The sequence below is a fragment of the Physeter macrocephalus genome, chromosome 7, assembly GCF_002837175.3.
Source record: "Physeter macrocephalus isolate SW-GA chromosome 7, ASM283717v5, whole genome shotgun sequence".
Taxonomy (NCBI): Eukaryota; Metazoa; Chordata; class Mammalia; order Artiodactyla; family Physeteridae; genus Physeter; species Physeter macrocephalus.
The window spans coordinates 22458769-22512456 of NC_041220.1; the positions used below are offsets into that span (position 1 = coordinate 22458769).

General features: G+C 37.6%; 1 protein-coding gene across 6 annotated transcripts; it reads right to left on the reverse strand.

The window, feature by feature from the left end:
- Positions 1–6113: 6113 nt before the first annotated feature.
- UBE2D3 (ubiquitin conjugating enzyme E2 D3) lies at positions 6114–35111 on the reverse strand. Of its 6 annotated transcripts, none has more exons than XM_028491695.2 (9): positions 35004–35111; positions 33550–33704; positions 19656–19719; positions 19536–19567; positions 12827–12904; positions 11566–11671; positions 9008–9101; positions 8523–8572; positions 6114–6980 (listed from the first exon to the last, which is right to left on the reverse strand). In XM_028491695.2, exons 2-8 carry the CDS (start codon positions 33571–33573, stop codon positions 8524–8526), a joined length of 447 nt encoding a protein of 148 aa, XP_028347496.1. In that variant the 5' UTR covers positions 33574–33704; positions 35004–35111; the 3' UTR covers positions 6114–6980; position 8523. The 6 variants fall into 6 exon arrangements, with proteins under 6 accessions (XP_028347496.1, XP_028347497.1, XP_028347495.1 ...); XM_028491696.2 differs by lacking the exon at positions 35004–35111 and adding an exon at positions 34794–34883; XM_028491694.2 differs by lacking the exon at positions 35004–35111 and adding an exon at positions 34484–34622.
- Between the last annotated feature and the right edge of the window lie 18577 nt (positions 35112–53688).

Below are 53688 nucleotides of genomic sequence, written 5' to 3' on the forward strand. Positions count from 1 at the left end.
TATATGAGCTTATTTCTGGACTCTCAATTATATTCCATTGGTCTATAAATTTATCTTTATGCTAGTACCATACTGGTTTGATGACTGTAGCTTTGTAGTAAATTTTGAAATCAGAAAGTATGAGTCCTCTTTGTTCTTCTTCAAGATTGTTTTTTTGTGCTCCTTTGCAATTGTGTATGGATTTTTCTATCTTCCATCTCTGCAAAAACAATCATTGGGATTTTGATAGGGTTTGCATTGAATCTATAGATTGCTTTGGGGATCATTGCCATCTTAACGATAATAAATCTAATCCATGAACACAGGGTGTCTTTCCATTTATTCAGGACTTTTTTTTCAGAACTACCTTGTAGTTTTCAGTATACAAGTTTTGCCACTTCCTTGGTTAAATTTATTCTTATTTAATTCTTTTTGATGCTATTATAAAATGGAATTGTTTTCTTAATTTCATTTTAGGATTTTTCATTGCTTATAGAAATACAACTGAGGGAGTTCCCTAGTGGTCTAATGGTTAGGATCCCAGGTTTTCACTGCCATGGCCCGGGTTCAATCCCTGGTCAGGGAACTGAGATCCTGCAAGCTGTGTGGTCAAAAAAACCCCAAAAACTGACGTGTTTTTTGTATCCTGCAATTTTGCTGAATTATTAGCTCTAATAATTTATATTCTATATCACGTCTGCTGCAAATGTAGTTTTACTTCCTCCTTTCCAATTTGGATGACCTGATGTTTTTTAATGTCTGAAATTTTTGCAAGTCAATTCCTACTCATGGTACCATGTTCCTTTGTACTTTTTTCCTTTCTGATTTTTAACTGTGAGCTACCATGAGTCCCCGCAGAGTATCTGTTTGCTTCCGCCAGCACTGGGTTGCTCTGACTTGGACCAACTTTAAAAAATCAATCTTCTGCTTGGGTTTTCTCAGACTACCTAGGTAGTAAGATTTAGGACTACAAATCTTCACAAAGGCCAAACTATTATTACATATTCTGAGAGAATATTCTCCTGCCACAGAGCATCAAAATTCAAGATATGCAAACTCCCCATCTTATGTATTAGGGATGGGTTTAATCCTGTTTGAACACTCTTTGGATGCATTCTGGGCTTTGCAAAGGTCATGAAAATACATTTCATTGGTTCTTCAGGTGTTTTCAAGATGAATGCTAGTTTCTGATTATAGTCAGCTTCCTTTTTGGGTTCCTGTTTCAATTTGGTTTTGGCTTGAGAGTACTTTCTTTCTTGACATTTTTTTTAAAACACATTTTTTAAAAATGTTTTTTCCCACGTTTAGTTGCTTTTTCACAGGAGATGGTCAGTGTAATCATCTATACTGATAGAAAGTGAAATGTCCGTCCACTCACTGAGGTGGCCTTTAGTCAGTCAAGGGTTCCATTAATTATTTTTCTATAGTATACTGAAGTTTTTGGTTTTTGTACTTTTGGAGTTAAAGAAAAACAAGGAATACTTTTGGCAAAGTCTACCATTTAGCTCATAGTCATCTATTAAATATCTGACCACCTAACAATGTGCCAGGCAGTCACCTAAGTCATGTAGGGGAACAAAAGAAAAATCCTGTTCTTACAGAGCTTACATTCTGGGGTGAGGTTGGGGAGTTAACAGTAAATATTACATTTAAGGTGGGTATTGCAGAATATGCCACGGTGCACTCTATAGTGGCGGTGCTGTGCTGGTATTTTATATAGAATAGTTGAGAAAAAAACACTGATGGGTTGACATTTGAACAGAGACCTAACAGGGAAGAAGGAGCCATACTTTATCTTTGATAATTCCAGGTAAAGGGAAGAACAAGGGAAACATCTTGAGGTAAGAAAAAGCCTGCTGTGTTCAAGCCTCAGCAGAGGCCTGTGTGACAGAGCTGAGGAAGTTGGTGGGGAAGAGTGATTAGGGGAGTAAAGGTGGTGGGAAAAGTCATTCCAGCCTGTAAATTGCTTTTAGGATTTTGGCTTTTGCTCTGAATGAGATGAGAAACCATTAGGTTTGGAGCAAAGTGATAACACGATCAGATATGGTTTAAAAGGAATATGCTGGGTGCTGTGTGTGGGATAGATTACTGCAAAGTAAAAAGCAGGGACACTACTCAGGTTATTGCAAGAATCCAAGAGATGATGTAGATTTAGACCACTGTGACAGCAGTGAATACGGTGAATAGGTAGATTCTGGAAAAAAAAAAAAAAAAAAATTAGGTAGAACTGACAGAATTGCTGTTTAATTTGGAAGTGTGAGAAATCAAGGTTAATGCCTAGGTTTTGGGCCAGTGCAACTAAAATGTTTGTACTTACTGAGGACAAGAAGAGGTAGGGGAGTGTGTCTGTGTGTAGAAATCAAGTCAGTCATCCTTCAGACAGCCAGATGGGATGATGAATAGGAAGTTCCTGAATAGGAAGTTCAGGAGAAATGGCTGGTAGGTCAGCATATCACAATGGTTAACTGTGTCCTTAAAGCAACCAGGGCATGAAAGTACTTCATGGTTTGGCCTTACTTGACAATACTCAAATTTGATATGGTAAACAAGGAATCGAGGTTACATAGAGGCTCAGACAATAGTAAGAATGAAAAGTAGTTATTTCATAAAACCATTTTCTACAATACAGAAAAAAATTAAGAGGGCTCTTAAAATTTTTTAAATACATAATTTCATCCAGAAAGTGTACAACTTGGGAAGAGATAATCGACAACGGAATGTTAAAACAACATATTCCATGTAAAAAAGCAACTATCAGGAACAGTGTGTACCAGAGTTATTCATTAAAAAATTCTTCAAAATGAGGCAAAGAAAGGAACTAGTAGTTTAACAGAGTATCAGGAAAGAATGCAAAATATTGGTTAATTACTGGGGAACTGAAAAAAAACACTCGGCTAACTGCAATCTTCCTAGTCTTCCTAGAACTTTTTGACCTTTCAACACAAGTTCTTCCATAACTTTTATTTTGGAGGGGGAGGGCCTGTCACGTCTTAAAATTCTGGTCCAAATACCCTATTTATTTTTCCATATACTGGGAGAGTAGAAAGTTTTAATAGCTACCTTAGGGTACATTCAGTATCTTCTAAATTCAATGAAGAGTGCTAACACCCTTAACATGACATCTTACGTTTTCAAACCACCTCCCACAGCCCCCCAAAAGCTGCTTAGGCCACAGAATGAGACCAGGGCTCAAATCCTTGTTCAGCTAGGTATCTAGCCAACTTTAGCAGGAAAACTCTTGCACCTGGTTACTCATTTTAACTACTACTTGACTATTGGCTAAATTATGCATACCCAGAATAGTTATAAATTTGAACGTCACTGGGTTAGACTGTTACTCAAATCAATTCACTGTAGGATGTTAATAAATCTTATTAAGTAAACATGTAAATCAACCCACAGTATTAAAAGTATTATGAATTTGTCATTGTTAGAAATTAATACTTGGGCATACAGTATAACAAGTTCTCTTACAGCCATGAAACATCAAGAGTAAAATGAGTAAAATCATCATAGGGTTGGAAGTATCACTGCTGTAGTCTATTACAAGGGAGAACTAGGAACAGCCTTCACCTGGATGGTTTTTCAAAACAGGCCACTGGGTACCATTCCATAGTTTCTCAATCAGTAGGCCTGGAGTGGGGTCTGGTAACTTCCATTTTAGAGAACTTCCCAAATGATACTGATTATTGCTGGTCTTGGGGTCACGTTTTGAGAATCACTGTCCTAAATTCTTTACAGACCATAGTTTTTGTTATAACTGTAAGAAATTCAAAAATAGAACTCACAGTATTAAGTTAAAGTGTGGATTTCACGTTAGCTGGAATTACCGAGTTAAGACCAGAGTGTCTTTAAACACAGACTTTAATGGTAACAATCCTTTAAGCTCTGTTAACCTTAGCTATTACAAGTGTTATGCAGATGTCACTATTAGACAATATTTAGTGACTTGCACTGGGTTCCTCATAAAATAGAGACAAATTCACTTAAAACTGTAATCAACAATCATTTAACAGTTTTGTTATGCCAACACAAAACATGGCTAATTTGAGTCACTTCCAAAATCACTAACACAGCATGATCAGTATCTGAAGTATGTCAACTAAGCCATTAAAAAAAAAAAAAAAGTGAGTGTTTCACTACCCCTGAGACCACCAGTTAACTGTGGTTCATACTTTAAAAAATTGTGAGTACACCCACACAAGAAAGCAGAGTAGTATGTTATTTTTTTTCTTTTAAGTCTGATTATCACATTGCAAACCTGCCCAGGAATAAAAATGAGTCACTTAAAATATAATTTATCATTAACAGGTCAACTGGACTATAATCCCCATAGGTTAAGAGAAACTTAAGTATTTAAAATCTGAGTTATGCATTAAAAGACATAGGAAACAGGAAGAACCAAAATCAATTTTTAATCTAATGATCACTTCAGTCCTATACATGGCACTAGTAATATATATGGGGGGGAAAAGGACAAATTCTTGGATTCTTTTGAAGGTTTCATTGCAGATGATCTCAAGTCCAGTGTTTGTACATTCAAAAATGTTGGTTTTCCAGGTACTTTACTGTTCTCTTAAACCTGGAGAAGCCTTTATGGCTTATTCCCTTAGAAGTGACATACGAAATATAGAAAGCATCAAGTCAAAGATACAGAGAACTGGACACATCTACTAATCATTATGACAATAGTTTAAGGAAGTCATCTCTATAAACACTTAAGGGCTGTCTATGGCTAAAAAGGTCAATCTGAAAGCCAATTAGGAATCCAGAAGCTCTGACAAATATGTTTTATTCGTGGTTGGCTTTTAAGAAAGGATATGCCTACTATAAAAGCTGTTATTTTGAGGGAATCTTAGTATTCTAAAAATAGAGCCAAAAAAAGTTTCTTACCTTGTGGAGAGGTATGTTACTAATTTCTCATTTGTACTTTGAATCCAACAGTTTTAACAGTATGACATCTACCCTTGAATTATTTTTAAAGCAAAAGATAAAATGAAAAATTCACTCATTGGAAAATTGTATAACTGGATTGATATTTCTCAATGAAATGCTTATTACAGAATTAACAAAGCCAAAACATCTTCGGAAGGCATGCATTTCACTTTCAGTTTAGAGAAGAACCTTAAGTCAATAAATCATGTCCAAACTACATATTAAAATGTTTATAAAAATCAAGCTTTAACATTTATTTTATATCTAACTTTCCACATCTGTGCGCAGACAAGTAATAAGATTGCACATAAGTGTAAGCAGTGCAAAAATGTGGAAGTGGAAAAGTCACAGATGTGCTAGAAATTGAATACAGGACTGTAAGAAAGCAATGGACAAATCAAAATAACTAGGAAAAAGTAAAACTATAGGGTCAGAATTAGGAAGGGTGAAGAATGATAATGCCCTTGTTACTACAGAAGTTAAATAAGTGGCACAGATAGCACTTGTCAAACAAAAAATAATCCAATAGCATTGACTTTTATTCATTCATGTTAAGTCACCTGAAATGATATCTGTTGCATTTAAATGCTCATTAATGTAAATGGCTGAACAAATTCATTTTAATGGATACTCACTCCATTAAAAAAAAAAACTCAATATCCCACAGATAAGTCACTTCAACATAGCCTTATGACAACTCCCACACCAAAACAGTACTTTATTTTGTAAATTTTGACCCATTATTACTCCCATGTTATGGTTTTTTCAGCTGTCAAGTGTACAAGGTGAAGAAAAAATTTAGTTAGATGGGGGTTGCACCTGGAAAATAAATTTCTTAAACTTTAGTTAGATGGGGGTTGCACCTGGAAAATAAATTTCTTAAACTCCATATACACGTTTCAAAACTGCTGGGTCCCAAGTCCATCTATGAACTCCCGGGCTGCCAGTATCATGTGCAGCATACTAAAGCTACACTATCTGAATAGCTTATTAATTCTGCATAAATCAGGTCAATCAATGTGTCAACCTGTAACAGACTGCACACTTTTAACTGAACATGGCAAAATATTCACTCTCTAGAACTTTACATCATCATTTGATGTCAAACAATGAAGCAAATCCCAACAGTATATACAAAAAACAGCTTTGCATTTACAAAAGATTGTTTCCCATACTGATTAATCCAGGCAGCTAACTCATTGGTTTATGCAACTTTATTGAAGAAAAATAAATCAATTACTAGCAGAGCTATTAGTTGATCACTCATCCATTGACAACTTGCATCATTTATTCAGTGCTATATTAAACAGTGTATTGGAAGATAGATTAACTAATAGCTCCAAGCCTCCTAACAATTTAAATGAAAATTACAAAATGTTTGAGACCCTATTTTGGAATACAAAGGGTGTTTGACTTCCAATTTCCATTCTCTGTAGAACAAGAACAGGTCATTCCTTTATTGACATGCATAAAATACATCACATTTTCTGTTCTGCTGATGCTATAAATTCAATACCAATTCTCCAGCCACATCAGTTATGAGCATAAAGTATATCATGTAACCTCAAATCTCTAACACTGGAAGGCTTACACAAGAATGGATGCTGCTAGAATAATGCTGCTTCCTTTGATGTGGCAACTGAGCATCCATCTCCCTCCCCCTCTGATGATTCTTCAGCATGTTAGAGCAGTGAGGAATGGTTTTAGTCTCATAACCAAGTTAGAGTGAAGACATTGGCCACATAATACACATGCTCCATTTTTTTAAAAAATTCTGAATCTTGGGCAACTGTTCTCTTGTAACTACTTTACAGTTTCTAAAAGCAGTTATTGTCCAAAGCTGGAAGAACTTAAGTCTTCTCAGATGAGCATGTGAATGAATGGAGGGAGGTAAACAAAAAATAAAATTAAAAAAGATGAGGTCTGATAGGGGAGCAGCCGGATAAGAAAATCAAAAAAGGAACAGTAATTTAAAGTTTATTCCAGCTATAATGCAGGTTATTCTGACTTTAAGGTAGCATCACATGGCATACTTCTGAGTCCATTCCCGAGATATTCTGTTGTACCTGTAAATAAAAAAGATGTTATTTAAAAAGTTAAAATAATTTTTAATACTTAAAAGGGAAGGAAAGAATCTATTTTACCTCTAGACTCACCAGGGAGTGCCACTCACCTTTAATGGCTATGATTAGAATAAAGCCAACAAAGGAAGAAAAAGCACTGGTACTCAAAGCAATGTAGGAAACGAGAACTTTCAATGTCCTAATACACTGAAAGTAGTATTTTAATAAACACATAGAATGGCTAACAAAAATCAAAGACCTTTTCTGTCTCCTACCACTGAGCTAATGTTCTATTAGAAACTCTACAACTGGTACCCATTCCAACAAATTTTAACATTAAAATTTTTTTTTTACAATTCATCAGAACAGCAGATTCTGTACATCTATAGCAATTTCCATTAAAGCCAGACCAAACAATGAACTAAAACATTTTTATCTGAATCCTAGACTTTGAAAAGTTACTTGACCCTGGATATTACCAAAAGAGAAAGAAAATGCCTTTGAGACTTTGGCATAGGCAGAAAACTAAGACACTGGGTAAGGTGATAAAAGAGCAGTAATTTTCAAGATGAGGTGGGTGTGTCATGTGTTAGTCAAAACCACATGTTAAAGTGTGGTGATTGGCGCTAACAAGCCCCACTTGAGACCTGATGAAATGAGACTCTGGGAGTACAACTGGGGGCATCTTTGTTTTAAAAGATCAACAGGTAATTCATACATGAGCAAGGTTATTTATTACTGAGGCAGATCACTAATACTGATAAAATGCTATCAATTTCTCCTTGTATTACAACCATGCCACAGGCTACTTACCCGAACAAATAATGAAGTGGGAAAAAAAAAAAAAAAATAATGAAGTGATAACGTTAAGAAACAAATATATAAAAGGGCATAGGAGAACTTTTGATTTGTATTTACAGTTTGAACTCTATAAAGTATTAACTAACTCCATTTCAAACCGAGAACTAAACATAGTTCAACCATTTTTCTAACTTTAACATATAAAAATTCTTTCCTCCAATTCATGGTTACCTCATTTAAGGATACCTCTTGTAAAGCCAGCACTTTATAACAAAGGTTTTTATTTAGCATACGGGGAGCCACAAAGTATAGTTGACACTAATGCATGCTTGTCAGTAATGAACATTTAGTATAGATGGTGAGGCTTAAAAGTGTTTCTCCCTTACATTGTTATCTCTTGGCAAAATTTTAACCAAGTTACCACGTTCCCTATAGTACTGAAGTTTAAAATATACCAATTTTAAAGTTAAAATTTAAATACTGTAGTAGTTTGAAAAAGAAACTAAAATTTTCTTTTCTTACTGGTGCTAGATAACTGGTTTGCCATGCAAAAATACTCTCAAGCAATAATGACTATTGAGTATACTTTCACGCTAAACAGAGATCAAGCAGTTAAATGTACAGTTTTCAGAAAACTGCCACATCTGTTACCTTTTGTTAGTTAATACAGTGCCTTAACACATGCAGCACTCAAGTGCTGGCAGTACCATGAATAAGCGCACCATAGAGTGCAGATCCTCTTACCCTACAACATAGCGTATTTCTCTGTCCACTCTCTTGCTAACCTATTGTACCTAATTGAACAAGTATACTTAGCATTAATTATAACATACAAAAGTTATAATGGTAAAGTTGTACATAAAGAATTCAATATATTAAAAATTTAGACCAAATTTTTACAACAGTACCGATATATTTTTTCAAAAACATAATTGGGGTGAAGAAAAAATACCTTTCTTTCTCAAAACAAAGTGACAAAACGTTGAACATGTTAGAAAAATAAAACATTTTAGATGGGCTATTTATTGCCACATAAACCAAAACCTAGTAATTAAAAAAAAAAAATCACATTTCAATAACTGGCTTTCTCCACATTTCAACTATCATCTTACCAGAAATAAGCATCAAGTCTTCTTGGCGTTGCCATGACAACTTACAGCAAAGTATAAGCCTAACTCATTAAGAAAAGCCACTTTTTATACTGTTTTCTTAAACTAGTACATACTTACTTATCTCTGTCTGTTTTATAGATCCGTGCAATCTCTGGCACTAGGGGGTCATCTGGGTTTGGATCACATAGCAGTGAACAAATGGATAAAAGAACTGGAAGAAAATAAATGCCTGTTACCCATCATCAGGAATTTGGATATATACAAGTATTTAAAAACATGTATTATAAACCTCAATCTTCAAAAGATTTTTATTAGTTTATAACTTAATCTCCATAAGACAAAGCTTTACAGAGATTCTGCTCTATAGGAGACAAGTTCCTGGTAGGTAAGAAATACTAAAAATAGATCTTTCCTGGAATCAAGTTTACTGATTAGCTATAAAAATCTGCCAAAATCAGGGGTTCTAAGATAGTCAAATGATGCCATATTAGTTTATATAACTTTTTTTTTTTGCTGTGCTGCAAGCCATGTGGGATCTTAGTTCCCCAACCAGGGATCAAACTCGTGCCCCCTGTAGCAGAAGCACAGAGTTCTAACCACTGGACCACCAGGGAATTCCCTGTATTACCTTTTAAAATAGTTAAGTGGTATTAAGAATTTAAGTAACTGGAGTTTCTTGATACTCTGCAGGGTGGGGGGACGTTAAATAAAAATATCTGGGGAACATCTGTGCAGTATTATTCTTAGTTGTTTGCCATGATTAAAAAAAACCACTTTCTGTCCTGCTCTCGGGGGCGTTTCACAAAAATTCACAACTGCCCCCACTGACTGTATGTTTTGTCTCCGTGAATTTATAAGGTAGAGACCATATCCCAAGAGTATTGGTTAAATTTAACAACGCCAAGATCTATTACTAAGTGGGCCTTCAACTCTAGCTCTTACCCTGCCCTGTTCAAAATATCAACTTAAAAGATGTCAAGCATCATGGAACATGTACCTAATTCATTTTGAATGTCTGTTATGTGCCAGACACTGTGCAAGGTTTTTATAAAAGATATAAAAGCTTAAAGTGGTCAAAAGACAACACTATTATCGCACATATAATTTTAAAACCAAGTGTGGGGGCAAATATAAAACTAAACCCACGTTTATAGAAAAAGTGTTCAGTATTACAGTGCATTCCCAACGATGGTGGTTAAAAAAAATAACCTGGAACCTAGTATTAAAGCTTTCTTAATACCAGATTATCTGGTGTTGAGAGCCTGATCTGAAAAGAAACTTGAATGTATCCAAAAGGGTGAAAAATAGGCCTAAAATTATGCCGCACTTGAAAGAATTACAGCAGCATTCACCCAAATTGTTTTTCTTTCTCCCCGCAAAAAGTATTTCCAATCAAATAAAATTTTGGGAACGCTGCCACAGTCCCTTTAAGGAGATTCAAAAGCACTGTACAAACATATGAGAGGCTTTATGATGTCCTGCCTTAAAAAAACGAACAAACAAAACCAGTTTCACTTTGCATTTACCATACTCATAAAAATAAAACTTTTGGTAAAACACTATTAACTATTTCAAGAAACAATTTGGGGAATGCTGCAGTAAGTACTCAGCCAGAAATTGAGAATGCTTCTAGTTAGCTGCTATCCTCAAATATCTGAAATACTGTCATAATTAGCAACATTAAAAACTAATTTTGGGGCTTCCCTGGTGGCGCAGTGGTTGCGCGTCCGCCTGCCGATGCAGGGGAACCGGGTTCGCGCCCCGGTCTGGGAGGATCCCACATGCCGCGGAGCGGCTGGGCCCGTGAGCCATGGCCGCTGGGCCTGCGCGTCCGCAGCCTGTGCTCCGCAACGGGAGAGGCCGCAGCAGAGGGAGGCCCGCATACCACAAAAACAAAACAAAACAAACAAAAAAAAACACTAATTTTGTGTACTAAGGAATGCTAAGCCAATACCAAAAACTGAAAATTACTAAAAGGCAGACTTCCTTCCCATTTAGCAGTTTTGTGTTAGATGATTTTATTTGTGGGGTAAAAGCGACATAAAAGCCACCAGAGTCATTCAAAGAGTAAGAGATGGAGAGACACTCCATCTCCATCTGGGATACTGACATGGAGACTGGACAACCTATTAAAGATGTCACATAATGGATCCCTATTAAAGTAGAAGAGCAGAATTTATCTACAGACCTTCCCAAGACTATACATTTTAGACTATTATTAGGTAGGAACAACCTACCATGATCACCAAACACCTAACTAAAGGTTTTTTAAAAAGGTTTTTTATCTAAAAAATAATAAACACAGGAAAGCAAAATCACAATATTTCTATAAGAAAGCTCAAGTTCCAAAAGCTCTGTTAACTTTCGGTATATCATTTTAGCTAAAAGGCAACGAGTGAATGAGATGTGCAGGTGGCTTGGGATTGAAAAATACTGCAGAAATCAATTAAAATAAACGTTGCTACTGTTATTTGCAAATAATGCCCCCCCCATTTGAATGTTAACTTCTTCCCACAAAATGTTTTTAAATCAATACTGCTAAAAGAGCAAAAATGATGTAACTTCTTGTTCCTTTCCCCACCTTTATCAAAAAGTTGTCATTATAAAAATACTCAGAGAAGTAGGCTCAAAATTAGAAAATCAGCCTCTCAAGACTTTCTTTAAAACTATTTTACCTTTAGAAATAGTTAAAGCAGGAGACCACTGTGATCTTAGAATATCGAGACAAATGCTGCCATTACTGTTAATATTTGGATGATAAATTCTTGTTGTAAATGCAACCTAAAAACAAAAACAAAAACTTTAGGTATTTTTCCCAAATAAAAACAAGCACCCTAAACTTTGCCAGAAGACTTTAGCAAGACTCAAAATACTGTTAAAATTCTAAAAAATCAAATAGCTAAAACCTAATTAATACACCTAAAAGGACCAAATATTACAGAAACTGGTTTCTATATTCTGACCAAGATCCCTCAGGGGCTTCCCTATTTTTAATTAAAATGGAAAACACAACTGTGGGGCAAAAATTTTATTGTCAATGATATGGTGGGTTGTTCTGAAGGTTAACTTTTGGCCCTACCATATCATGAGTATCAAAGAGCCATTTGAAGGGTATTTAACATTCACTTAAACATAAGAAATTTCCAAATGTAAACCACAACACACAGGCCAGCTCATTTAAGGCATCGATGAGCCTCCATTTCCACTGTACATAAAAAACACAAATTTGAATCACAAAGGCATTTCATCTAAAATAACTGTCATACTGCACCTATAATTGTGAAGATAGTTTTAGTGTAGTGCCAATGTTCTATATATATTATCTTCCATAGTTATTCATACAGATTGAGTTTATCTCAATGGCTCTGAAAAGTTAAGGACCACATGCTTTTAATAACTATAAACCAGTCACCCCAGTGCATTAAGCAACTCTTGAGTTTTGATAAATTTACTGTTACGTGTGCAAGCTCAAAGCCCAAAATGTATTACAGTCTGTCTAAACCCCAATACAAATATGGTATACTTTTTAGCAAAATGTGAAAATGCATACTGAAGTTGGATATTTGGAAGCCTAGTATTATAAGACACTAGGGGTAATAATCCAAATCTGTATAAGCACAATAAAGGGGAAAATAAAAAAAGCTTTCACATGGTATATTTGAGCCTTGCAACATTAAGGATACGGCAATTCTCACCTCCATTTACAAAGTTCAAATCCAGATTTAGCTGCTCTTTTAACTAAAGGTTAAGAGTCAGCATTCAACATCAGTGATTCAACTCAATATATACATTCAGCCTCAATTATTCTTATTCACTATACATTCATATCAATTTAGCCTTGACTTACACAGAACCCTAATTTCTAAGAATTAGAAATTCTTATTTCTGAAATAGAACACAAATCTATACTCACAGATTTGGAAGGGAAATACTTGCCTTAGGTGGTTTGAAGGGGTAGTCTGTAGGAAAATGAATTGTCAAAAAGAATACACCGCCTTGATATGGGCTGTCATTCTGTGAAAAGAAAAATATGCTTAACTCTGCTATTTTAAATGTTATTGCTAGATAATTCATGTAACATTTCTATTTTCTAAGCATTTCTTTAATATGAAGCAAAATTACCTATTTACACTGCAAGAGTCTAAATTATTCCACAATGAAGTTCGTATTAATGAAAAAAATCACAATATTTACTATAGAACAATGAACCCTAATTTACTTAGATCCTACTTTATGGAAGTTAAAGAAATTTAGAAAAAATTACCCAGAAACACAAGGTTCTAGACCCCAATTCTTACAAAGTATACTCAGCAATAAAAGTCTACATAATAATGTACCAAATTATAACTTGAAAATATAAGTTTACATTTATTTGTAGAATATTTCTTCTAATGATAGTCATACATACACAAATGGCTTTGTACCTCAACAGGCTATTCTGGTTACTGGCAAACCAAAAAGTTAGGTCTTATAGGTAACATAACAACTCCCTTCAGTAGGAGGAGAACAGAAACAGAATATGTTTTTAAAGAAAGTTTAGTTCCCAACTGGCTCCTCAAAATTCTCATTTAAAAACCATGAAGTCTTGGGACTTGCCTGGTGGCACAGTGTTTTAAGAATCTGCCTGCCAATGCAGGGAACACGGGTTCGAGCTCTGGTCCAGGAAGATCCCACATGCCACGGAGCAACTAAGCCCCTGCACCACAACTACTGAAGCCCATGTGCTTAGAGCCCGTGCTCCGCAACAAGAGAAGTCACCACAATGAGAAGCCCGCGCACCACGATGAAGACTAGCACCCGCTCGCTGCAACTAGAGAAAGCCCGCGCAGCAACGAAGACCCAATGCAGCCAAAAATAAAAAAAATAAATTAAAAAATAAAAACCATGAAGTCTTTTCTTCAAAAGCACACTACTGAGTTCTCTACAGCCAATCAATACACAGGATTACTAGATTTGGAAAACTGTGGAATGTTTGTTTGGTCCATTTCAACAGAAAATACAAAATTTTAAGCTATAGCACTACTTTTTCTCCTCAGCTGTCTTGCTCACTTTGAGTATGAAGAACACCTCAGTAAATAAATACTATACAATGTTAGTATGAAAAGTAACATCTGGGAGAAACTTGCTAGTATTTTACATTTAATTTATTAACCAATAAAAGGAAAAAGATATTGTTCCCATTTTATGAGTTGAGTAAAAACAGGACTTGAAATAACTTAGTGAAGTATACAATTGGTACATGATAGAACCAGGATTCAAACCCAGGTCTTCTGAAGACGGCTGCTCGACTCGGATCAAAGAATGATGACAAAAGATGGTGATCCAGTCAAGGATTTTAAGGTCAAAGTTTTTTTTAAAAAAAGGGATTGCATAATTGTCTCTGGATATGCAAAGAGCCAACCTGAAGACATGTTTGAAAATTTGCAGTAATTGAGTTATTACCAACACCTATTCCTCTCCATTTGAGTGAGGATGTATACAGCACTAATCTGAGCCTTTTTCTATGCCCACTCCATATGTGAGGCAAATAACCTTCACAGGTCTGACGCTCTAAGTTCATTTAATCCCCAGACCTCTGTAAAATAATTAAACATTAGTTGAATTACTTTAACTCCGCTGTTCTATTTACTAAGTATATGTAAGGGACACAGAACAATTTCTTATCTTGGTGAGCTTACAGTCTGGTAAAGAGACATACAGTGAAATGTTATAGCTATTATGAAAAATGAACAAGGGTATATACCTGGGCAAAGGAGAAACGTTAACTTACTGATAATCAAGTTCAAAGAAACATGACTATTAAATGAAAGTACTACTCTCTAAGTCTTTCCTACTCCCAAGTCCCTCCTTTTCATAGTGCCTACAAAAAATTTTCATTCAAAAAACTAAGACTGCAAAACAGCATTTGAGAAGTACAGAAAAACAAATCAAAGCAAGGCACCAGAATGTGATCCAAACTTATTAGACCAATGTATCACTGTTAAATAATAAAGCTACATTAACTGGAAATAGATGCTTCAAACAGCATACCCTTTTACAAAACAGGCTCATAACTGAAGATATATGTTTGTACTGAGTACAGTTAACAATTTAAGGGTAACCCCAAAACATTAAGTTTTCATTAGAGCTAATTCCAAAAGTTCTGCTTAAGCTTTCATTCCAAGTTTCATACAATCAAGCACTGTATCTGACTTTCTTAAAGGCAGTCTAACAGTAAGATTTAGGCGAAGCCAAATTTCATTTCACTTTTTCAAAAAAAAAGAACTTACAGAATGAAAACATTTCAATGTTACAAATTAACACTAAAATTCCAGCAAATAAGAGGAAAAACTGGTAAAAACCATATATGATATCTAAAGGTAACCAAACTATGTCATCTGAAAAAATTGAAGCTTGTATCAAATTTACCATAAATTGACAGCAAACAAATACACCAAGAAAAACAAAAAGGAATACACTGATCAGCAAACTGACCCAATCTTAGAAATCCAGAATACATATTGTGTCTCTTTTTTAGAAACCTTCTACCCTGGTTTTGCTCAAATTTGTCCAAGTTGCTCCTCCCTCAGTGTCTGTACTCTTCCCCTAAGGCAACGATAATGTATTGGTATTCCTACGGATCCATCTTCTGCTTCTATCTCCTGTCCCACACTTATTTTGGTAACTCTGGAATCTCTAGTGTAGTTATTCATTCCAGGACATATATACAAATGCCTATTGAATATTTCTACTTGGATGTCTCATGTGTCAAAGACTCAAACCACAATCGTGAAGCCACAAACTAGAATCTCATCACTGATTCTTTCCCATCTCCTCACAGTAGTTACCAAATGTTAAAGACCCTTGAAGTCTCCTGAACCAGACTCCTCTCCTTTATACCCACTGCTTTAGTTCAAGATCTTACTATCTTTTGTCTACATTATGGCAATGGTTTCCTATTGGTAGGATTCCTGCCTTCACTCTGGCTTCCCTCCAATTTATGCCTCACCCTAATGCTGAAGTAGTCTTTTCAAGGTACAAGTTACTCTCCAGCTTGAAATCTAGCACAGCTTTCAAGATTAAAGTTCAAACTCCTGTGCTTTAATGATCTGATTTCCACCCATCTAGTTAGTCTCATCTTCCACCTCTTCTCCAGAATACACTCTCTGTATTGCACATAAAATAAATATGTTTCACATCTCCTTTTTCTCCTGTTTCTTTCCCTACTTGGAATATTCTTCCTTACCCACAGGACCCTACCTATACTATAGGGTCCATCTTGTGCTTAAATGTCTTAAAAAAGACAAATTAAAACAGATAAATAATACAGCCCTCCCTTTAGTACAAACTGAAGACTGTCCTTCTTAAAGTATCTTGTTCTGTACACTATTATCCAACATAATTTTAACTTCCTTACTTGTATATTCCTCTTACACTAGACTATAAAGCTCCTTAAAGAGTAAGGTACTAAAGAGGAGTTTTCACATATTATTAGCCTTTGCAGGAAAAACATAATAAATTGAAAATTTCACCCTTATGTAACAATAAAACAATACCCACTGCTTTAGTTCAAGATCTTACTTCAGATGGACCAAATATTTTACTTCAGATGGTTTTTGTATCTGATTCTGCTCAGGCTGCCAACAGTTACATTATTCACCCATACGGTACTTTCTTCTATGGCTATATATCATAGAATAGATGGAAGTTAATGTGGTTCTCAAAATAATTTCAACAATGTCTTTCTGCCAGCTCCATTTATAATTTAAAAAAAGTCAAGCACATAAATATCAGAAACAATAGGTAAGGAAGTTAGTTTCTCCTCACTGCATCAATTCTTCATGGAAATTTCCCTTAACATAGCACAAAATAACCAACAAAAGTTTAAAAACCACATAACGAGCAACACTGCCACCTTCTTTCAACGGTTTATTGTTATCGGCATTTGTGCTTCCGCAGTATCTTGCCTTCAGAAAGAATAAGCTAGCACGTAGTTTTGAAGAACCAAGCATTTTTGTTCAATCATCAAGAACATTTCCTTACTATAATCCACCAAAATCCAATAGTAATTCTGTCATGAAACCTCAATTAGACGCTCCACACCTTAGAAAGTCAGAAATCTTTAGTTCTGTGACACTGCCATCACTTTGACCTAAGAAGCACTCCAAAGCACAAGTAATTCTGTTAACGTTTATTCTTCCAGCAAATCTGCAATTTATGGATTGTTATGCCACCACTAGCCCTACTGTTTTGGGTCACATCTGCATGCCACTTAGGGTAGGCATACTAACAAAATAATAATATCTAATCAAACTGTGACGTTCTGTCATAAAGATGCAGTCAAAAGCCAAAACAGCATGGTTGTTTCATTGATACACTTCATAGTAAGGATAATCGTTAACCATTTACAAGCTGGCATCTAAACTTAGGTGCTTACTTACAAAGCGCGCAGTTAAAATCTGCACTTTGGGTGAGTTTTTATAACTTTTGACTCATTCCTGAAATTACCCAACAGTGAAAATTAACCTCCTTAGAAAACGAGTACATTTCAGAGACTAATGTTACTAAAGCAGAACTATACTGTTATGGTATAAATGTATTTTTTGCTCTTGTTAATCAGGGAATATTTAAATAGTTCTGCAAATCAAATATTTGTTTTCAAAAGCAGAAAACTGCTATTCCTTTATATTAAAAGGCTGCTGAAAAAAATTAGCAAAGCATAGCCATAATCTGAAATACATATAAATGAAAAATGTTTCCTGAAAATAAAAGCAAATTAACAGCTGAAAAATTCTTCAGGATAAGCAATCTTCTATTCTGTGGAAAATTACTAACAAACTCCTCAATTATGCTTCACTTTGATTTACTATAGGTCTATTCCTTACCTTTTGGAAAGGAATAAATAAAATAACGAAGTCTCAAAAGTCAAGCAGAAAAACATTACACTGATTTAAGAGTTGGTTTCTTATGCACACCATCCAATTTTAAGTCTTGACTAACAACTTTTTTGTGCTTTATTAGTACAGACAACTAATTTTTCTAATGAGACTATCTTAAAGCACTATGAATCAAAGATAAGCTTTATTTGGTATAGATATGGCAAGGCATTTTACTGAATTCTTTGCTTTGAAAATTGGTGATCTATAATGGGAAAATTCTAGAAGTTGCAACTGTAAGTGCCTAAGTGGACCTGGTAGAAATTGTGGCAGACACACATTTTCTGAAGAAAGGAGGCAGCTGCTACTCCACCCCACGCTTGGAGAAGGAGGTCTAGTCAGAGGGCTTTTATGTGAAGATTGTCAACGTGTAAAACACTGTGTGGGTCGGGACCTCCCTGGCGGTCCAGTGGTTAACACTCTTCGCTTCCGCTGCAGGGGGCACGGGTTTGATCCCTGGTCAGGGCCAAAAAGTAAAACTTTGTATGGGCCAAACTGGGTAAGCCATGAGTTACTTAACTATGTGCATTTAAGGGGGGCGGGCGAGGTGGGGGCGGGAATCACAGTTTTGTCACCAATTAGACAAAAGCAAGCACTTAAAACAGTAAAAACAGACCTTGAGGTAACTGGAAACAACCCTGACTCTGGAGTTTTTTCATTAGGATCTCAATCACAGACACATCTCAAATTGTTAAACTAAATATCCCCCCTCTATGTGATTTACAATCAGAACTGTTGAATAAACACTTGCTAAACCAACCCACCCACTGGCTAGCTTTTTTTTCCAAGGGCATTTCTTCTTTTAGAATTATAAATATCTACTTACTGACCATTATCTCACCTAGTACATTACTGCCAGTTATGTTGAGATTAAAATACCAAAAGGGGGAAGAAAGCAGAAAATTCAGTAACACACACACACCCCCCTCAGAACAGGAATCCTTAGGTGCCTTCCAAGTCAAAAAAAAAATGTTAAGTATTGTTCAAGATAGTCTTACCCCAGGATGTTTTACTGTGCTCTAATTCTGTAAACTCTTAGATGGTATCTATAATTCTGAATATTCAATTATCCAGCACATACAGTCTCTTATCTAACCAGGACAGAAAGGAATTTTGCTGTATTCAAAATATCACTTTCTAAGGACTTCCCTGACGGTGCAGTGGTTAAGACTCCACACTCCCAATGCGGGAGGCCCGGGTTCAATCCCTGCTCAGGGAACTAAGATCCCATATGCCGCATGGCATGGCCAAAATATAATAAAACAAAATATCACTATCTACCTAAAAATATTCAAATTTTACATGAAACTAAAGCTCTATAAAAACTCAAATATCAAAATAATACAATTAAGCTAGATTTTACGCAGCTACAAGAAGAGAGTAAGATCTTTGAGTAATATCATGGTACAGCCAGAAAACTAATGGGCTGTAAGTCAGGAAGCTCTGTGACAATACTTTACATTGCTATGAAAGAAAATTAGATTGGAAGAGATATTTGATAGGTCATAGAAAAGCTATACATACTCTAGAACCTGAACACAGGGACAGACACTTACAGTATACTTAACTAATGTTACCAACTATTTCTTTCAAAAGCAGTGCAACAACTATGGCATAGCTCAAATAAAATTACAATGTAATAAAATAAAGCTAAAGGCTCAGTTAAAAATTACTAACTACATCAATGCTGGATTTTAATTAGAAGCAAAAACTTAATTCTCAGTACTTACAGGTCCCATAATTGTGGCTTGCCAATGAAACACTAGAAAAAGAAAACACTCTTGTTATTATCTAAAAATACACAAGCTTTTTAGAAACTAACCATAAAAATCAACTTGAAAATTACTTACTATCATCCCCAACTGGACCTGCAGAACATTGTGCTGGAGGGTCACGGGCCAAATCACTAAGTTCCTACACCAAGACAGAAAATGCTGGATCATGTAACCATAATAGAAAACACAAGCAAGTAAAGACAGTCGTCTGCTTCCAGTTATTTTTACACCATTCTTTAAGGGACATATAATCACAAATTACATCAACAATACATTCTATTAGGAAAGAAAACATAAGTAACCCTAGTCCAGTTTCTGGGACACACTAGGCACAGTTATTTTATGGACACATACCAAGACAATCATCTCGGCTAGGGGTTCATAAAAGCACACACACACATCGCTATGAAGTTTTACTACAGACATATACCTCGTTTTCCCATGCTTCACGGATATGGGGTGGGGGTGGGTTTGTTTTGTTAAAACAAATAGAAGGGCCGCGGCTACCTGTGCCATCTTCCTAACAGCACCTGCTCACTTTGTGTCTTGTATCCTATTTTGATAATTCCTGCAATATTTCAAACCCTCTACCAGTAAAGAAAGATTACAACTTGCTGAAGATCCAGACGATTAGTGTTTAGTAATAAAGTATTTTTAAATTAAGGTACATTTTTAAAGACATAATGCTATTGTACACTTAATAGACTACAGTAGTGTAAACATTAACTTTTATACGCACTGGGAAACCAAAAAAAAAAACCAAACAAACAAACAAAAAAAACACATGTGACTTGCTTTATTGTGATACTCGCTTTATTTGGGTGGTCTGGAACCAAACCCTCAATATCCTTGAGATGTGCCTGTACATGAACAAAAGCTGTCCTCTTTCTTACAAAATGAAAAAGTTGTAATCAGACACTTTCCTAGGTTAAGAACTTAGGGCAGTTACCAATATTCATGTTATTTGCTGAGCTTTCAGACCATCTCAGAGGCTCTGTCTTAAATACTGTCTGCTGTCGTAAGTACGCTGCTTTTTCTGAACCACACTCCCCAGTGACCACATTTTCTCATTCAAAAATCTCTTATGGGGCTAGGTAAGTACCCCTTTTGGTTTGATCTCCTTATCCCTCAATTCAACCTTGTCTTTTACTCAACATTGAGTATATCTCTGGAAAAACTACCTCTCCAAGTAGAAAAGCATTGTGCTCTTAGCAAAACAAGCAGTATCCACAATTCCATTTGACCTTATATTTCCAACATAAGTGTAATTTAGCCCTTCCATGACTTGTGCATAACCCATACGGATAATCTAGTAAGAAAACAGAGTTGCTTCTTTACAAGTTTAAAAAAATTTATGATACAGCTTTATCTCCATATACCTATGTATAAATTCCTACAGTATAGGGATCTATAGACCTTTGAGATAATAATGGACTTCTAAGAAAAAGGCGGTGAATACACTGCAGGAAGACAGAGCAAATATTTGCCTTTACTATGGGCAAAATAATGCACTTCAGAAAACAGCCAAGTGTTCAGGAATATCAGTCTAGATTCACTCCATTAAAAAAAAAAGATCAATGCAGCAGAATTGTCCTTGGGGGGGTAATCATTTTGCAATATACATATATCAAATTATTATGCTGCACATCTATTACATTATATCTCAAAAATAAAACTGGGACAAAGGAGTGCCTTGATATACACTTTGCCAATTTGCTTCTGAATCTCAAACTATGACTGCTTATAAGGTTATCAAGGCAGCCAGGGAATCCCAAGAGTCACAATCTTAAGATGACTGGAAGATCAGATCAGACATTTATGCTTGCCCATGTAAATATACCTCATTTGTTCAACATATTTAAAGAAAGGGGGAGGGGCTTCCCTGGTGGCGCAGCGGTTGCGCGTCCACCTGCCGATGCAGGGGAACCGGGTTCGCGCCCCGGTCTGGGAGGATCCCACATGCCGCGGAGCGGCTGGGCCCGTGAGCCATGGCCGCTGAGCCTGCGCGTCCGGAGCCTGTGCTCCGCAACGGGCGAGGCCACAGCAGAGGGAGGCCCGCATACCACAAAAAAAAAAAAAAAAAAAAGAAAGGGGGAAAATTCATTCCAGACACTTATATTCTGATCACTACTAATTACAGAAGCTCTTATCCCAGAGTTAAGCAACTAGTTAAAAGAAAGTGAAACTATGCACAGCTTTACCTTAGAACTGAATCATAGTTTTTTGAGTAAAAAAAATATAGTGGCAGCTTGAACTAATCAACTATCCAAATGACTTTTTCATAGGCCAGATCAACTCTCATAAAGCATTTATTTGCATTCCATGATCAGCCACTTTATTATAATGGCAAGCTACTTCAATACCATCTCAAGGTACTTTACTGCAGATAAGGATTGAGCATAGTCTAACTGATAAGAAGAGAACTTTTTTCCATGTTCCAAAATTTATTTAACAAGTTCTGTTGTTTAAATGATCCACCAAAAAAAGATAAACCAGAAGCTAACTTATGCAGGCTATCTACCTCTGCCAGAACATAAGGGTCCAAAGAAGTCTGTTTTAAGATTAAAAACTTACCTGTTCCAAACCACCCTCCCCGCTTTCCTACACAATGATAAAGGTGTGAATTTTCAAAAATGCTACTAAAACCAAACAAAAACTTGCACATACAATTCAAATGCTCAAATATAGCATCATGAAATAAGGACAATGAATATGCACCTCCCTCAATATGGATTATCAGTCTGGAGTCTCACTTTTAATCCAATTTATTTTTTTTTTTATTTTTATTTTTTTTGGGGTATGGGGGCCTCCCCCTGCTGCGGCCTCTCCCGTTGCGGAGCATAGGCTCCGGAGCGTAGGCCCAGTGGCCATGGCTCACGGGCCCAGCAGCTCCGCGACACGTGGGATCCTCCCAGACCGGGGCGCGAACCCGGTTCCCCTGCATCGGCAGGCGGACGCGCAACCACTGCGCCACCAGGGAAGCCCTTAATCCAATTTAGACCCACTATTTCCTAGGCTTATTTCCTCATCTCTAAAACACAATAGAAATGCCTGTTGTTACAGAACTTTTGAAAGAATGAATAAGATAAAGTATGTACTTCAGAACACTATCTGACATATAATGTATTAGGTGCTCAGCAAGCAGACCACCCACCTTGAAGGGAAGATTTCCTAGACAGGCACTCAAATCACTTGTTTACTAAACAAAAGCAAAACTGCTTTATAAATAGGCTACTTATTATAGCCTTAGCTTATTTAAATCTTTTGCCTATGTGATGAATTTTTATGCTTAGTTGTCTACAACATACTCTTCTAGCAATTATATGGCTCATGCTATGATATACATTAATAATACAAGGTCAGCAATTCGAGGGCTATTTGTGGATAGGGTTTTAAAGAAACCATGTTATTGAGTCGTATGAAATTACTAATACTTGACCATTTCTGAACTGCAATTTCATGTGGTTCTACCTAAAACTGTCTGGTAAGCATGTGAACTCAAATATTACTAAAATGAGTTTCTTACACGGATCTACCCCAAATTTATGTACTTTTCTGTACTTAAACACTTTTACATATGTTGATGATAAGAAAAATATCTAGCATTTTAAAATTAAAAAGTAATTTAATGATGGGTGGTCTAACGAAATACCCAAGTGATGTTGAAACAACTTCATAAAGTTCAGGAATCTATAAAGCTGACCTAGAATATATCAACATCCTACTTCGAAGTTGCACATTTTATGAAAAATCTAAGAAAACATTTTTTAACGAGTCTTCCTGCACATGGACATCTCCGAATCACTCAGCCTCTATATGCTGACATTTTCACTCCTTTACAGTGAACGTATAATTTCAGAGAGCACTGAATTTCAGCTCTTCACTCCCGTAACTTCAGGCTCTTATTCCCCTCAGATAATTTCTAAATGCCTTATTTTCCAAGTTCTCCATGACTAAGACACCTCTTAAGTAATACTCAAAGATCTAATATTCGGCCAAGTATGTACCAAAATCGACTTTAAAGTCAACATAAAAAAATGACCTAAAGTAATTTTAAGAATCAAAATATCTTTTAAATCATATACCAGCACTTACCTCAAAGATGCCAACTAATTCTCATGACATTATTATGTCCATAGCAGAAGCAAATAAGATATAAGAATATCTTAGCAGTGAAAATATATGAGAAAAAGCATAAGAAGTCATCTCAGATGCTCTTCCATGCACCACTGTCTACTCAAACCCTCTTCTCCTACTTTCCTGGAAATGCTTTTCTCATACTCCACAGGTATGATTGTAGTGTTGGGGTGACTGTCAGCCACCATTAACCAACTACTCAGAAAGGGTAATCATAGAATTTTGTTCCATCTATCCCTACCCAAGATTTTCAAACTGAAGCTGGAAAGGACACTTTTTCCTTCTCTAATCAGGAGCTGTAAGGATGTGACCCAGAGCTACTGGCAGGCATATGCCCTGAAATTACATGGTGAGTCCAAAGAAAAAGAGGCCACACTGGGCAGTAGAGATAAAGAACTAACTTGGCATACAGATACACAATTTCAGTTCCTGAGGTTGTAGCTTGCTCTAATTCCTACAGTTACTGCTTTGATTGTTAACCACCCCAGTTTTCTTCAAGGGGCGGGGGCAGCAAACACAGAGTAAGGAGAGATCCACTCTAAGCAGAGTGCTACCTGGGCCCCATTACCAATTATACACATTTTATCCCACGAAATGTGTTGCTTTAATCTTGCTGTAAAACATGTAAGAAATATAAATGAAGTCAAGTCTCAAAATGAAACTAGAGGAAGCAGGGAGAAATCATGTGGCTTACCTAGTAAAGAGTTAAACTTTCAATAACAGGAACTAAAGATTAACTTAAATCCATTTCTAAAATAAAAAGTGTAATATCAGCTCAAGTTTCACCCAACAAAGCATTTATTCATTTATATGAAGACTACCTTTTTTGGTGTCAAGCATGTTAGGTCTGTAAATACCAAGATAGAACATGAATGCCTCCCCCTATAGACTGAGCTAAAAAAAAAAAGCAGACATAATACAAAACCAAAAAATTATATTTCAAACAACCTGAGTGCTTAAAGTAAAGGCATTCAACTGCTTTGTGAATTATGAAAAGGTTATCATTAACCTTGCCTGGGTTTAAAACAGTGACATTTGAACTGGGTCTTGATGGAAGGATAAGCATTCAAGGTAGAGAAGCTAATTCAAAGCCAGGGGTGTGAGAGAAAACAGGCTGTAAAAACCTGCTTGTAGTTCGGTATACCAGAGACACAACAGGGTACCGGTAAGGGAGCAGCAGATGTGGCTAGAAAGGTTAATCAGGGCTGGATCTTTTGAGAGTCGTGAATATTATGGCAAAGACTATTCCACAGCCAATGGGAAGTCACTGATTTTTAAGCAGGAATAGTTTTTAAGCAGGAGTAAGACGAATGAGATTTGGATTTTTTGATGTACTAGCAGTAGTACACTAGGAGTGATTGACTTTTTAAATTATTAATCCTAAAAGCAGCCATGTATTTGTGTACCTAGCTTGATAGTTAAGCTTAAACATTTTTACTATACCTCTTTCAGATTTTAAGTTTTGCAGATATAACAGAAGATCTCTCATGTACTCCCCAGATGCCCTTCCCTTTCCCTGACAGGAGGTTAACAGTATCCTAAATTTGGTTTCTGCCATTTCTCCACCTTTTCATACACTACTGCACATGTATATAGCATTGTTTGTGACAAGGTCAAGGACTTCTAAGAACATGATGAACTACTGACCCTCTATCCCCCCAATACACATGCCCACACAAAATTTTACTTAATTTATGGGATGTCAAAGGCCCTCCTCAACCTCCAAATTGTAGGAATACCTACTACAAAGGATGTATGAGTAGATAACTACATTAGGAAACTATAGCAGTAATTCAGGTGAGAGAAGAACATAAACTAAGTCACTGGGGATGAAAAATATCTTAAAACACTGATTACTTTACCCTTACAACCACCTTATGGAAATAGGTCTCATCTCCATTTTACATTAGTGCCCCCCACTTAAGAGGGGAAAGGAAAGACTGAGTTCAAATACAGGACATGCTGTGCTTCAGGATGGGTAGGAAAGCAAGTAGTGTATCTACTAGATAACCTGAAAAATAGGTCCAGGGATACATTTAAGGCTGCTTTCTCAAAAGAGTGTCCTTGCATCAAAGATGTATTTAAGTTAAAGAATTTGATATGGTATTTGGCAAACTGGAGAAAAAAAATTTCAGTCACACCAACCCAACTCTTCATCAAGACCACTGAAATAAGAAAATAGTTGGCAGGGGAGTTTGGCAAACACTAGCTAAATGCTCCGCTCACCTTGAAAGGACACTGGATCAAGGATATATAACACAGGGCACGATGTTAAAAACTGTACTCTCCATGAAAAAAAACACCAAAGTTAGACACTTCTCTGCCATGGTGTGCTCTTTGGGGGAAATTTTCTCCTTTGGGGATCATCTTTCTCTGAATTGCTTCTCCTGAAACCTCCTGAACACCTGGCTAGTGTGAGAATCCAGGCCTCCCCCCACTGGGAAATACGCTTCTCCCTTCCCTTTAAAAGCCTAAATAGACCGATAGGAAAAGGAGTCAATCAAATTTCTCTTACCGGTAACCAACAGGTATAGCTTAAGCTAGTGAGTGTTCTCATCTGGAGGTACATGATTAAACATTAATGAGTCTGACCATTCATTATGTGGGACTCAAAACAGAAAGCCTACAGTTTGTTCTGAGGAAGATCTTTGCTTCTATCACCATGGGACACAGTATCTTTGACAATTGACTGTTGGAGATAAAACATGAAAAGGCTGAGAGAGACACTGGCCAAGAAGAGAAGTCTAAACATACTGCTAAATATTTGGTTTTTGTTTCTCTAGTCTCTCTACATCTTCCTCACTCGATATGAAATGACCAACCACAGACTACAAAGAACAGGAAACCAAGGTATTGAACAGATTAGAGGCTCTGAGAGATGTTAGGGAAGTATAAGAAATGGTCACTGCCTCCTAAAAGGCTTATAAATTGGAGATAGAAAAACTATTTATGAATAACTATAGAGCAGCCATATGAGTAGATGAGCCTCTAGTAAGATTTAAGACTTCCGGTAACTATTTACACATTCTGCTAAACATTCTTTCAATGACAGCCACTACTTATACCTTAGATGAACATAACCAAAGTCAGCATTTATGAAAACAAAATTTGTTTAATCAATTCTGCTACTGAACTGTAACTCCCTGTATAACCTTTTCTAGTTTGCCCAGTTCCATCGTTATCCCAAGGGCTGGCCAAAATTTAACCCAGATGACTACTGTGGTAAGGCCAAGTACAGTAGTGAATTACGATATTAAGAATAATTACCACAATGTTCCACGACTATGTTTATCCCAATCTCTGCCATCCATCTTCCATCATTACACAAAGTCATAATAATAGCAGTACGGATACATTTCCTATCACCACTTTTGGGAAAACTTGAAATCCACCCCATTACTGCAAGTTAATTTCTTGTATTTTATTCAAGAGTCCATTTCTTTCAAAACTTTTACTTGACTTCAAGATTTGTATGAGCATGGGAATCAACACTATAAAGACAGCCCTTGGGACTTCCCTGGTGGCACAGTGGTTAAGAATCTGCCTGCAATGCAGGGGACATGGGTTTGATCCCTGGTCCGGGAAGATCCCACATGCCGCAGAGCAACTGAGTCCACGTGCCGCAACTACGGAAGCCCATGTGTCCTAGAGTCCGTGCTCCACAACAAGAGAAGCCACCGCAAGTAGAAGCCCACGCACTGCAACGAAGAGTAGCCCCCGTTCGATGCAACTAGAGAAAGCCCACGCACAGCAACAAACACCCAACACAGCGCCCCCGCCCCCCTAAAAAGGACAGCCCTTGCCTCTTAAACCTATACGGAGCAACATAAAATACTACCTTGGGAGCTGAATGAGATGAGGGCATGAGGTAGGAAGCAAAGAGAGTAAGTGCCTTTAAGAAATTCTGAAATAAGAATCACCCTCAAAGAACCTTTATGACCTAGCAATATAAAGGTATGTATCTTGACCAATGATAGAGGTCAAAATGCAATATTAATTACCCAATTAGGCAGACAATAATCGCTCTAGTTCTTACACAGATCAAGTTTGCTATGAAGTAAACAAATAGTTTTTAAACTTCAATGTTACGAAATATATTTTACATACTGCATGTGGATACAAATAGCAAGGAAGGAAACAACAAATATCTCAGAAATGCATGGTTACCGGAAGTCATTTCAAAAGAAGGAAGCTTGGCAAAAAGATTTTGGGATCTGAACAATTTCATATGTGGACTTAAGAATGGGAAGGAATAGTCCCCTTAAAAATCATTTTAGTTCGGAATTTGTGATTTCTTCTAAGAAATCCTGAAAGTTTCTTTTACATTAAAGATTAAGAGGTTAAGTGCTGCATACCATGTCTCATTACATCACTGACAAGAAATTAACTTCCTGTTTTGTTATAATTATGAGACAAGTATATGCCTGTTCATTCAGACAAGGTACAAAGAATAGCTTGAATGAATAATACTGTAATTTTCTTTCTTTAGATCACCATTAAAAATAAGTCACTTCAGATTACTCAAAGCTGTTCTTTTGTAAGCAGTATCTCTAAATGGGCAAAGACACAGCAAGCCAAATTTAGTTCCTAAGCTTTGATCCATGAAAGCAAATAAGGCATTTTATAGATATGAAAAACAAAAATTAACAGCAGTCCAGTGGTTGAAGACATTCAATTATACATTAGCCAGGAAACTGTAACAAGGGTAGGATTAATGTGAGGTATTCCACCCTGAAAATGAACAAGTAACCAAGAAGTAGTGAATCACAACTAAGACCCGAAAGGTTAAATACAACAAATTTAACTAAGAAAAGCTGGTTGGAGGTCTCTGAATGATACAACTTTACGTTCAAAGTATAGGTGGAGATAAAAATCCAATGTTTGGGCAAAGTATAAAATACTCATTTGAACTTCTCCCCTCCCCACATAACAGGACCGAGGGTACCATTTTGAGACTAAATCTCATCTAACAACATAGACTGGCAAATAATATACTCACTAAACATACCCATTTTTCATTACACTATACAATTTTGAAATAAGATCACTGTTACGGTAGCAAAACTAGATCAAGAGCACGAAATTTCCAGTGAAATAAAAATCATTTAATTTTGTTAACACTAATTTGTCTTGGAAAGGGAACTAAAGTGGTTACAAAATAAAAAACACACTATAACAGTGAAAAATATATATGTAACTATACATATACAATATCATACAGGAAAAGTATTTAAATAAACCTATCTTTAATAATGGCTGAATCTGACATTGGAGTAACGATTCCCCTTTATTTTAAATAAATGCTTCCCTTACTCGGTTTATAATAATTTTGAAAAGTTGTATAGAGTGACAAATACCAATTTATGTGTTTACATGTTCGTTTCCTTCACTCAAAGAAGACATCCTCATGGGTAGTAACAGGCTTCCCTATATTTTGTCCCCTGAGACTAGACTACTGTGCCAAATAGTAAAACCTCAATAAGTATTGATTAAATGATTATCCCTTATGTCTGAGGTTCTTAACCAGAGGGAGGCTTCAGAATCACGTAGGGGACATTTCAAAATTATGCCTGTTCCCAGAGACATGATTCAGTAAGTCTGGCAAGACCTCATGTACCTATATTCTTTTAAAAGCTGTTAAACATTCTGATATATAAATGTAACACATGTCAAAACCCACATACACCAAATCTAGTAGAATGCAAAAGCTAATCTAGGATTTGAGAATTCAATCTGAAACATTTTAATCTCAATACTAGGAATCTGGTATCTTCTTTAATAAAGGGATTATAGTGAAATGTTTTGGAAAATCCTCAAGAACTGACTGTTACCTTAGATAACAAAGGACACCTGAACGCATGAGTTAACATACAATATGATGATAGAGATAACCAGTGATAGTTTTTCCCCAGTGCTAGCAAGAGTATTCAACTTTCCACCTGTATGATAACTACTAGAATTAACATTGACGGTGATCATGATGAAACCAAAGCATAGTGTCAACGTCACCCTTATTCAAATAAAAAACTGAGGTCATTACATGATCTGCATTTCTCAGTCAACAAACGCCCTACAAACTAAGTTAGCTGGCTAAAGACAAGCCTTGAGACATGATGCATATCACCGACAGGCTCACTGGAAACAAGTTTATGATGCCCCTAGTGATTAGTCAGCACATAGTAGTTCCTTTAGTCCTTGAAGATACTAACCAAAAAGAAATTCACTCCTACTTTCAAAACTTAGCTAAAATCTAAACTCACAAATCAGCTATAACCTAAGAATAAAGTTCAATCACAATTATTTAAATGTGAAGTGGGAGGAGAGAGCTTATTTCAGGAAGCAAGATTAAATTTAGGAATTGAAATTGTTCAAAATAGCAGACAGCATGGAGTTTAAGAGCTTGAGTTCTTGAGGCAGACTATCTGATTTGAATCTCAGTCCCTTACCAGCCATCTGACCATAGACAAGTAACTCACTCTATACCTGTTTCCTCACATATAAAATGGAATGGCAAGAGCATACATTTCATATGGTTGTTGTGAGAATTAAATAAGTAGATACTCATAAAGGGCTTAGAAACAGTGTTCAACACAGAGCAGATGCTAAGTCTAGCTGTTAGGAGAATGATGCATACAAAAGAAAACTTTTAAAATACCAAAACCCTAAAAAGATGACATGACAATGTAGTGGTTAAGAGCACACACTGCAGAGCCCAACTGCCTAGGTCCTAATCCCAACTCTGCCATGATATGAGGACCTTTTTTTTTTTTTTAAAACCTCTCTGTGCCTTAGGTTTCTAATTTTAGAATGGAGATAATAATTATACCTACTTCCTTGGGTGTCATAAGATTGAGTTAATACAAGTGCTTCAAACAGTTCTGACACACTGCAAACACTCAAAGCATGAGCTATTCTTCCAAGCTTGGTTCATATTACATTTTATGTAAAGTTCTCTTTAAACTTCCCCAAAATACATGCACTGTGGTCATTCTGTTTGATGAGAGTAGTAAAACTGCCTCTGGCTCCCAAACACCACCAACCAACTAGGGAGTTCACATACTTTATTCTTGTTGACAGCCTTATAAGACCACAGCTTGCCCAAAGAAAGAATACAAGGGGGGGGGGGGGGGGAGAACAGGGCTGTTTGATAAGGCTACTTAGTCTAAGAAATATTTAAAAAAACTACAACATAAGCTTCAGAAAGAAAACAAATTTAAAAGCTTAATCAAATGAACTGCTATTGATTAAAAATATTCCAACAATAAGCATTCCAATAAAATGATCAGTGAGGAGTACAGATATATCTTAACATTTAGAATGTGGGGGGCTGCAGACAAGAATAAATTAAAAATAAAAGATAGGTACCTAAAATAAAGAGCATCTCCCATCAGAGTTGTCCACTTGCTAAAATTGTTTGAATCTGGGACTTTTTTTTTTTTTTTTTTTTAAAGTTTGACCATGTGATTCTGACAGTGACAGCTGAAGACCAAACCACATGCACAATAAAACTTTTCTACAGGTTGAATCAAAAATGTCCCCCATAAACAATTTTTTTTCCAGTTTGGAAAGTGTTAATGTCAAGTTTCTGTATTACACAGATTTTCAAAGTATTTACAAAAGGAGACAATCTGGTATTAATGAAGAGTACTAGACTCGAAAAGTTCTTTAATAAAAGCTCTTGAAAATTAAAGTTGCGGTAATAAATTGAGTGCCTTGTGCTAGGGGCCTGTTCAAAGCCACACATTAACTTATTCAATCCTTAAAAAAATCTTGGACTCTAAAATTTGTTTTGCTCACTGCTGCAACCCTAGTGTCTAGAATAGTGCCTGGTACACACGAAACACTCAATTATTTATAGCTCATACACAATGAATATTCAGTTTATAGAGGCACACAGGTAAACTTGCCCAGCCCTAGAATTCTAACTGGAGCATTTCTGCTCTGAAGTTCACACTCCTAACCATTATACTGCCTCTCTAGAGCTTTTAAATCATTAAAGTGGTGTCACAGCAGCTGGGTATCACCTGTAAAAGAAAAAAAATCAATGAGACCTTCCTTTTAAGTGTTCTGTTCCACGTGCATAAAAATCTATGAATTTGAAATTATTCCACATCTTAGTGGCCCGAATTAATTCCTATAGATAAAAGGTTTTTGATTTGTACTGAATGCTATGTTCAACTATATTGCAAAATATAATTATGCTTCTCCAGTGTGTTGCTGGCCTTCAAAGTGGTCATAGAAAGAGATGTTTAATAATCCTTTGTACTTTAAGCCTTAACTGCTAAACTCCTCTCTTTTTCCATGGTCTCAAAAATACAAAGACTTAAGTTTGTATTTCACATAAACGCACAGAGACAATGCAATGATGGCCTAAATCAAAATCTACCATTTCAACATCAATACTTTGAATCTAAACTTTCTTCATTCATAAGATACCAGTTTTGCCAAATAAGTTCCAAAGTCACACGTTAAATAAATGTAAAATTAAGCAGCATCAGGTCTATTTTTAGCAAAGCCAAGTCCTTGCCATTCCCTCCATGTAAACTCTGTTTAAAAAGCAACCTATCAAAACCAAAGTTTGTAATCCACAACCTCCTCTGTTTCCTAGTTTTAGTAAGGCTGAATTTATTCCATGGCATTTTTTTCAAGTTAGCTGTAAATACTCCACCCTCCTCGATTGTGCAAGAACCAAACACATCACACACAAGTTACAAAAAGGGGAAATACAGTCTGAGAGTCTGAATATAGATAAGTCTTGAGCAGGAGATCTTAGGGCAGTGTACAACCTGATGTAAAAGTTAACATTTAACAAAGAATATTATTTCATATTATTACGAAAGGAGATGCCGGAAAGAGCCTGAACCACTTAAAGCAGCCGCCATCTTAAAATGCGGGATAGAAGTTAGAGCAAGAAAATGAGACTAAACCACCGGAGGTGGAGGTTCCGCTCACCCCCCGAGCCTCGAAAAACCCTATTTTTTCCAACATGGATCCACAGTGTACCATCAAACCTCGTTCTAAAAAGCTTAACAATTTCCCCGGAGGCTGCTATGAAACGGACTGAGGCAGACATAGGTACACCTAGCCTCCTCTCGCTGCCACCACACTCTCCCCCAACCTCCCCCGCCAAAGCAAAACGGAGCTTCCAGAAGGCCTTTCCATCAGTTCCCGGTGCGCCTCTGATGAACAGTTTCGGGTGAAAAGCCGCAACTACAAAACACAGAAAGCGGCAACACTGTGTCAGCCCACCTCCTCCCAGCCCCACTTACTCCTGTGCAAGCTGCCCAGAGTCGAGCAGTTTCTGGCCAGGCCCATTCACTACTCTTCAGCTGGTGAGACTTCTACCCAGACCCCTTAATCACGTTCGGGACCCGCCGCATTTCTTAGGTCTTCTCTCCTCTGAGCTTCCCCCGTCTCTTCTTCCAGAAGCCCCAGAGCCGTGATCCTACAACTAAAATAAGTTTCCAAGCCCCGACAATAGGAAGCGCCGTGACATTTGCGGGAGCGTCTCCCGGCAATTCCGAAGAGGGACTAAACTCTTCTTCTCGAAGAATCGAGGCGCCTGCAATCACCACTCTCCCTCATCGCTAATTTGCACCGATTCCATTGAAACACGCTCAAGATAACACCTCACTTGCCGCAAGCGCTCTGTTCCCGAGTTTCCCCCCTCGTTTCTTCTTAAAGTACAGCCGCGTTCCCCATCCCCCAATGGACGAAGTGACCCAAAGACGAGTCTTTCCGAAATTACACCACCCCCCCATGCCAAGGCTCTCCCTCCAGGCTGGGCCTTCCTTTCCTCTCACGCCCCCATTCCCTCCGCCCCATGGGTTACCTTATTAATCCGTTTCAGCGCCATAGTCTGTGCTTTTCGTCTGGCTCCTCACTATCTCGGTGTGTGTTCAAAGTTCCGGCCAAAACTCTTGATTATCCCGGCGGCTGGGAAGGATTGTCTCTTGGTCTCACACCGGCTCTGCCAGACACAGGCGCCTTTTGCAAAAACGGAGCAGATCAGCACTCGCACAGGCCCCGCAGAGACCCTGACGAGTCCAAGTCCCTCAAAAACGGTCGCGATCCGGGGTGGGTGGGGCGGCAGAGCCACCGACAGCCTCTATGCCGAGCTTCGGCCCGAAGAGAGGGCGAGGGTGCCGGGAAGAGCGGAGGGGTGGCTCCAACTGTGACTTCCCGGCCTCTCGAAAGGAAGAGACCCGGGTGGGAAAGGAAGAGGCGTAGGAGAAAGGGGTGGGTGCGGGGCAGGGTCCGGGGCCCAGCAGAGGAGGAGCCGGGGCCTAGTCGGCGCTACGCCGGCGTCACTAGGGCAAAGAAAGGCAAGGGGGGAGGGGACAACAGGAGACTCCGGACTGACGCCCGGCTTCTTTCGGCCGCTGCTCAAAAGTGCGGCCGGGGAGGGGAAGCAAATAAAACAGAGGCTGGATGTGTACCGCTGTCCCCGCAGCTAGAGCTATGCAGTGTCGCCCCTGACGCCACCATACACTCCGCCTTCCAGCGCGCTCCCGCGCGCGCCCGCCCGCCCAGCCACCGCCACCACGCGCCCGAGCTGCCCCTGAGGCTCCGGCTTAGGTGCGAGGACGCGCCCATTCCCCCTCCCCTTTAAACGGGAGAGGCCCCGGCGTCCCCAGCCTTCCCACCCTACCCCACCCAACAGGCTGGTCACTCAAGCCACCGAGGGCCTGTATTTCCCTCCTTACCCGGCCGGCCACTGGGCCGGCCTCCCTTCCCTTCCCCTAGCCGTCCACACCCACGCGTACAGAGGGGCCGGGGCCTCCCTCAAGCTGCGGCCTCGGCCTCCTCCCCGCGCGGCAGCTGGTGCCTCCCCGGCCCTACGGGGCTCACGCGCACGACACAGCCACAAGATGTCCGCTCTGACGGAACTACTGCCAGCTGCCACGCTCCGCCCCTCCCCCCTCCTCCTGCCTCTTCACCGCCGCGTATCAGTCCGCCAACGCCGCCGTCGCGAGGGCGGTACGAATCTAAGGGCGAAAGAGGACGGTTTGCTCCCCACGTCCTGGGCCGAGCATATCTGTGCCAACCCCCTCCTCCTTCTTTTCGGAACAGCACCTTCTTACTAAACAGATCGGAGGTTGGACTGGGAGGGCGGGGGCCGGAGGCGGGTCATGGGCTGGGGGGAAGGGTAGACGAGCGGCGGAAACCCTTAGACTCAGAGAAGCATCGAGAACCGGAAGGAGACCATGGGAGGAAGGTAATGGAAGCGGCAGCTGCGCGGTTGAGCCCCACGCCCCTCCCGACAGCGTCCCCCAATTTCCTCACTTGGTATTGAGGAGACGAATCTCGCGAGAATCTCGTGGCTGGCCAACAGGAGCTGTAGCGCTGCAATGACTTAAGGGCAGTTTTGTGCCCTCTTCCTGATAGGGGCCCGCCCCCAAATCTACAAATTCTCGCGAGATGTAATGGGGCACCGGATCGACCTGGGGCGGGCCGTGGCCGGGAAGCACCGCCCCTGAATGCTTATATTGGTGGGAAGGAGAGGAAATGGAGTTCCCTGGACTGGTAAGATGCGAACCGACCCATCCCTCTGTCAGGCGCTCAGTCAGGAATGTGCTGTGGGAAGTACTATGGGTTAATTACTGGATACCTTTAGTCTACGTTGACTCGGGCTTTTGAAGTTTCCGGTGCAGCAGGTGAGCGATATTGGCTCGCCTGCCGGGCCTGGGCTGGTTAACCTGTGGGAGGAGTCGCCCCTCAAAATGGGAACAGTTATTTCAAATAGAACCGGGCAGGCAGCTGATCAGCGCTCCCACGTGCGGAATCCTAGTGCTGTTCTGACCCTAGGGCCTAGAGGGTCAGCCCTGAGAAGAGAGTGTCCATTGACCAGACCCCATAATTAGAGCAGCCTAGAAATCAAGCTCAACTGTGAATTGATTAGGAGGGAGGGTAGGGAGATTGGGACGGGCTGTTTACTTGCCTCTAATCAACGATCACCATCGCTAAGGTTTAGGGATGGGAGTAGGTTTAATACCTTTTTCTTCTGTTACTGTGTTTCAGTCCCTAGAGCCAGAAAGTTGCAAAACTCATTCAAGAAATAAAAGTTCGGGGTCCGAAAAACTCAGTACTTACTGAAATATCCAGGGGGAGAAATACAGGGTTTTATTCTGCCGGTGAAAAGGATGGAGAGGTGATTTTGCTTTCTGGTATATCATACTTAGGGCACAGGGTAGTAAGATTAATTTTATAGGGAATTGAAAAGTAAGAACTGACCTGCTTATGGTTTTCTAACGTTCCTTAACGTTCCTTAATGACCCCACTTAAGAGAGTGGCGATTTTTTTTTTTTTTTTTTTGTGGTACGCGGGCCTCTCACTGTTGTGGCCTCTCCCGTTGCGGGGCACAGGCTCCGGACGCACAGGCTCAGTGGCCATGGCTCACGGGCCCAGCCGCTCCGCGGCATGTGGGATCTTCCTGGACCGGGGCACGAACCCGTGTCCCTTGCATCGGCAGGTGGATTCTCAACCACTGTGCCACCAGGTAAGCCCGAGAGTGGAGATCTTTAAGAATTAAATGGAAATATAAATTTGTGGGTTTTTTTTGTTTTTTTTTTTTGCGGTACGCGGGCCTCTCACTGTTGTGGCCTCTCCCGTTGCGGGGCACAGGCTCCAGAAGCGCAGGCTCAGCGGCCATGGCTCACGGGCCCAGCTGCTCCGTGGCATGTGGGATCTTCCCGGACCGGGGCACGAACCCGTGTCCCCTACATCGGCAGGCGGACTCTCAACCACTGCGCCACCAGGGAAGCCCTATAAATTTGTTTTTTAAATATACTTGACTTTTAAAAAGGGAAAGCAGGAAGCTATTTCCTCCTACTATAAAGTATTACTTAATAAAAACTTATTAAGTCTGTGGTAAATTTGTATTATTCAAGTGACCATAACAGCATCACTAGAGCAATTAGTGAAACAGTGCTTCTCAAACTAGTATGTTGGAATCACCTAGGATTTGTTCGAAATGCTGATTTTGATTTAGTAGGCCAGGGGTGGAGCCTGAGATTCCGTAATTCTAACAAGATACAGATTACTCAGAGGACCACCCTGTGAGTACCAGAGCACCAAAGTGCTCACCTCATGGCCTGCTGGACACCTCTGCCCCCTCCTTTTTTCCTGAATAAGCTTCCTTTTGTTCTCTCTTTTAACCAGTCTAATAAAGTAGAAACATAGGATTAGACAATTGGAGTGAAAGAAGAAATGCAGGTTTGAGTTCTTGTTCCATTGCTTCCCATTTGTGTGATATTGGTGTGGTTACCTAGTTTCTTCAACACTAAAGTAGGTATAATAATAGCTGTCCTGGGCTTCCCTGGTGGCGCAGTGGTTGAGGGTCCGCCTGCCGATGCAGGGGACGCGGGTTCGTGCCCCGGTCTGGGAAGATCCCACATGCTGCGGAGCGGCTAGGCCCGTGAGCCGTGGCCGCTGAGCCTGCGCGTCTGGAGCCTGTGCTCCGCAACGGGAGAGGCCACAGCAGTGAGAGGCCCGCGTACCGCAAAAAAAAAAATAATAATAATAATAATAGCTGTCTTTTCTCAGGGTTATCATATGCTTCAAATGTCATAATGCATGTAAAAGGGCACTGTAGACTACAGTGCTGTATAATGTAAGTTATTAGTCGGTCAAACATCAGCTGGCCATAGTGTGAAATCTATAAGAATAATAATAAATATAAGTAATATTTATGGAACATTTATAATGTACCAGGTACAGTGCTTATTAACCTCTTTTCACAAATAAAGAAATTGATGCACAGAGAGATTAAGTTACTCTCCCAAGGTCACAAAGCTGATAAATAGCAGAAGTAGAATTTGAACCCATGCAGTTAATGTCAGAGTATTTATTGAATGGAGTATTTATTGTCTCTTAATTTAGAAAGTGGGAGGGTAGGATATTTGAGATTTCTACTTTCAATGCTATCCGAAGCTAATTTTATTTGACTTATTTCTCCCTCTATTTGTTTTGCTCTTTCAAAAGCCAAGTTCAAGAATGGTAGGAAACATTCCTACCTACTCAGGGGGAACTCACAAAATCCAGGAGGTCCATGAAGAAAAGCCCTAGAGAAGCTAATCTGTACTACCCTAATCTAAACAAGCTCTGGTATGAAAATATAATGGACCACATCAATGCTCTGAATTAACAGAGCACGGAAGAGTGAGACAAATTTGAGGTCAGCGTTCTTAACTGTTTTTGAGCCACAAACCACATTAGCAGTCTGGTGAAGCCATGGACTCTTCTCAAAATTATGCTTTTAAATGTATAAAATAAAATTCATAGCATTACAAAAGAAAAAAATTTGAAACAAGCTCAAAATATTCAAGAAAAACAAACTTCTGATATAGGAATATATGGGCTTTATTAACACTGTAAGATCTAGTGTTGGGTCTAATAAAGACCAAATTTTTGAAATAATGATGAACATAAAATTTCCAGAGTTTGCAACAGTTGTAATGTGATATAAAGGATCTGTGATTCCTATTGGAGATACAGACATAGGTGCAGCTGTTTGGTGCTTTCAGTCATAATTGAAGGAAATGCTAATTTTCAGTTAGAGATTAGTAAAAATAAGATGTAATTTTTTTTCTCCCATTCAATTTCACACACCCTCTGAATTCTATTCATGGACTTAATGTTAAAAAACCTTAGGTGGAATCAAGTAGGCATATTACTGTTGGTAAGCTTTGAAGGGATTGTGACATTTTAACATGGAAATATAATTGATTTTCATAATAATAGTGATTTATTAAGAAAAAGTTTACCACTAGTATACTCTTGTTAAGAAGGCATGGAAGTGTGTAATAGGGTAGGAAATAAATTTATCCCATTTGTTGATTTCTTTTTTTTCTGGATACCTATAAAGGTACCCTATAGAAAATTTACCTATCCAGAATGATTCGTTTCCCAAGCATTCTGGATAACTTAGGTTTTACTGTATCACTCTTACTTATTTGTAAATGCCTTTACAAAGAAGACATGGTGGAAGAATTACAAAATGAAAATAATAACCGAAGATGAAAGAAATTAAAATACTGTGTATTTAAAATTCTTAATAACAAGTGTTAATAATTATTATTTGATGTACTGTGTGCTGGGCCCTTTAATCCCCATTACACAGATGAAACATTCAAGGTCATACAATTACTAAGTAGTACAGCCAGGATTTAAACCGAGGCAGTCTGACCTTAAAGCTCTCACTCTATTTTTTTAAATTGAAATATAGTTGAAAAGCTCTCACTCTTAACTACTAAGGTGTTTATTTTTTTTACCCTTCGACTGTTAGCCAACTTTAATTTGCCCACTAGTATAACAAATACATATTCACTGCCTCAAAATATTTTCACCCAGTGTCTAAAAGGAATTTAAAAAAATTTCTTATTGAAGTATAGTTGATTTAAAATGTTGTGTTATAAAAGGAATTTTCTAAATTCTTCCTTTGCTGTGGTATTGCTTATATCCAACACTACCTTTAAAATAAGTGGGCTACCAGTTGGGGCTAGAAAATAGTTTGTTTTACAGAAATTTTTGTTGTAATGGAATTTTGCTTAGAAGATAAAGAAATCCACTCATGCCTTTTCCTGCCCTACAAACATACTTTCATATCTGAAATTAAACATTTGTTTATAATGGTGCTACTGTATTTTTTATATTGACCACTGTCAGGGTTGTATGGAAGAAATTATTGCATGTAAATAAATCCTAATATATGAAGTTCTAGATTATCTATGCTTAATGGAGGCAAGTGATTATGAAATCCCAAATTCATTTTTATTTGGCGCTGAAGTGAATTTATTGGTTGACTATGCTTTCTATTTGTTTGTATTTACACTAGCATACTTACATTTCTACTCAGTTTTGCTAAGGTTAAAATTAAAATGACCATGGCCTAGAAATATTTTGATGTTTTAAGAGGCAGTTTAGGATCAGCTCAAACTTTAAAACACTATTCACATATCTGTATAGAGAACCCACTTTACAGCTGCATTTGACCTATTTGAATTACGATGATAGAAATGTCCCCATCTGAAAAAAAGAAAGGCAAATAATCATTTTTTTTATATAGCAGTGTGCAGTATGCTAAAAAAGATTATGGTTTTATATATTGAAAGAAACATTTACATTCAGAAGTTAAAAAGGTGCAAAAATGTTGAAGAGATAGCTAAAACCAATCCCTTCCTTCTTAATGAATATTATATTGAAGTCTTTCTAATTACGATAGATCAGATTTTCTTGCATGAAGTGGCATAAAACTGGAGAAGAATATAAAGAATGAAAATTAGCATAAAAGTGGCAATGGAATAACTAATCCAAATTATGAAGTCCTAATATTACATGAATGCATCAGTGAAGCTACATTATTGTGAGTACAGGGGTTAATTAAAACGTACTTGTGAATAAACATCGTTAGCGTAGACTAGTACATATGTTATTAATATTACAGCTATATTTTCAGATCTTTGTAACTTTGTCACAGAATTTTTTTTTTCTTATTGAAGTAAGGTGATTTACAGTATTGTGTTAGTTTCTGGTGTACAGCAAAGTGATTCAGTTATACATCTATATACACACTCTTTTTCATTACGGTTTATTTCGGGATATTGAATATAGTTCCCTGTGCTATACGGTAGGACCTTGTTCTTTATCTATTTCGTATATAGTAGTCTGTCTGCTAATCCCAAACTCCTAATTTATCCCTCACCCACCACCTTTCCCCTTTGGTAACCATAAGTTTGTTTTCTGTGTCTGTGTTTCTGTTTTGTAAATAACTTCATTTGTGTCATATTTTAGATTCTACATATAAGTGATATCATATGGTATTTGTCTTTCTCTTTCTGACTTACTTCACTTAGTATGATAATCTCTGGGTCCATCCATGTTGCTGCAAATGGCATTATTCTTTTTAATGGCTGAGTAGTATTCCATTTTGTGTATATACCACATCTTCTTTATCCGTTCATCTGTCGATGGACATTTAGGTTGCTTCCATGTATTGGCTATTGTAAATAGTGCTGCTGTGAACACTGGTGTGTATGTATCTTTTCGAATTACAGTTTTCCCTGGGTATATGCACAGTAGTGGGATTGCTGGATCATATGGCAGCTCTACTTTTAGCTTTTTAAGGAACCTCCATACTGTTTTCCAGTGGCTGCACCAATTTACATTCCCACCAACAGTGTAGGAGGGTTCCTTTTTCTCCACACCCTCTCCAGCATTTGCTATTTGTAGACTTTTTAATGATGGCCATTCTGACTTAATGTTGTTACAGAATTTTATAACTTGCTAAGGACACTGGCTCTAACACAGTTTATGCCATTTTATGAAATTATAAATGCTATGGTCCAGATTTAATATAAAACTATGAATATACAAAATGCATGTTGACAAATTCTACTTGGAGTAGGAAATATGGAACCCAATCAACCAAATGTTTTTCATATTATTTGCATAAAAATCAAATTAGTCTTCATACCTTACCACTTCAGAATTTCATTTTAATGATCAAGACAAGTGAGTGTGGTTTAGGAAACTACTTTATTTCATACTGAGAACATCATTTTGACCTTGAGATGGTTTTTGGCACATAATGAACCATGCCCAAATGTTAAAGCTAAAAATAAATTTGAGCATTTTCAATGTAAAAACTTGTATACATGAATGTTCAGAGTATTATTCATAATAGCCAAAAAGTAGAAACAACCCAAATGTCCATCAGCTAATAAATGGATAAATAAAATGTGGTATATCCATATGATGGAATAGTATTAGTTAATAAGAAAGAACAAAACACTGATACCGCTGCAACATGTATCTTGAAGCTTGAAAATATTCTGCTAAGTGAAAAAAGCCAGACACAAAAGGCTATGTACTGTATGATTCCATTCATATGAAATGACTAGTAGATTACTGGTTACCCGGGACTAGGGGCAGGGAAAATGGGGAGTGACTGCTAATGTGGTCTTTTTTGGGGGAAGGTGATGAAATGTTCTTAAGTTAGATAAAGGTGTTGATTACACAACTCTGTGACTATTCTAAAATCCACTGAACTGTACACTTTAAAAGTGAATTTGATGGTATGTGAATTATCACAATGTAGATTTTAAAATAAATTTCTTTATTTTATTTCATTTTTGGCTGCCTTGGGTCTTCGTTGCTGCGCGCGGGCTCCCTCCAGTTGCGGTGAGCGGGCGCCACTCCCCGCCATGGTGCGCGGACCTCTCATCGCAGCAGCCCATGACCCCCTCCCCCTCCCCCTCCCTCATGCATGGGCTCAGTAGTTGTGGCACATGGGCCCAGCCACTCCGCGGCATGTGGGATCCTCCCGGACCAGGGGTCGAACCCCCGTCACCTGCATTGGCAGGCGGACCCTCAACTACTGCGCCACCAGGGAAGCCCTAGATTTTAAAAAACTAATGAATTAGAATTAAAATGTGAGATCAGTCTGGAAACTTACTACTAAATATTTTCAATATCTCATACTTTTCTGGTTACTGATGATAAGATGGCATCCTTTTTTTTTCATCCTTTTAAAATGTAAAAAATTTACAGCCAGCAAGGTTTTGCCTTCAGTACAAACAATAATGTAATTTAGATTTGGTTATAACATAATAATAAGCATTTGCTGTCAATTAGTCTTAAATTTGGAGATATTTTCATCAATGTTATTTGCTTTGTAAAACATAGTGATTAAAACTAATTTTAAACAGCATTATATTGGGACTTCCCTGGCAGTCCAGTGGCTAAGATTCCATGCTCCCAAAGCAGGGAACGAGGGTTCCATTGCCAGTTGGGGAACTAAGATCCCCCCGCATGCCACGTGGCTGGGCCAGAAAAAAAGCATTATATTTTATTGAAAATTAAAGTTCATGATTATGATCAGAAATAGAATACATCTGATTTTGGCATACTCTAAATATAGAAAAATTTCTTTAAAATTTCCAATAAAAATCAAGTAGTTTGAAAATTGGGGGTAGATCATCTAGATAAGGAATTTGAGGGTTAGGTGCTGTCAAATGACAAAACTAAAACAATTTAGTAATGAGTTTGATGTCCTTTATTCAAGGGAAAACAATCTGTGGATTGAGGTTGTACAGTGTCTCATAATCAGTGCAACACTCTTTCCCTTCCCCAGGGATTTTGGGCAAGCGTGAGTTTTATAGAGCCTTAGAAGCTTCAATGCCAAAACAGGGCATAGGACTGCCTAGGAGGTCGGGGATTTCCTTGTAAGGCCAGCAGGTCCTGTTTTCTAGGGTCAAGTGAGCTAGTTAATAGTTAAGCTGAGTTGGAGTATTGTGATTGGTGTATGTTAGATTTCCTTGACAGGTGTGTCATGTAATTGCAGGCTGATGTAGATTTAGATTTGTGGTGTGGGCTGAGCCGTGGCCTCTACTTTTTGGGTCCTGAAATATGAATTAACTTTAAAAGTACTTAACTAAAAGTAAGGAATTCAAATTAAAATTACTTACCAACAATAATTATAATCTTTCTTGTTTCAATAACAATCTAAAAAGTCTAAAGTAAACAGAGGTGTGGTGTGATTTAGACCAGAAATGATCATTATTTTACCCATATTGAATTTGATTATTTAAATATAGGTGAGAATTCTTTAGTAAGATAGTGATGATAAATTTAAAACTCTTCTATTAGAGAATTTTAAGTTAGGTGTGATTATAGGAATGTTGTACACAGTGGTTCTAAAGAATCAGATCTATATAGTATCTAAGTGGCTTAATGGAGCAACTTAGGTGAGGCTTTTAGTTTTTAATACTTACTATCTAGTACCTGTTGATTTTTTTCATTGCAAGGAAGTACTGATTTTAACACATGGCACATAAGAAAGAATTAAACTTACTAAGAAACATTCCACTACATCTAAAAAAAATTTGAAGAATTTAGCTCATTTGGTGTTGAAGAAGTGTGGCAATTTCAGCGATATCCCATCATCAAAACATATTAAATCTCAAAGTTAATGATTAAGTGAATGGGCTTTATTATATATACCCAGTAAGAACAGTATGATACGGATTCCCCATCTTACAAAAAGACCTATTCAAAATAGAACGCTGGGTGCTACAATACTTGAAATTCAATTCTCCAACAGTAATTTAGACAAAAAGGCCAAGAGTTGATATAAGTAGATATTTGCAGATTTGTGTGAATTTAGCTTTGTCTTGTTTTCCATCTTTCTATTCTGCACTAATGGAGAGAAAGGGAAGATTACCCTGGAGCATTTTAGGGGTAGGGCTAAATGCGTACCCCTGGCTCAGACAGGGCTGTAAGTAGGGACAAAAGGCAAGGTAAGGACATTGGAGACTAGATGGAGAGGTGTGCAGAAAGAAGTGGGAAGGAAAATGTCAAAGGTGGACTGTCCTTGGAACTGGAAGTGAAGAGGAAGCCTTTTTTTCTTCCTCTTTACTCAACTACTACAAGGTCTCCTACTTTAGAGAACAGAATTCAGGGTACCACCATTATTGTGGTTCAGTTTTACATAACTTAGTTGCCTTTTTTGTACTTGCTGGCTTAAAATCTAGTCACTGTAACATGTTCATATATATAATAGTTCATTTTGCCTTCCAAAAAACTTATTTACAGTTTTAAAAAACGTGGATTTACGTTATGGGACTGCTTTTGATGTAAGTTAAGGAAAGTTATACAGTGTGTCAATCAACGATATTTAGGTCTGACTAGGCTAAGCGGTGTCTTCAGGTTTAGGCCGAAGGATGTTAATGTAGTAGCGATCTGTTGATATAATCACTCCCATCTTTTTAAGTGTTCATTTAAAAAAAAATATTGAATGCTTTTATGTGCTAGGCACTGAGCTAGATGCTGAAGATACATAGATGAAAGCCAGATGTCACCTTGAGGAAAAATTTTTAACTGGGGAGACCATTAAGTATCAGACAGTCACCATAGAGTGTGTTCAATGACATAAATGCATGCATAGAGTAATGTTAATGTGCCCAATTCACCAGTGGGGGGGCGGTTATCTGCAAAAGGGAGTTGTATTTAAACAAATGAAAAAAGGGGCATACCAGGAAAAAGAAAAGGGAGAAATGCTCCTAGGCAGAACAACATGCACAGTTCCAGGGAACTTGACCAGGTAAGTTTTAGAAATAACAAGTTTCCAAAACTTACTTTGGAAAGTAAGTTTCCAAGGTACTCTGGAACTTTAGAAGGTACTTTGGCTGTAGTAGTAGTAGTAGTAGTAGTAGTAGTAGTAGTTAGAAGGTACTTTGGCTGTAGTAGTAGTACTACTACTACTAGTTGTAGTAGAGTACTACTACTAGTAGTAGTAGTAGTAGTAGTACTAGTAGTAGTAGTTAGAAGGTACTTTGGCTGTAGTAGTAGTAGTAGTGGTGGTGGTGGTGTGTGCATGTGTGTGGGGGTGGGGGGGATGAATGAGAAAAGAGACAAAACATTGAAAGACAAGGCTGGATATCTTGAGGGCCTTATTAACAAGCCATGTTAATGAGCTCAGATTTTATTCTGAAGGGTATGGGATGAGCAAATTGAATTTTTAGCAAAAAGTCATGATCAGATTTTAATTATGAAAAGATAACTATGACAGCAATGTGGAAGATGTAACAGAAGTGTATGTAGAGGTAAAGAGACCACTTGAGATGCTATTGAAATAATCTGGATGAGTTGTGATTGTGAGAAAGACCTAAAATAGTTGCAGTAATTGCACTAAAGATCCATAATACAGGAGGTATATTTAGTGTATTTAATGGGTAGAGCTGACCTTAAGAAAAAAATTTTTTGAGGCTACCCCTCCAGTTATTTATCAGAATGTTATAATAAAATCATATATATACACACAGACACACACACACAAAACATGACGATAAACTATAATAACATTGCAATAAAAATAACTTAAAGCAAAATATACTTATAAACTTGGTATAAACTCCTTAAGCTCTTAACTCTTAAAGAACTATGAAACTAAAGTTTATATATTAAATGTGGGAAAATGTAAACTAATAAAATTAATATCTATCTGTGTGCTACTTGATTTTTATTTTATTTTTTACAAATTGCCTCTTGAAACAAATACAGAGCTGACTACTGCAGTTTAGGTACTTTTAAATTTGGCACATCTATACTAACTGCTGTGTTCCATATATAATGACCAGCCTTCTCTACAGAACCTTTAGGAGACCTTTGTTCATTCTTTCACTGATGTCATTTAGCTTTCACATGGCCAGAAATAAGCAATTGTTATCTATTTCTGTTCTCATTTGCCTAAGACAAAGTACTGTTACACGGTGCCAACAAGGTCATAAACCTAAACACAACACAGGCTCTGGAATCACATGGCAGTACTTAGTTGTAAGTGGGAATCAAGGTGATCTGGACTATACTTATATTAATTACTATAGATTAATGAAATAAATCACAACATGAGGAAAAATATCTGGTAAAGAATTCAGAGATCCTAGTTTGAGAAACACTGATGTAGAGGTTATAAAAATCCTTTTGTCACATACCTGAAGTTGAATTTGTTGAGTCTGACCTTGTGACTCCTCCATTGATTCCGACTTTACGCATCCAAAAAATATTTGACCACCTACTCAAAATATCAAGTGTCAAATGGTATAGAAGGTTCAAATATACTAGGGATTAGAAATTTGTCAACTAAGATTTGTCATTGAGTCATCTGTCACTGAGTGAAGTGGTTTTGACAGGTTAAGTAGGTCCGGGAGTGAATGGAAAGAGAAGAAAATGGAGAGCTTGGCCATGATAAGAAATTAGAAGGTAGGGTATTAGCTTAAAGGAACTCAACGGAGAATACTTTTTTTAAGAATGGGAGAGATTTGAGTATGTTTATAGTCTAGCAGGAGTCATGAGAGAGATGAGATACAGAGTAGAGATATTAATCAATGGAGCCAGTTTCGTCACAAGATGTGACTGTAGGTCAAAAAGTATTTGATTTTGTACAAGAGGTAAACTTACCAGGGACTAGAGGGAAGATTACAATGGGTAAAAATGAAGATAAATTTTAGGTGGGAGGAGGCAGGAGGTTGACCATTAATACTCAATGTTCTCACCTTTCTTAGTCAAATAGGAAGGAGTGCTATGGATGACGAGTTGGGCATGAGAAAAGGAGGTAAATGTGGAATCACTGAAGAGGGAAGCTGAAGAACTAACTAAAGAAAGGAAAGAAATTCCTTGTTAAGGGCCTAAGGTAGAAGATCATGAATTTGTCAGGGCAATTTTCCCTGTGGTTGTATAATTATTTTCCCTTAGCCTTAAGAACTTTTCACATGTGTGTTTAATGCCCATAGGATTTGTTACTACATGCTTACAGGCTTGCATTGCTAATCGATGTGTGAATATATTTATGTGTGTGTATGTATATATATATATATATATATATATATATAAAAATCAGTGCTTTAAAAAAATGGTATACTTTAGTACCTTATATTGGTACTTTTTTTTAAGTGTAAGATCAACAGCTCTTCTCAGAACTTAAGGTTCCCATCTCAAGAAACTCAAATGACAGAGTAAAAGTTTTTACGCCAAATGAGAAAGAGAGGGAGTGCGGAAAGAAGTGAGAGGCATTTTACATTTAATTAAGATTCATCTAGCAGATATTTATTGAGCACGTACTGTGCATCAAGCTCTGAGCTTGACTTGTGGATAAAATTTACATAGTTTTCATACTTTGTTTTTTCCACAGGAGTCCTTAAGTCTGTAAAAACTAAGAAGTTGCCTGGGTTGGAAGCTGAAGTCTTGCCCACTCAGATTCTTTATCACTTTCCTTCCATCTCCAATCCCCACTTCCACTCAGGATACCTCAGGTGGTTTTTGGGTACCCCTAGTGTTCATTAAACACCGTCTGAAAAACCAAAGGTCTAATGAATATTAATACTGAAGCCTTGTTATAAGAATAATAGTCACATGTAAAACATAATATGAAATTTATTAGGGATAAATGTAAAGACAGGCACTCAGATGAAGAGAATCTGGCCTAACAGCAGGCATGTGCTAAAGACAACAGCAGTGTGCTTAGGGTTGCCCAAAGAACCTACACGGTTTTACCCTGAAAGATGAACTGAGTTATCCAGAACAAAGCAGTTGCCTTTTACTCATCTCTCCTGGTCATACCACAGTAGATTATGTTTTTTAAATAGCTTTATTGAAATATAATTGACATACAATAAATTGCACATAAAGTATACAATTTGATAAGTTGACATATGTATATACCCATGAAACTCACCAAAATCAGGATAATGAATGTATCCATCCCCACAAGTGTCCTTGTGCTCCTTTGTAAACTCTTTCTCTTGTTCCTATCCCTCTCTCCCCTCATCCACAGGAAACCACTGATGTGTTTTCTGCCACCATTGATTAGTATTTTCTAGAATTTTATTTAAAAAGAGTCATACAGTATGCCCTATTTTCTTGTCTGGCTTTTTTCACTCAGCGTAATTGTTTTGAGATTTACCTATGTTGTGTCTCTTAATAGTTCATTTTAAAAATATTGCTGAGTAGTATTTTGTTTTATGGATATGCCACAATTTCTTCATCCATTCACATGTCAGTGGACATTGGGATTGTTTGCAGTTTCTATTATGAATAAAGCTGCTGTGAACATTCTTGTATGATTGTATGGACATAACGCTTTCATTTCTCGAGTAAATAGCTAGAAGTGGAATGGCTGGATCATATAATAGGCATATGTTTAACTTTTTAACAAACTGCCGAACTCTTTTCCCAGGTGGTCGTACCTTTTTACATTCCTACCAGCTGTGTATGAGAGTTTCAATTTCTCCTGACTTCTTATGATTAGTCTGCAGTCGTAGCCATTCGAATAGGAATGTAGTAGTATCTCATTGTCCTTTTAGTTTGCATTTCCCTAGTGACTAATGATGTTCAGCATCCTTTTTTTTTTCTTTTTTTTTTTTCAGCATCCTTTCACGTGCTGCTTTGCCAGCCGTGTATCTTCTTTGAAGAAATGTCTATATATTTTTTATCGGTGCATAATGACAGTTTTATTTATTTCTAATTTTTATGCCTTTTCCCTTTGCTTTTTTTAAATAGATCTTTCTTGGAGTATAATTGCTTCGCAGTACTGTGTTAGTTTCTGTTGTACACCAAAGAGAATCAGCCGTATGCACACATATGTCCCCATAACCCCTCCCTCTTACGCCTCCCTCCCACCCTCCCTGTCCCACCCCTCTAGGTGGTCGCAAAGCACCGAGCTGATCTCCCTGTGCTATGCTGTCTATATTTTTTTGCCCATTCCTTGTTGGGTTCCCTTTGTCACTATTTATTTACAGGCAACACAGATTAAACATGTACAGCAGCCTTAAATGATTTTAAAAGTAAAGTCATAACAAGGTAATATATACATGGAGGAATATGAAAAAGGCATGAAGGACTTTACTTTGTGAGATGGTGGAATTTAAGGGTTGACTATATGAATCTGAGTATTTGTTTTTTATCATTAGTTAGCAGAACCACCTCAACTCATATTGCTTATTCCTTGTTACTTCCACAACTAAGAATGTAGGCCATAGTATGCTAGAGCTGGCTTATGCTGCCTTATGAGTGCCAATTTTAAAATTTTTAGGAATTTTGCAAGCTGACTGTTAAACATAGCCTTTATTAGAAATTAATTGTATAAACTGAAAGTTACAGTAAAATCCAATATATGACTGAATAATAAATACTTGAAACTCATTTCCTAGTTATTTTACTCTTTTATTATTATCCATGTTTTTATGAGTATGTCTATTGTGTCCACATGGTGGAAGTATTATAATTTGATAGTATACGCCTTTCCAACTCTGTGTTCAGTGATGTCCTGTAGTAGCTTGAAGTGGGTCACAGTGGGAGTATTTACCCCAGAGAAATTTGCAAACATTACAATCAGAACTTTTTTTCCGCCCCCTGGAGAGAGTTGTTAAACTTACCGGCATACCAGTAAAGACAGAGCCCTTTGAACTACACTAACTTACTGTCCATGATGAATAACTGAAGGTTCAGTTATACAGAGAATTCACCTGTGTGAAACACTTAATTCCTCAAGAACAGATCAATATTTCTGCTACAGAATGAAGGTTACAACACCTGTTTTCCTTGCTGCTCAGTTTTTTTCTTACTTCCAAGTTCCCTAAGGTTGAGAATGCCGAAGTCTAAGTACTGGATAAGGGAGGGTGCTAATACATTATTTTTGTGATCCCCAATTAAAAAATACATAAAGTACTTTTTTGGAGTAGAACTAGAAAGGATGTTAAATACAGAAAATTGTAATGGGCAAAAAAGTAGGAAAGGCAAACAGCTCTATATAACCAAATTTCTATTCATGTAGGAATAGGGGAAACTAGACTAAAATGAGAAGGAGCAAACCATGATACAAGAGGAAGTACAAACTTCAAAAAGATGCTGGATGTTATTGGGAATTTAAAGTTACACGTTTGGTAACACAGTACAGCAGTCTAGAGATAATCAAACTGGGGGCGACAAACTATTGGTCCAAAAGATAAAGTGACTGATACAGTTGAGTGTCCATTACAATTTTTTTTAAAGTACTAGGAGAAGGGGGGAGGGATAACTTGGGAGATTGGGGTTGACATATACACACTACTATATATAAAACAAGTAACTAATAAGGACCTACTGTATAGCACAGGAAACTCTACTCAGTACTCTGTAATGGCCTATATAGGGAAGGAATCTAGAAAAGAGTGGATATATGTAAATGTATAACTGATTCAGTTTGCTGTACACCTGAAACTAACACAACACTAAATCAGCTATACTCCAATAAAAAAAAAGTACAAGGAGAAACGAAGAATTTCAAGAGGAATAGAAACCATCTTAAATTTCAGGATCTAAATGAAAGGCATATACATTTAAAATATGAAACAAACATATGCATATGACTTTCAGTAAGACATTTTTTTATGTCTCACATGGAATTCAAATAGAAGTTAAAGAAAATGTTTGCCTGGATTATGGTAAGGTACTATGACCTTAAGGTACTGGTAGTGACAACTTTTTAGAGTAATGTACATACATAAAGAGTAGCAGTTTGGTATTGGAGAGACCAACAAATAATCCTTAAACCAGTCAGTGTCCTGTATAATCATTTTACCAATAAACTGGACAAAAATTTTATCAAATTAATCAGTAGGTACAAGTGTTTTGTTTTGTTTTGTTTTGTGTTTAAATGAGGAGGTAATATAAATTCCCAAGGAGATAACTTCTTTCTCTCTCTAGGAAGTTAAATTTTTATGAAGGAGATTGAATGAAATGATCGCATATGAAAAATACCTAATATATGAAACTAACAAATGTAACAGAGAACCACCTGATGAACATTTCCACAATTAAAATTAAGTGAATCATTATTTTCTTACTAATCTTTTCCTGATTTCCAAAATCAGCTCTTCTTCTGACCTATTTAGATGAATATATTTTCTAGTGTCCAAGATTCAATATCAGAGTAATATTTTTTCTTTCACCCTTACCAGTCTCTACTGTGGGCCTTCAAATATGTATTTAGACCTTATATATTATAACATACAGTTTAAAATATTTTCATCATTGTATTTGCATAACCACTCTGTGAGTTAAGCAGAAGTTATTAACATTTCATCATTCCGTTGAAGAGCCTACAAGGTGACTGGCATGTGAACAGGAAGCAGAATAAGAGGTTAAATGACTTGCCCAAGTTGACAGGACCAGTAATTACAAGTCCTGTGGTTCTAATGTCAACATTCTTTTCATTACACTATGGTGCCTCTCATCAACTCATTTGGTGCATTACTGTAGATTCCTAGTGGGTTTCTCTGCCTTTACTCTTATCTGTCTTGCATATCACTATCAGATTAAACACAGCTTTTATTGAAAGATACCTCAATAAAGAAATTGCCAATGGTTTCCTATTATGTAAATAATAAAAATCAGAATTTTATCTCTGCTTTATACATGAAATCTCTAATCACACTGGGCTCCTCATGTTCCTTTGAACATACTTCTAACTTTCCTGAGACTGCCTTTGCTTTTAGCAGTGTTTCCCTTCTTTGAGTTACAGATCCCTGAGTAACAGTCATTGCAGGGGACCTGGACATTTCTTATATATTATATAATATATAAATATATTATTTATTACATGTGTTTATTTATGGTTTATCTACAGATTAAATATATGTACAACTACTACCTGTTGTTTTTGTGTGTGTGTGTGTGGTATGCGGGCCTCTCACTGTTGTGGCCTCTCCCGTTGCCGGAGCACAGGCTCCGGACGCGCCGGCCCAGCGGCCATGGCTCACGGGCCCAGCCGCCCCGCGGCATGTGGGATCTTCCCGGACCGGGGCACGAGCCCGCGTCCCCTGCATCGGCAGGCGGACTCCCAACCATTGAGCCAACAGGGAAGCCCTACCTGTGTGTTTTGATGGAGAGGAGGTAGGGAGCACCTGGTAAAATTTTTGACATTAAATAAAGATTCCTCGCAACCTAAGTGTCCATCAGTGGATGAATGGATAAAGGAGATGTGTTACATATATATACACTGGAATACTACTCAGCCACAAAAAGAATGAAGTCTTGCCATTTGCAACAACATGGTTTGGACTTGGAGGGTACTACGCTCAGTGAAATAAGTTAAGACGGAGAAAGACAAATCCTGTATGATTTCACTCATATGTGGAATCTAAAAAATTAAACTAGTGAATGTAACAAAAAAGAAACACACTCACAGGTATAGAGAACAAACTAGTGGTTATCAGAGGGAAGAGAAGTGGGGCAAGGGGCAAGATAGGAGCAGGGGATTAAGAGGTACAAACGACTATGTATAAAATAAATAAGCTACAAGGATGTATTGTACAGCACAGGGAATATAGCCAATATTTTATAATAACTATAAATTGAATATAACCTTTAAAAATTGTGAATCACTACGTTGTACACATGAAACTGATATAATATTGTACATCAGCTATACCTCAGTTTAAAAAAAAAAAACAACAAAGAGTCCTCTTCAGTTCCACTTCTGGTAATGAAGTACTAGATGGTTTTGATCATGCTTCTGCTGAGAACTAGAAAAGCTGAGCCAAAACAAAAAAATACATCTGTTTAAAGGCACTGGAAAGCTACCAAAATGGTGAGGATTTCAGGGCCAAGTTCTAGTAGACGAAGACAGGTTGGAGATGCTGGTAGCATCTATGCTGGAGGCATCTGTCTCTTCCAAAAGCAGCTAAGAAGGTGAACAGAGCTTTTTGCAAGTTCACAGGCCTAGGTGTGGGTGGAAAGGGAGAAAAACTAGAGTTGGGTTCACCAAGAAAGAGATTAACACCTCAGTCTTTCTGTTGAGATTCTAATGCGCTGTACCCTAGGAGTCAGAGTGAACTGAAAATAGATCGGAACTGGCAGGGACTGAATCATCTCAAGTCCCAACTGGATTGTAGTGATCTGAGGGTACTAATGGCCCTAGCTGCCTAACTGAAGTAAAAGAAATCCTCTCTAAAAGAAAGTAATGCTATCCAGAGCGTCAAAATATCTCTACAATATTTTATATGTAATATCCAGCACACAGAAAACAATAATCAGGTGTATGAGATGATATGACAAGACAGAAGCAACCACAGAAACAGGACCCACAGGGATTATGAAATGAAGACTTTAAAATACTATGATTAGGGAATTCCCTGGCAGTCCAGTGGTTAGGACTCGGCATTTTTCACTGCAGTGGCCCAGGTTCAATCCCCGGTCGGGGAACCGAGATCCCACAAGCCACGTGGCGTGGCTAAAAGAAAAATACTATGATTAATGTGTTTAGGAACTTAAAATATAAGACTAAGAATGATTGTAGAGAATGGAAACAAAACCAAATGGAATTCTATTATTGAAAGATATAATAAATTAAAAACCCAGTGAATGGATTTAATAGCCAATTACACAGAGCTGAAGACAAAATTGGAGAATTGGAAGAAAATTCAGAAGAAAATATGCA

Bases quoted from the DNA above. Each gene is read 5' to 3' on its own strand.
- UBE2D3 (XM_028491695.2), bottom strand. From the start codon at position 33,573: ATGGCGCTGAAACGGATTAATAAG. The intron at 12,905-19,535 runs GTAAGTACTGAG...TTCTTTTCACAG, and splicing joins AAGCCACAATTATGGGACCT to AATGACAGCCCATATCAAGG. The intron at 8,573-9,007 runs GTAAGTATGTAC...TTGTTCAATTAG, and splicing joins TATAAAACAGACAGAGATAA to GTACAATAGGTTAGCAAGAG.